This window comes from Podarcis gaigeae (genome assembly GCF_964106915.1).
Source record: "Podarcis gaigeae genome assembly, chromosome: 12".
NCBI classification, from domain to species: domain Eukaryota; kingdom Metazoa; phylum Chordata; class Lepidosauria; order Squamata; family Lacertidae; genus Podarcis; species Podarcis gaigeae.
This window is the reverse complement of record NC_139688.1, coordinates 13,087,218-13,158,634: the sequence shown is the minus strand read 5'-3', so window position 1 is coordinate 13,158,634 and position 71,417 is coordinate 13,087,218. Positions and strand designations below refer to the sequence as shown.

General features: G+C 46.5%; 1 protein-coding gene and 2 long non-coding RNA genes across 3 annotated transcripts; 1 reads left to right on the top strand and 2 right to left on the bottom strand.

The window, feature by feature from the left end:
- Positions 1 to 1,547: 1,547 nt before the first annotated feature.
- On the bottom strand, positions 1,548 to 9,749 carry LOC310828082. The gene is made up of 4 exons (XR_014556623.1): positions 9,600 to 9,749; positions 6,548 to 6,715; positions 3,269 to 4,913; positions 1,548 to 1,922 (listed from the first exon to the last, which is right to left on the bottom strand). It is a non-coding gene; the product is annotated as an uncharacterized lncRNA (long non-coding RNA).
- Positions 9,750 to 36,347: 26,598 nt separating this feature from the next.
- On the bottom strand, positions 36,348 to 40,963 carry LOC310828135. The gene is made up of 2 exons (XR_014556710.1): positions 40,216 to 40,963; positions 36,348 to 36,827 (listed from the first exon to the last, which is right to left on the bottom strand). It is a non-coding gene; the product is annotated as an uncharacterized lncRNA (long non-coding RNA).
- SHH (sonic hedgehog signaling molecule) lies at positions 37,509 to 71,130 on the top strand. The gene is made up of 3 exons (XM_083705063.1): positions 37,509 to 38,305; positions 46,819 to 47,080; positions 69,173 to 71,130. Exons 1-3 carry the CDS (start codon positions 38,003 to 38,005, stop codon positions 69,874 to 69,876), a joined length of 1,269 nt encoding a protein of 422 aa, XP_083561189.1. The 5' UTR covers positions 37,509 to 38,002; the 3' UTR covers positions 69,877 to 71,130.
- Positions 71,131 to 71,417: the final 287 nt, after the last annotated feature.

Below are 71,417 nucleotides of genomic sequence, written 5' to 3'. Positions count from 1 at the left end.
TGCAGCACTCATCTCGCTTTATTGGCCGAGGGAGCCGGCGTACAGCTTCTGGGTCATGTGGCCAGCAGGACTAAGCCACTTCTGGCGAACCAGAGCAGTGCACGGAAACGCTGTTTACCTTCCCACCGGAGTGGTACCTATTTATCTACTTGCACTTTGACGTGCTTTCGAACTGCTAGGTTGGCAGGAGCAGGGACCGAACAACGGGAGCTCACCCTGTCACGGGGATTCAAACTGCCGACCTTCTGATTGGCAAGTCCTAGGCTCTGTGGTTTAACCCACAGTGCCACCCGTGTGATTGACACAGTAATAGTGCATTATACTGAACCATCCACACAGCATTCTGCTTTATTCTGTAATGCTTCCTCAATATTATTGGATTATTGCCATCTGGAGGGGTACTCTTGCACTATGGTGCAACAAAAGCAGGATGCACAAACACACAGAGTACACTTTTGGTATAAAAGGTCACAGGATTTCAGCAGCAGGTTACAGGACAAACACCGACTGGGGTTGCAGCAGTGTGCCCACCGAGTTTTGAAAGTGAGATCACATATAACTGCCCCGATACCATCGTGAGCAAAAAGGATTGTGAATGAACATTACAAAGGCTGCCTGAAGGGGCCCTAAGTCTCAGATATGAAAACAACTTCCATTTTAAAGGAAACTAAGAGCCAGAATAAATACTGTCCTGGGCTGGTTTTGGAAGGAAGGAAGGAAGGAAGGAAGGAAGGAAGGAAGGAAGGGCGAATCTGGACTGGTACCATTGTCCAGGGGAAGGGGGATCTATTGTTGTTGTTGTTGTTGTTCTTGTCCCCCCCCACATGCTGTGGGCCAAGGGTTGTCAGAACCATTAGAGGACCTCAATAGCTGCATACCCTCCGACACTTCTCTGATGAAAATAGGGACGTCCCATTCCATAATGATAAATTTACTATTTATACCTCACACATCTTATTGCATTGCCCCAGCACTCTGGGCAGCTTCTAACATATATAAAAACATAATAAAACATTAAACATTTTTTTAAAAAACTTCCCTATACAGGATTGCCTTCAGATGGCTCGGGGGTCGGATAACTCCATACCTTCCAACATTTCTCCAATGAAAATAGGGACATCCTAAGGAAAAGTGGGACATTCTGGGATCAGGTCAGAAACTGGGATGGCTTCTCTAAATCAGGGACATCCCTGAGAAATAGGGACACTTGGAGGGTCTGTAGTTGCATAGAAGAGGCAATTTCAGTAGATGGGCAAGCCATGCCTGCTGAAATGGCAAGACCGCTCCTGCTGAAATTCTCTCTCCTACACAGCTCGGAAAAGTGCGCTGAACCATGTTTTGCTTTGCATCAGGCTACCCATGGTGGACCCGATTCAGATCTCTCTCTCTCTCTCTCTCTCTCTCTCTCTTTCTCACACACACACACACACACACACAGACACCCCTTGCAGCTGATATTTCTTTTATGGAAACTAACAGCCATCAGCATAGAGAACCTTTATAGTTGCAAACCAGACCATTCTCTGCCTCCATCAGGCAGAGAAAGCATTGCAAATCTGCACACTCTCCATACACTCAGCATCCTGCTAAATGAGGCCCCGGTGTTTCAGCTGAAAGCGCTTCTGAATATAAGCAGACTGCTGAATCTCTTCGTAGCAATATGCCGTCCAAACCAGAGGAGGATTTACCAGCCTATCTAAATCTTTCTAAGAAAAGTGACAGCCCCCTCTCCTTCTGAAAGTGTTTTCAATTCTCCATTCTGCATGGCATGACACAGAGGCACAAAGGGGTCTTGATGCCTTGGGATTGTTTAATCATTTCTTGAAAACAATGCAAATGGAAGTCAAAGTTATTTTGATCGCCGTCATCACAGACTGAAAAGGCCTTGGCTGAGTTCTTCTGCCAGACAATAGAAGAAAAGGCTGCAAAGAGATAACAAGGAAAAACATGATTAAATCACAGAAGTGACATAAAATCAATAGAGACAGCCAAGGATCAATAATTCTTTGCTCTGAGTAACAGTCGGCAGCGCTTGCACTCATTTTCAGATTTTTCCGACATTATTACCGACTTGATTTGCGGAAAAAGAGATGACTCTCTTTATTTTTAACAGCTCTTCTTATCTTCTGTGTATGTTTAATATTCATCACCTGCAATTAAAGGTAGTTTAACCCATTCAGGGCAGGCAGTGAGTTTATTCTAATTCCTCATTAAGGGCCAAACCCCCTTTTTTCAAATAGCAGCTTCAGCAGAGCAGGGGAGGGGAAGGAGGGTATTGATCCAGATCAGGACAGTGGCAGAGGGGAGGGGGTTATCCTTTTCCCCTACTCTATTTTTCTGATGAAAATTTCACCCCTATGCTATAAATTGCTCCAGGAGGAAGAGGTCCCTTCCCCTCTCACGTGTCATAGTTCTAATCCAGATTGGGAGGACCCCAAAGTTGCTATTTGAAAACAATTTAAAAAGTGAGACAGAGATACATTCGCTCACTCATCCTGCTAGTCTGGCCCTGAATGTATAAACACATCAGCAATGGAAAAATAAAAGATCTAGAGTGAATCTTTAGTGTGCAATGAAACACACACACATCACTTCAAGTGGGGTATCAGGAATCACCCTAATTTGAGACATGATGCTGTTGAGCCGCATGGAGATGTACCTAATTGAATTTCCCTTGGGGCATGAACGCAAGAACAGCCTTCCTGGATCAGGCCAAAGGCCCATTGAGTCCAGCATCCTGTTCTCACAGTGGCTAATCAGATGCCCATAGAAAGCCCACAAGGGGAACCAGAGTGTAACAATTCCGCTCACCTTTTGCGGTGGGCAGCGTTGCGGCCGGGCATCCAGAGCTGTTCCACCAGGCCTTTGGCCAAGGCAAGGCACAGTCTGATCCCCTCTCTCCTTTTGTAATCCTCATAGAACTCTAGCCCAATGGTTGCCGTTAATTTGACGCTGAACTGATTTTAGAATGAATTGATTTTAGAATGTATTTCAATTAATTGATTGTGATTTCATGTAAACTGTGTTATTTTTACTGTTGCTAGCCACTCCGAGCCCGACTTCGGCTGGGGAGGGCAGGATATAAATAAATTATTATTATTATTATTATTATTATTATTCACACAGTGATCCAGGTCGAGGTCAGGGAATTGACGCCTCCCTCACTCCAGCCCCAGCCATGTCATATCCTGCCCGTCTGCCCGGCCAATCAATGCTGGTGGGGGCGTGGCCACGGGTGTTTTAAACCGCAGTGCGGTCGGGGGCTTACCTCTCGCCTCCTTGCCGGATCTGCTTCTCCAGCAATCACCACTTTGACGCAAGCGTCTAGTTTTGGTTCGGGTTTTGCCTGGTGACTAAAAGGAGTTGCTCTCCCCTGCAGTTCATGGCATGGTTAAGATACACTAGTGGTGGAGAAACACTTGTCTGTGGACTGGAACTGCCCTTTTGAACCAGCCCAGTAGCCTCTTATTTTTTTAAGGAGCTATTTTTTAAAAAAGTCATTGCTTAGAAGTGCTCAGCGACAATCATTTGTCTTCCAGAGTGCTTGGCAATCTGCTTCGCTTGTGTGGCGTTGATACATTTTCCTGTTAATCATTTGTTAATTTCTCACTTTTCAATGCATTTCCCTGTCACTTTCCTAACTGCAAGAAGGCAATTCTTTCTTAGAAGTAGATTTGTTGGGCTTGCGCAACAGAGCACTTTAATCCAGGTCAGAGATACTGGAAATATCAGTGGAGGGGTGCCAAATTGATTGATCAATTAATTAATTACACAAACCTATATTTCCCAGCAGGCTCTTGAGTCCCTCCTGCAAGATACTGACAGTCTAGATGTGGTCCTTAGTTTCTGTTTCTTGGTCTCTCCGTTTGTGAGACTGAAGGGGGACCAAATAGTTTGTTGCTGTAAGTGAAACAATATGACCCCACAGCAAGCCTAGAGCTTCCTTGTAGCCGTCCATGTCCCTCTAAGCAAGAAAAATAAAGAGGAAAACCATTTTCTTTATTTAGAACATGCCAGTTTACTGTATTACCATATATTATTTAGCGTTTAGGTGTCAGTGCCATTGCATTAAGTGAACAAATTGCAAGGTAGACTAACAAAGCAGCAATGAAGGCTGTCAGGAAATCAAATGGACCCATTGCATTTACTCCTGGGGTAGGGGGAAAAAATACCAGGCACCTGACAAATTTCATTTTGTACATTACAGCTCTGTTGAAATTAAATGCAAGCCAAGAATCCTATTTGCTGGTATGTCACCTGTAAAACAATTGGTGCATGTCTGAGCAACACTTATCAGAAACTGAAATTCAGAGATCTTGATGACAAAGAGAGGGGAACAACTGAAATGCATATAAAAAATGAAGCCAAATATTCTTCATGTATTCAATGCATTTAAAATATGTCGTTTCCTCAATCGGCAGGGGACTGGGGTCCCTTCAAACTCCATGAAATTAATATTTTGTAAATGGCAAGACAGCACACAAAGCAGTACAGGAAACACCACAAATGCAAAATATTTCCCACAGCTTGGTCCCCAAATCCTTTTTTTTTTTAAATAAAAAAAAATCTTCCTCATGAGCCGAACTGGAACAAACTCCACTATTAAGTTCCGCTGGTTTTTTCAGATGTGAGCACAGTGAAAAGCCATTTGTTACAAGTCTCACACCCCTGCTCCATCCAAGCAAACAAACGTCCTCTTAATATTGCATGAAATCAACTTATATAAAAGTTTTACAGCTCTGGGTGAAGGGAGATGAAAGAGACTTTCTCAGTTGTCAGATGATGAAAGCTGGAGGTGGAGTGTCATGGGGACTTCCTGTCCAATTGCCTATCCTTCTGTTCTTCAGACATTACTAACTGGACATCGCTGGGGGCACCTGCTGAGGGTGATGAGTCACAGAACAAGCCAAGAGCTGAAACAAGTAATAATCAGGAAATAATCATTACACAAGCAAAGTTCCAGGTTGAAGAGGCGGCCTTTTTGCCCTTCTTGTTGAAATGGACCAATAACTAGCCTGGATGAGCAGATGGCCAGCCCAGTACCTGGAACCCATCTCCTGCTCTAGCCCTGCCTTTCACAACCTGTGGGTCCCCAGATGTTGTTGAACTACAACTCCCATCATCCCTGAGCTCTGGCCTTGCTAGCTAGGGGTGATGGGAGTTGTAGTTCAACAACATCTAGGGACCCACAGGTTGAGAAAGGCTGCTCTAACCCAACCTTCCTCCACCCGATGTCCTCTAAGTTTTATCAACCTCAGTTCCTATCAGTTCCAGCTGGTGTGGCCAATATTCTGGGATTGTGGGTGTTGCAATCCAACAACATGTGATTGCACTGGGCTTGGGGAGGTTGCTCTTATATGGTGGCTCACAATTTGGGGCACCTGCACAAAGAGCTTGGGGTTCTTGGAAAGCTGGTGAGATGGGAGCCAGCTTTAAGGAAATGGTAAGTATACCTCACCAGTAACTGGGCCTCGCTGTCCTGATTGATAGACTAACACAGAACATCACAACTGCTTTTCTAAAGAAGATAGGGCCAGCCCTAACATTAGGCAGAGTGAAGTGGCTGCCTCAAACAGCAGATGCTGGAGACAATGGTGAGGTGATGGAGGGCAGGGCAGTGTGTGCCATTTGGCCTGTCCTAAGCTAGCCTGCTAGGGACACGGGTGGCGCTGTGATCTAAGCCACAGAACCTAGGACTTGCTGATCAGAAGGTCGGCGATTCGAATCCCTGCGACGGGGTGAGCTCCCATTGCTCGGTCCCTACTCCTGCCCACCTAACAGTTTGAAAGCACGTCAAAGTGCAAGTAGATAAATAGGTACCAATCCAGCGGGAAGGTAAATGGCGTTTCCGTGCGCTGCTCTGGTTTGCTGGTTTGCTTAGTCATGCTGGCCACATGACCCGGAAGCTGTACGCTGGCTCCCTCAGCCAATAAAGCGAGATGAACGCCACAACCCCAGAGTCGGTCACGACTGGACCTAATGGTCAGGGGCCCCTTTACCTTTACCTTTTAAGCTAGCCTGCTAGGGATGCGGGTGGCACTGTGGTCTAAACCACAGAGCCTAGGACTTGCCTATCAGAAGGTCAGCGGTTCGAATCCCTGCAACAGGGTGAGTTCCCATTGTTCGGTCCCAGCTCCTGCCCACCTAGTAGTTCGAAAGCATGTCAAAGTGCAAGTAGATAAATAGGTACTGCTCCAGTGGGAAGCCAAATGGTGTTCAGGGAAGTTTTTAATGTGTGATATTTTAGTGTATTTTTTGTTTCTGTGGAAGCTGTCCAGAGTGGCTGGGGAAACCCAGCCAGATGGGCAGGGTACAAATAAATTATTATTATTATTATTATTATTATTATTATTATTATTATTATTATTATTATTATTATTATTTCTGTGTGCTGCTCTGGTTCACCAGAAGCAGCTTAGTCATGCTGGTCACATGACCCGGAAGCTGTCTGTGGACAAACGCCAGCTTCCTCGGCCAGTAAAGCGAGATGAGTGCTGCGAGCCCAGAGTCATCCGCGACTGGACTTAACAGTCAGGGGTCCCTTTACCTTTATCTTTAAGCTAGCCTGCTATCCTTGGGTGCAATGGAGGAAGCTGTTTTGTCACTAATTGTGAAGACTCGGCGGTCAATCTGGTCAGCTTCTGGATGTAGAACAGCTGGAAATCTTGTCCATCTCAAAGTTGGTGTTGATAAAAGGAAGGATCAGAAGCTCTTCCTAGAGTGAAATGTAAAGTGAGATGAAATTCACTATTGCTCAAGGACAGTAATAAAATGCAGGAGGAAGGAGGGTTTCAGAAATGCTCTCATGCTTAAATCTTCACAGGGAAAGTCCACCAGAACTAAGTAACCAAATACAGGGAAGTTTTCCACTGCTGAAACCCACACAACACTGTCCGTCCTGGGAAATGCAGCATTCCAATCTTTTGTGTTTTAACCACAGTGAACAAACAGAGGCTCTGCTTTCAAGTTGAAGGTTTCTTTTTTAACTGTTTTTAATTGCAAAGAGAAGTTTATAGTCTGGTAATATATAGCCCCGTAAATCATCATTAAAATGCTTTGAGTCATGAAACAATAATAGGAACAAAAATCAATGTGTGTATATCAAAAGCAAGAGATTTATACATGACCTGGGATAATAGGACAAGAAAGCCAATGTTTACCATCTTTAAGAATAGCTGTGTCATTTGGAGGGGGTTGTTTGGGGGGAAAAGCATGACTAATAGAATCAATACAGACGATATTTAGAAATTCCTGGGTGGGATTTGTGTTCTTAGACTTCAGGTGAATTTGCAAGATAAGAATGAGACTTTCAGTAAATATAAATCCACTGCCCAGAATTCTAACTTTTTCAGCTGTTTTAAGAATACAGTTATGTTGATGTTTCCATGGTTGGTGCCAGAGACCAGACACATCCAGCAGATTCTGCTTCAGTCTTGGTTTCTGCATTGTTGGAGGGGGTCTTGTAGGCATCTTGTCCAATCCCTTGCTTGATGCAATGAATCCTGAGCCACAGCTGGCTCTACCATGAACCAAAATGAGGCAACTGCCTCAGGCAGCTTTCATCTTTTAACTATTTTTTTCAAGAATTTCTGGTTGCCATGACACAAGCAATTTCCTTTGCTGCTTTGCCCATAATGTCTTGCTTTGAAGGACACCTAGGCCTTCCTCAGAGCAAGACAGAGGGTGTCAGCATGGCAGTGCTGACACCACATAAGCAATTGACAAGTAAGTGGAGGGGGGAGCAAGTAGGGCAGCTGAGCAGTGGGGGCTGCCTCCGGAGATGCAATGTATTTGTTGTTGTTTAGTCATTTAGCCGTGTCCGACTCTTCGTGACCCCATGGACCAGAGCATGCCAGGCACTCCTGTCTTCCACTGCCTCCCACAGTTTGGTCAAACTCATGTTCGTAGCTTCGAGAACAATGTCCAACCATCTCGTCCTCTGTCGTCCCCTTCTCCTTGTGCCCTCAATCTTTCCCAACATCAGGGTCTTTTCCAATGAGTCTTCTCTTCTCATGAGGTGGCAAAAGTACTGGAGTCTCAGCTTCAGGATCTGTCCTTCCAGTGAGCACTCAGGGCTGATTTCCTTCAGAATGGATAGGTTTGATCTTCTTGCAGTCCATGGGACTCTCAAGAGTCTTACACTGGCCTTATAGAGCATCTCCTCTGCCTGAAGAGGAAGGACTGTGTTGAGTATATGCAAGATGTATAAAGTTGCTCCATCAGGTTTTATGTATGCCCCATGCCCTTCGACTGAGGAAGACCACAGATCTCTCTGCCTCCTGAGGCACCCCAAAACCTTGGAGCTTCCTTTTACAAATATCTAATTTTATGGGAATGGCCTTTGTCCAATGCAGACCCCCCCAAGTGTCCCATTTTTCTAGGGACAGTCCCAGATTTACAGAAGCCATCCTGGTTTTTTATTTGATCCTGGAATGTCCTGTTTTTCCTTAGGACATCCCTATTTTCATTGAAGAAATGTATGGAGTTATGAGACCCCCAAGCCAAGGAGATAACTAAATTATAACCTTTAGAAGACATCTGAAGACAGCCCTGTAGAGGGAAGTTTTTTAATGTTACATATTTTATTCTGTGTTTATATATGTTGGAAGCCACTGGGCAACCCAGTCAAAGGGGTGGGGTATAAATATTAGTATTAGTATTACGGATTAGGACATCCCTATTTTCACTGGAGAAATGTTGGAAGGGTATGTTTCTCCAATGTACAGAATTTTCACTTCTCTGTCTCATTAGGCCTTCAAATCTTTCCTTTTCTTTTGGCAATAAATAATATATAGGCCAGTATCTGATGAGATGGATGAAGCTGTCTGTTTTATATATATATTTATATATTTTTCTTGCGTATGTGCCTAGCATCACAATCATTCCTGTGTGTTGAGAGAGCTGAGTGACACTTTTTAGCAGCTCACTATTTATAGGGTTGTGGGAAGGATGTCTATTCCAGAGGCTTTTACCTTAACCTAAACCAGGAAGGCACTTATAAAATTGAATTGGCTGCTTAGAGAGCTCATATTCTATTGTAAATTACAATCTATAGTTCTGTCTACTGCCAGATCATCAGGAGATCACAAAACTGTGCTGATTCTTGTTTTCTGATTAAATTTAGGCTACTATCCTTCTGTGCCAGATTTCTTAAAAAAGAAAAAAGCAGAAGCAGAGAGGTAAATATATTATCAGGAAATATATTTTTATAGGAATAATATTTCAAAACAAATTCTATACATAACGCTAGAAACAGATATCAAATTCAGCCTGCTATAATTTGGGACTAAGTGTTATGGAGATAATGCAAATTTATTTTTGGTTTAAAGAGAAGGATATTTGGTCTGGCATCCTTCCTATGAAAGTTGATCGTGCCGCTCAAATGTCATTTGTCAGGAACCTGCGGTCACCTTGTTTGTCAATACTTTTGCAATGTTCCTGATCTTAAAGACATAAACTGTTCTATTGCTGGATTTGACTGCAGATACTTGCCTCCAGAGATCATTACAATGATTTCTAAACAAGCACTGAAATGCTAAGTACCTCAAATTACCCAACATTTCCTACAGAATGTGTGATTCTTAGGAAATACATCTTACTTGTATCGGAAGCACAAGAGCTGAGATCATTCAGTTAGTAACCTAAGAATTAATTCTGTTAACAGTCAACCAACCAAGAGGGGTGGTGGGGGTGGACGTGCTGCCTAGCAACCGGTCAGAATGGCATGATCCTTGCTGAGGTAAACTGAGTTCTGATTGGCTAATTAGTGTTGAGGGAGTTTTCATCTGAATGTTAGTTGTATGGACTGACATACATGTATCAACTAGGCCTGAATTACTACAAAGGACAAACACTCCTCTCTTTATTTCTCCTCATATGATGTACCATACTTTTATTCTTCCATTTACCCAGTAAAGTATTATGCATTTCTCTTCTCTCTGTATTCCATCTGTGTTATTTAAGGGACTTTGCTAACAAGTGGGGTTTATGTCTCTCTCACTGTACTTCCCTCATTTCGTAACATCCTTCCCCTCCATTTAGGACAAATGCTTGAGATCTTTGTCCCATTTCTGTAAGTCACACATGCTATATACTGGCCTCAAAGCAATGGCTGTGAGGAAGAGAACTGAGATAATCACTGAACAATATTAGCTTTGAAGTACAGTATGGTGACGCGGGTGGCGCTGTGGTAAAAACCTCAGCGCCTAGGACTTGCCAATCGCATGGTCGGCGGTTCAAATCCCCGCAGCGGGGTGCGCTCCCGTCGTTCGGTCCCAGCGCCTGCCAACCTAGCAGTTCGAAAGCACCCCCGGGTGCAAGTAGATAAATAGGGACCGCTTACCAGCAGGAAGGTAAATGGCGTTCCGTGTGCTGCGCTGGCTTGCCAGATGCAGCTTGTCACGCTGGCCACGTGACCCAGAAGTGTCTGCGGACAGCGCTGGATCCCGGCCTCTTAAGTGAGATGGGCGCACAACCCTAGAGTCTGGCAAGACTGGCCCGAACAGGCAGGGGTACCTTTACCTTTACCTTTTACAGTATGGTGAGGGGTCCTTTTGTGATACATCATATTTTCCTTTTCAAGTGACTCCCGCCCTCAATTTTGTCCCTGTGTTCCTTTTTTCCTTCCCAAAAGCAGAAGAAAAGAGGCATGCCCCAAGGCACTATAGTGTTTTTGCACAATAACAGCTCATTCACATTTGCTGAGCAGAATCCATATATCTCCCCTTAAGTTTGCACTTCCTTAATGGAGAATATTGCACTCCAAGCACTCTTTGGTATAAAAGGCAGTACTTCCCCCAGACAACACATACTTGGCCGATGAGATTGTTGGCTGGAATTGCTGTGCGAGAATCACAGGCATGTATTGGACGTTATCTGTGATGTCATGGTACAGATAATGAGCGGTGCAACTTCCTCCCTCAAACATGTTCAGTTTTGCGAAACCTAGCCAGCTATTGGCTATGTACACCCCTGCTGTTCCAACCCTTAACACTATAGTGATCAAAGCTGCTTTGAAGCAGAAAACAAAACCCAACGGGGCTTTGTGTGTGCAGTCCTATGCATGTTGATATAGGGGAGGGATAGGCCCTGTTGGACACAGTGCGTCTTCCTCCTGAGAAAAAATGCATGGAATTCAGTTGCAAATGGATCTATTTGTCCATCCAGCCCGGTACTGTCTACTTTGACTGGCAGTGGCTCTCCAGAGATTCAGGAAGGACTGTGTCACTCACCTTATCTCTGTCTCCCTGAGTCTTTGCAGCATACCAGGCAGGAGAGAGCGGAGGGGAGGGTTACTGTGGTGGTGAGGTTGGTGCAGTGTGAATGCGTGGGCAGAGCCAATCAAGCATTCAGTCAAACAGAGCTCTAGTGCCATGCCATCCACTGCTGACAGGAACATAAGGAGAGCTGCTGGATCAGGTTAATGGCCTGTCTAGTGCCACATCCTGTTCTAACAGTGGCCAACCAGGTGCCTGTAGGAAGTCTGCAAGCAGGATTCGAGCACAAATGCACTTTCCCTTCCTGTAGTTACCAGTAACTGTTATTCGGAGGCCTAAAGCTGCCTAAAGCTGTAGAGCTAGAAAAATGCAACCTGTGTGGCTGATAGAAGTAGTACGACTCATGCAACACGTTGGCGGCTAATATAAACACAATAATTATACATTCTTTATCAATCTTCTGAGAAAAATACAAAACCTTATGCAAAGCCACAGAAACATGCAAACTACCCAACCTAAGATGAACTTATATGAATGTCTTATTTCAATGGATTTTTCAAGTGCTTAACTCTGTCTTTTGTTTTCTTTATCTTTTTAGGTAAGTTCATGAAGACTACCAGGGCGAAACAGGTGCAAAACAGGTACAACTTCATTAACATCCATCTACAACTTCACTAGCATCTCACGGTATTGTGAACAACACCGAACTTACCTTTTGTCGGTATCTTCATGAACTCACCTAAAAAGCACTTGAAAAATCCATTGAAATCAGACATTATAAGTTCATCTTAGGTTGGGTAGTTCACAAGTGTAATCATTTCTCAAGTGTAATCATTTTGGTAATTATTGTGTGTATATTAGTCGCCTACAGCTGTAGAGGCAGAGATGGCTGTAGAGCCATCATGGCTGTAGAGCCATCATGGCTAGTAACCATCAATATCCCTCTCCATGAATTTGCCAAATCCCCTTTTTAAAGGTTGTTGGCCATCACTGGCTCCTATGAGAGTAAGATCCACAGCTGAACTATGCTCTGTGTGAAAAAGAGCTTTCTTTTATCTATCCCGACACTTCCAACATTCAGCTTCCTTGACTGTCCATGAGTTCTAGCGTCATGAGATCGGGGGAAAGATTATCTCTACCCACTTCCTCCATGCCATGCATAATTCTATAAACTTCTTTCATGTCCCCTCTTGCTTGTCTTTTCTCCAAACTCCAAAGTCCCCTTTCTTCATAAGGGACTCACTCCGTCCCCTTGATCATTTTGGTTGCCATCTGAACCTTTTCCAACTCTACCATATCCTTTTTAAGGTGAGGCAATAGGGTTGGTTATGCCTGAGTCTCCTGAGAGCCTCTGCCAGTCAGTGCTGGATACGGACAAATAGTCGGCTTCCTGTGACCTCTACACAGACTTGACCTCCCTTGAGAACCTAGACTTTGGTTTTTACTCATGCCTGAAAGAGAAAAGAACACAGTGCTGTGCCTTTAATCATGAACTTCCTGATCTTTCACCTGTTTGTATGGTGAGGTAACACTAGAATTCACTGGGTGTAACACTTGTTTTGCTTGAACTTATCTACAGTAAAGAGTCTGGCAATGATCTACTACTTGGAAGCCTGTTTATTGTTGGAGATTATCCAACACTTTATTTTTATATTTTATACTTTTTGAAGAGGAGGAGGAGGAAGAGGAAGAAGAAATCAACCACCTCATCTAGATGGGCTGCAAATGGAGCTGAAGATTCAGTTCTACTTTTTGCCTTGAATTGGAATGGTTGCTTTCCCAGCAAAGACAGAGGCCAGCTTCAGATGCTGCACATAGTCACCATTTCATGCAAGCACTGAATTGCTTTGCCCTAGTAGGTTCGATGTGAACCACCAGAGCACTGATGTGCTCCATTCTATCCTGTTGTTACAATGGATCTCTTGTCCCTCTCACAGCTTCTCCTACCCTGATTCTCCCTTTGGTCTATCTTCTGATGGAACAAGCAGGGCCCAACAGCAGCCAGCCCTACCATTAGGCAGAATGAGGCAACTGCCTCAGGCAGCATATACTTAGATGGGAGTAGCATTCCCCCAAACATAGTGCGAAGATCAGGTGACTAGATTTACTGTCTAGGTGCTGTCGATGGGTATCTCCAAGTGCCCTCTGCTTTTCATCTTTAAGCCAGACTTGGATCAGACAACCCATGAAATAGACAATATCTTCAATCATAGAGGATTGTCCTCCAACAGCCCTTCAGATAGAGGGCTGGCCTCTGTAAAGTTGGACACAATGACACCCTAAATGGTAGAGGCTGCCCATATCATCTTACCTTTAAAATGTGTGTTTGGAACAAGTGCATTAAGATGATATCAGCTATCAGAAATCCAGGTAATTGTTTTGTGGTGTTCTGTTGGGTTTTTTCCTGGACAAATGATTTAGAAAAATAAAATCAATGCAGTGCTTTTCAGCTTGCTGGAATCTTAGGGAAAGACGGTGCTCCTGTTTATGCAATAAAAACCACTGTGAACCTTTTAGACCTCGACACGGCAATGAGCTGTTTAAAAATAAAGTGCTGTGGGGCTATCCATTCTGCAAGCAGACATGCCGTTTTCAAGAACCGGTTTCATCCTGATGAGATGGCATGAGGCTCTGCTCATGTTCAGCAAACCAGGAAGACAGGAGACTAGAAACATGAAAGACACACAGGAGTGGCCCACCAGATAGAACAGATGTACTATACCAGCTTCCAGCAACTGGGTTGCTATTGTTTACTAGGAAGCAAGAGACAGGTGCTGCGGTGGGTAGGTCAGCATGGTACAAATGCACTGGTGGAGCCAATCTAGCCCTTCTGCTGGTGTGCTTACAGCATGCTGGTCTCCCCACCACCTCATGCCTCTCCTTCCCAGTAAGCAATTGGGCAGAAAATGGAATTCACCCAAGTAACCTCCAGGTTTTTCATTTTTACAGCTAAAGTTACATATGTCATGGACTGGCTGGATGCAGACCAGTGGTGTGGGGAAGCAGCTTGGGAAGCCCCAAGGGAATCTGCAGGGGAAGAAGGCTCAGAGCCAGGGGATTGGTGGTGGGACACTGAGTAGTCAGAGGGAGAAGAGGAAGCAATCGCTCAGGGAGGAGGAGGTGTCGGAAGCTGAAGAGGTAACTGGGTTTCGTGAGCAGGAAGAGGCTGTGGCAGAGGGCAGTCCAGAACCAGAGGAGGGGCCAAGAGAAAGAGATGAGGCAGGCTGCTGAAGAAGCCAGGGAATCTCCCCCTGCTGCTGCGACCAGCTCCCCTCCCCGCTGATCTCCCAGAACATGAATAGGAATGAAGAAGGTGGAGCAAAGAGAGACAAGGTGAAGGAGCCTTAGGCTGCAGTGGAAGGAACCAGGGGAGGAACCTTAGAGAGCAGTGGGAAGGCAGGAACCTTCAGTCCTCGCAATTGCCTCATTGGGGCAAAGGCCTCCTGGGAAGAGTTGCTATGATCACTAGGCCTGATCTGTTTTGGTTTCTTTGAAAAAAAAAGTATTAACTTCACTGACACTGGGTGTTTTCTTGTTAACTTGCTCCTGACAGGTTACAAAGGTAACCTCATCACTGTGAAGTGAGAATCTCATACATACAATTCTCAAGGGAAAGTGGGATAAGTGAAATAGACTTTAATCCCTGCTTGTACAGTTGGCATTCATTTTTACTATAGTTTTATTATGTCTGCTGTCTTGTCTTTTTATTGCTATAATATTTTATGTATGTGTATATTCTTATTACTTGAATTTATATCCCACTCTTTCTCCCAAAGGAGCCTACCAATTATCATTTTTGATTAAGCAGTATGTAGTTCTAAATAACATACATACATACATACATACATACATACATACATGCTGGCCTTGGGCCAGATAGCCATTCAAATAGAGGATTTATTTGAAATAGGGTATTGTCCCCTAGAAACCAAAAACATGGCCAGACTACTCCCTGCTCACCATCAGCCAAATCTCCAAAGGCAAGGGAGTCCAGGTATTGATGTATCTTAAATAGTAAGCAGCTTCATGAAGGAGAAGATGGGCCTTCAGGTACCTAGGTTCCCAGCCAAGCAGGATTTTAAAGGTTAATGCCAGCCCTGTGAATTGTGCTTAGAGTCATACTAGCAGCCAGAGCACCTACCAAGGAGAAATAGGTTCCATGTATCTTGTTGTGGCCAAGAACCTTACAGCACCAGTAATTTGGGTCCACTGAAATATCTGGGAAGTCTTCAAAGGCAGCCCCAAACAGAATACATCACAACATTGTGACATGGAAGTTCCTAGAGGATGGCGAAGAACGGGCTGGACATCTGGTCTACTGGACTGAGTTGGACATTCAAAGCTAGGGCCCAATGTAAGAGCATTCACAAGTTGCAAACTTGAACTTTCTACCTTTAGGTACTGGTTCTAACACCACTTCTCCCTCCATCAAAACACCACCTACCAACAGTACTTCCATCATGTTGAGATGGCACTTCAGTTTGCACTCATTCAACCCATTACCGATTCCAGCACTGATTCCATACATGTTCCAGTCCATAGTTTCTCATCGCAGGCATTGCCTCAAACTTCCTTGTTATGACACTGAAACACAGACATGGGCCAAGCAAACCTCTCCATATAAGCAAAGCATAGGCAACAGGAGGTTTGTTTCAAACAGCAACATTATTTAGAGAGCTGTAGAGGGCAAATTCAGTCATATCCATTCATGCCACCAAGTTTCCCTTAGGGAAGATGCAAATCATTTATACCCACACAACCCAACCAAACAAAAGAGCAGAAATAGGAAAGCATCGCAATTTGTAGCTTTAAAAACCACACATGATGAGGGCAAAAGATTCAGCACTGAGTTTCACAATAAGGACAGCAACCATTATTATGTCCCCATAATTAAATATGCATCTGAAGTCTTTTTAGCATAATCTAACGAAGAGTTTGCCCTCTAGCTCCCTCTGGTGAATTGCCACATGTTGTTGATTACAGCCACAGGACAACCGAGAATAACTAACAACAAAAAATCTGAATCCACCTGGAATGGCCATGATGATGTCATAATTCACAAGAGCTGACTTTTGAGCAAATAAGTTAGTGAGGTGTTTTTGAACTTGGAGAATCTGGGAACTAATGGTTTACAAAAACCAAGTTTCTAGTTCTCATTGTAGTACAGAAAATCATGAAATACAAAAAGTAGACTTGGAGAAAGGCTCCGATAAAGTTCTTTTCATTCTTTCTCTACTATTATCCAAAATCTGGACAAAGAAAACCAATTAGGAGTTTTCTAGTAACAGAATTTTAACTCTGCATTCCACATGCTCTGGGAATAATAAAGATTTTACATGCATATTTAGATATTAAAGCAAATGTGTTCCTATCTTGCTGATGGACTCAACTTCAGAAGGGTTTAGAGGAGTTTAGCAAAGATGGTAAAGAATTTAGGCCGCAGTGTGGTGAAGTGAATCAAACTGGGATTCAAATGTTGGAAGACCACTGCGTTACTTAGGGCAAGTAAGCATTGCTTGGCCTCACAAGGTTGTTGCATGGATAAAATGGAATAAGCAGCACCATGTTTGGGCAACTTAGAATAAAATGGGGCGTGAATGTGATAAACTGCCAAGGCTGAAGCAACTGGGAAAAGTAAGAACTAGGGAGGTGGAAAGGAATTAGAGATCAGAGCTGTATGGTTATCAAGCCCAGGCAGACGTATGTAGACTTCTGAAGGCCTCATCTGCTCTCCTACAGAACGTTCACAAGAGAGCATGTATTCCTGTATATTTTGAATTGTTTTCTTAAAGAGGAAGTTTTCTTTTAAGAAAATTAAAAGGTCTTAAATTTTCAATCTCTTCCATTGGTATTGAAGTTATTTGGAACATTAATCAGGAGGAGAGCAGGGAACACCTAGAAAGTTATTGTTTAACCCAAGATAGTCAACAGCGCTTCAGAGCAATCATGCCTGGGCATAGCAGACTCCTTAACTTATAGCCTTACAATAGCTTGTTGGCAACAGACATTGTAAATGTGAAAGGTGAGCCAGGCTCTGGATATTATTATTATTATTATTATTATTATTATTATTATTATCTTGCCATAGGGTAATGGGCACAACAGCATTCTCCCATCCCACAGTTTTCAGCACCTGGCTTTCGCAGGCACGCCGCTCCCACAGTGAGTGTAGAACACAGCCATCAGATTTAGTACCTATTGATAACTTTATCCTCCAATAATTTGTATAATCCTCTTTTAAAGCTGTTCCAAGATGGTGGCCACCACTGCCTCCCATGGAAACAAGTTCCATAGTTCAACCCAGCAGCTTTGTGATTGGGTCTTTAGAGCAGTTTGGATGGGTGAAGTACCACTTTAGCTAATGGGGCCTCCTGCTGCTGCTGTGCCGCCAGGGCACGATTTCTGTTCTCATCCTGAAGCAAAGTTCTTAACCTGAAGCACTATTTCTGGGTTAGCGGAGTCTGTAACCTGAAGCGTATGTAACCCAAGATACCACTGTACTAGGGATGTGGGTGGCGCTGTGGGTTAAACCACAGAGCCTAGGACTTGCTGATCAGAAGGTCGGCAGTTCGAATCCCACAATGGGGTGAGCTCCCGTTGCTCGGTCCCTGCTCCTACCAACCTAGCAGTTCGAAAGCATGTCAAAGTGCAAGTAGATAAATAGGTACCACTCTGGCGGGAAGGTAAACGGTGTTTCCGTGCGCTGCTCTGGTTCGCCAGAAGCGGCTTAGTCATGCTGGCCGGCTGTACGCCAGCTCCCTCAGCCAATAAAGCGAGATGAGTGCCGCAACCCCAGAGTCGGTCACGACTGGTCCTAATGGTCAAGGGTCCCTTTACCCTTTACCTTTTACTAATACTACTAAAAGTGTTTGGTGCTATGTAAAGCACAATCATAAAAGTGTACAATAAAGTCATTGGTAGCCTTATCCTCCGAACAATGGCTAATGGTCAGGAATGATTACAGCTTTAGTCGAGCAGGTTCTGGAGGGATTCTCCATCCTTGTGCTAGAAGATATTGCAGATTGGTGTCATCTGATTCCCAGATTTGAGTCACTGACACAACATAAGCCGAAATAAGTTGGTGACTAAGGCTGCAACCCAGTGTATGCTTACTTGGGAGGAATCCCATTTGAATGCTGTGGGACTTACTTCTGAGTACACATGCACAGGATCAAACTGGAAGAGTGTGCCATGAGACAAGGAGCTCACTTGGCAGCCTTAGAGTCTTGGCAAAACCTTGGCTTTTCATCTGCAGTATAAGGCTAATGACATGAGCTTATATTGCAGAGGTGTTGTGAGGGTCAGGGTGGCCAGCTGAAAAATAGGGCACTTTTAACAGGTGTGTTGAAGAGGTTAGTTTGTCAGACTAGGGCCTAGGAGACCAAGGTTCAAATCCCCACTCGACCATGAAGCTCACTGGGAAATTCTGGGTCAGCCTAACTTATTTCACAGGGTTGTTGTGGGGCAAAATGAGGGGGGTGAGAACCAGGTACGTCACCTTGAGCTCCTTGGAGGAAAGATGAACTATAAATGCAAAAAATAAAATAAATAGATTCAACAGGTATCACTTCTCTTGCCTCTTGCCCTTTTTTTTGGTCCATTTGTTCGTCCTGTGTAAGGCAGCCCTCCAGGTGTCTTGGACTACAAATCCCATCAGTCCCAGGCAGCATGATGGGAGCTGTAGTCCAAAGCAACTGGAGGGCACCAGGTTGATGAAGGCTAATGTAACAGCTTCCTAAGGCTAGAGAACAAGAACCATTCCTCCATCCCCGCCACCCGTCCTCTGGAGGGTTAAAGGCATCTTGAGAGAGAAATAACTAACAACATAGTCTTCCCACTTTTGCTCCTGGACATGCAGGTTTGCCAGGTTTTTTTCATGGTCCCATAAACCTGCAAAACCTGTTTCACCAGAAGCAACAGTGCGCCAAAAGAAGTGTGTGTGTGTGTGTGTGTGTGTGTGTGTGTGTACACAATGAGAAGCAAAGCGTTTCTCAAAGCTCTTTCAACTCTCTTAAAAACCATTGTTTGCCTCCCACATCAGATAATGTGTGGGGAGCACTTTCAACTCGCAGCACACTCCATAAATGCAAAGTATTATTAAACTTCTTTCCACCCTCCCATCCCCTCCAATTTCCCTTTCCAAAGCAGACCCCCCACCCTCCCCACTCCACCCCACCCCATGCAATTCAGAGCGCACCCTGGCTTATAAACTCAAGCAGCTTAAAGATTTTAAAAGCTGAATCTATCTCTGCAAACAGCTGTAAATGAACTTTATCAAAGCTCAGGCAGAGCTCAAGCCTTCAGGTAAACAGGAGCATTTGCCAAGTGGAAATCCCAGCCCTTTGTATATTTAGTAATGAGTGAAGATAAGATTTCATTTTTGACAGCGTGACGGATACAATCATAAAAGGAATCACACCGTTACAGCAGCCCATAGACATGAAGAATGAATTTGATGGTTACAGCTTTATACCTGGACGTGTCTTACCTTTCCTTTATTTAATGCACATGAAAGCCATTTTTTCCTGGTATGTGAGCTTTTCAAGGGGTGTGTGTATGCATGTGTTGTTGTTGTTTAAGAATGCAAACAAGAGAGATCTGACATCAGGTGCAAAACTGCTGCCCTCTTCAATAGTCACTTAAAGGATATTCATTTCATATCTTTTACAGACACTAGGATACAGTAAACAATGGTTTGCCGGTTCTTGGAAGAACATTGAGATTTTGTTGTTCTTCTTGTTTAAAAAGAATGTGACCATTACTGCAGTTTAAAACAGGCCAATGAGGTGCACTGTTGAGAACAACTTATAAACCAGGAGACCGAATTAGATGTGGGCTAAACTGACTTTAATAATAATAATAATATCTTTATTGTCATTGCCCCCTCTCAGGGACAACGAAATTACTTTATACAGCAGGGACTGGGAATGTTAGGCCCAGGGGCCAAATGCAGCTTCCCTTTCTGGCCCTTGGCACTCCCCCAGGCCACTCCCCTCACCAGCCCTGCTTCACCCCCTCCTGGAATGTATTTGTCTGGCTGGAATGTGTCCTCGAACTCTGATGGTGTCTCTTGCTTGCCTGAATAGAGGATCAAAAGCAATTTGTGAGTGTGGGTTGTTAAACTAGCCTTCTTGTACAAAGGTAAAATGAACAGCAGCTCAATTCCTCACTACCAACCAGGCATCGGGGATAAATTTATTTCAATTCACATTTGGAGGTGAATTTGTCTAATTAGTACTTTCTGAAACAATATGCAGGCTGAAACACAATTTTGCAACACAATTCTCTAGCCAAGTAGTATGTACAATAATGCATATGATAGGGTAAAGTGCGAATATAAATTAGGGTTGCCATATTTCAAAAAATGAAAATCCGGACACAAAAGTTGTTGAGATTTTTTGGCAAAGTTGAAAAAAAAGTATTTAAAAGCAATTTTTAAGGAAAATCGACAAAAACAACATGGGTTGCCATACGTCCAAATTTTCCCGGACATTTTCGCAATTTCCACCTGGACACTGCTTCCAACTACAGTACTGTATTCCATATATGTCCAGGAGATTCTGGATGTATGGCAAACCTAAAAATGTATATATTATTAAAAATAACATAGAAAATGCTTGCAAAAGTGTATATATTTGTCAAACCTGCATTTCAAAAATTTGGTTTTTTGAGAAGGTCCACTGTCTCCTTATCTGTGCTGTGTATACTTTTGATATTTTCAGCTTAATGGCACTCTGCAGCACATTATGAAACCATTACTCCACTGAATGTTGTTGTTGTTGTTGTTGTTGTTGTTGTTGTTGTTGTTGTTGTTGTTGTTGTTATCATCACCATCAGTCACCATAAGGTCCCAGGGTGTATTACAACAATGTACAAATGCAATAGTTAGTCAGGCTGATGGAAGTTGTCTTCTCAAACATCTGGAGTACAACAGGTTGGTGAAGACTAGTGGAGGCAATATTTGGCTAGATGAACCAATGCGTACATTTGTGCAACTGTTGAATGGACAATGTAGTGGCTCTCCAAGGTTCCAAGTAAAGAGCTCTTTCCCAGTTGTTCTACCCTAAGATCCTTAAGTCAAGATCAATCCAGAGATGCCAGAGACTGAACCTGAGACCTTCTGCAGGCGAGGCAGATGATCTGCCACTGAGCTTTGAGTGGGAACTTGAACCTTGGAAGAAATCCAGGCACTAGCTGATCCACAGCTGAAGTGGGAAAGTAGGGTTCATGACTTCAACATAATTCACTACAGTGAGAACTACTGCTGCTGAAAGCCACTGCAATGTATCATCAAGAGAAGCAGTATGAGGACCTTATGAGGCAGCGATTTCGTCTCATTAGACCCTGTCAATGCCTTTTGTCAATATATGCCTGGGCAGAACTTTGCAGTGATAGATTATATGAATGTGCCAGGTTTGGAACATCGCTCTTAATAATTATTGGTATGAGATGTTAAAGATGGCTTCTTTGAGATCATTAACCATGCAAGCTGTCAATCCACAAGGCTTTTTCAGGCACCTAAGCAAAGTTCCTCCAAAGGGACACTGCGAAAAGCATAGTAAAGGAAGAGAAGCCAAGTCAGTTTTCAGATTTTGCCCCAGCTATGTTCCAAAGGCACAGGCTGGGTTACAATGAGGACGTAAAGAGAGCCCTGCTGGAGTAAACTGAAGTCCACTATCCCGATTTTTACAGTGGTCAGTCAGATGCCTCTGAGAATCTCAGAAACAGGGCTTGAAGGAAATAGCCCTCACCCACTGTTGCTCTACAGCAGGCTTCCAGATATTTTTGAGACTACAATTCCCATCATCCCTGACCACTGGTCCTGCTAGCTAGGGATCATGGGAGTTGTAGGCCAAAAACATCTGGAGGGCCGAGGTTGAGGAAGCCTGCTCTATACCAGTTGGCATTCTAGCAGCAAACAGCGGCTGAATACAGATGATATGAATAATAGCCACTGGTGGAGGTGTCTAAACTGTATTTATTTGTTCAAATCAGCACGAATCTTGGAAAGCTGGCATCAGCAAAAAGGGTTCGTTGTTGAAGGCAACCTGATGAGCACCCTAAGAACATAGCAAACAACTTTATGCTGAGTGAGGCCATTGGTCAATCTATCTCACTGTTGAGCCTCTTGATCAGAAGGTCAGCAGTTCAAATACCCATGACAGGGTGAGCTCCTGTTGCTCTCTTCCAGCTTCTGCCAACCTAGCAGTTGGAAAGCATGCCAGTGCAAGTAGATAAACAGGTACCACTGCGGTGGGAAGGTAAATGGCGTTTCTGTGCACTCTGGTTTCCGTCATGGTATTCCGTTGCGCCAGAAGCAGTTTAGTCATGCTGGCCACATGACCCAGAAAGTAACCTTTATTCTGCTTCCTGCACTGCAGGGGATTGGACTTGATGACATTTTGGGTCCCTTTCGCACTCTACAGTTGTATGATGCTATGATCCTCTGAGCCCCTCCCATGCATTCTAGACATGTAGCTCTTGATGAGAACAGTGAACCTCTAGAGGTGTGGCTTCAATAAACATCATCTATGCAAGTATTGTCCAAGTATTGTCACATTACCCTCGATTTGAGCCACACTGCTGTAATTACTCAAAAGGTATCACTGCCTCAAAAAGTTAATGTAATTTGTGGCAATCCCTGCTTTCCACTTGCTGTGACTGGATGCTTTTGCTGAGGTTCTCAAACAGCTCTCTGCTTGCATTAAGGTATCACATTCTATTCCCTTAGAGTAAATATAAGAAAAAAGAGAGAATTTCAAGACCAAACCTGGGACATATCTCACGCCCAGCTGCTTCTGAACAAAACAAAGGGAACCCTTCTGTGGGCAGTCTGAGGATAATCTCCTCTTAATATTAAGAGATTTTAATATTTTTAGGATGCCTGCAACAAGCATTAATCAATAGTCAAATCAATGAAATCACTTTAGTTGGATAATTTCAGAAAGGCCCATTTTCATTTATGGGCCTTGAGAGAGTTAAGGACACACTTGTTTAATTTTGAAGTTATTAATAATCTTTTAGGCTGGTGAGGGGGAACCTGGAGCCCTTCACAAATTGCTAGATTACAGCTCCCATCATCCCTGACCATTGGCCATTCTGGCGGGGGCTGATGGGAGCTGGAGTGCAATTTTTGGAGGGTCATAGGTTCCCTGTCCCATTTTTGTGCTATCGCACTAGGGAATGAAAAAGGCAGCATAACAGAGAGCCTCTCCCACTAACAGTGAACAGAAACTTTTTTAAAAGGGGAATTACCTCCTACTTTCTTCCTACTCTCAAATGCCCCCACAAATTGGCAGGGGTGTTTCTAGGACCAATGCAAAACTGTTAAGCTCCCTTGTGCTTTTTGCTATATTTATAGCACTGAAATGTTGTTTTTCCCATGCTGCCATATTTGCTGTTGTGCTGTTGTTTTATTATGTTATTACAAAATTGTTCTCGCAATGGCTGGTTTTGAGACGATACATGCTTGTTTTCTTTTCGCCAGCTTGAACGTTATTCCTTCTTGTGGAAAAGCAGAGTACAAATACAGTGGACCCTCAGGTTGCAAACGTGATCCGTGCGGGAGGTACGTTCGCAACCCACAGCATCTGCAACCCGCAGTGCTGCATCTGCACACACGCGGGTTGCGATTTGGTTCTTCTGAGCATGCGCGAGCGCCAAAACCCTGAAGTAACCCATTCCGGTACAGTGGTACCTCGGGTTAAGTACTTAATTCGTTCTGGAAATCCGTACTTAACCTGAAACTGTTCTTAACCTGAAGCACCACTTTAGCTAATGGGGCCTCTTGCTGCTGCCGCGCTGCCGGAGCTTGATTTCTGTTCTAATCCTGAAGCAAAGTTCTTAACCCGAGGTAATATTTCTGGGTTAGCGGAGTCTGTAACCTGAAGCATATGTAACCCGAGGTACCACTGTACTTCCGGGTTTTGGTGTGTCCGTAACCCGAAAATGTGCAACTTGAAGTGTCTGTAACCCGAGGTATGACTGTATAATTATGAATGAGTGAGTGTGTGCAGGGGCATAGGAAGGAGGGGCGGTGGGGGTGGTCCGCCCCAGGTGTCATCGCTGGGGGGGGGGAATCGCCCCACCCCCTGGGCAGATTGCCCCGCCTCTGGGTGCACTGCCTTTGTGCCGCTCTGGGTGCCTGAGCAGCTAGTTCTGCCGTTGAATGAGTGAGTGACTGAGTAAATAAATACCTCTCTGAGTACCAACGGCTGGGAATCAGAAATGGGGAGTGTGGAGTTGCAGCCAGGATTTGCTTGTGGCCTTCCCACAAGCATCCAGTTGGCCACTGTGAGAACTGATGCTGGATAATGTGGCCCTTTGACCTGATCCAACCCAACACTTCCTATGTTCTTATTAGATGTAGATTTATTAGATACACATCCAGATGAGTAGCATTCAAAGTGATCTACTATGCTACCATGGATGAACTGTGTTCTCATCAGTCTTGCAATGTAGATAAAATATTCCTTGCAGTCAGCTGTCTTGGGCCACTGATCATTACAACCCCTCACATGCTAATCCATTCATTGCCGCAGTTAATATATACCAACAAATTAGGATCAAGGCTGGCTCACACTGTGGCTAGTCAGAATTCATGTATTCATAGCAAAGCATCGGGATGCATACGCCTACCATCAAACATGTGAGACAGTGTTAAAATTTACAGCACACTATGGTATAAGAAACAATTATATGAAAATGTTATATAGATGGTACCTAACACCTAGTAGCTTGGCAGAAATGTATAAATCAAAATCAGATAAGTATTGGAAAGAAGGTACCTTTTTCCATATGTGGTGGTCTTGCAATAAGGTTAAATCTTACTGGGAAATGATATATAATGAACAGAAAAAGATGCTTAAGATAACATTTGTAAAAAAAACAAACCAAAAAAAAAACACCAGGAGCTTTTCTCTTGGGATAATGAGATCAGAGCTCCCTAAACAATATACTGTAGAAACTTATTTATGTATGCAACTACAGCCGCAAGAATGATATTTGCATAAAAATGGAAAGAAGTAGTCCCGGCAAGAGAAGAATGGCTGCAGAAATTAATAGAATATGCAGAAATGGCGAAACTTACTGGAAGAATAAGAAATCAAGATAACAAACTTTTTATTAAGAAATGGAAATGGTTTATTGAATACCTACAAACAGATCAAGACATTAGCAGGACTATTGTAAAGACTTGCAGTTTTTTAAAAAAGATATAATAACAGATTTATTTATTTTTTAAAAAAGAATAGGTTGAGACAATTTGGGATATGCAGGGAAAGACGAAAACAAGTTTAAGGACCCCCAGAAAGTGGGGAGGGAAGTTGAGATTCGAAATGACTGAATTACTACTGATAGATGTGTGAAATGTTTTCCTTTTTGTTATAATTGAAAATTATAAATAAATATAAAAAGACACTAAACTAAGTAGAATTATCACATTATTATTATTTTTAAAAGTGAGACAGTGTGGTAACTGAGGCATGGATACATCTGCATCTGCCTGCCCCCCACAATAATTCCCTCTAAAAGTGGGGTGGATTAGGCATATGTGCATTCAACTGAGATTAAACTGTATCTTGCATACGTGGAAGAGATGTGTGTGGAAACATGTATTTGTCAAATGCTGCCAAGACTCCAGTTGGGGTTTGTTCTCCCACCCACCTGCAGTGATAAAGTAAACCAACACTTCTTTCAAAAATGCAGAAACTGCTCCATTATCCAATTTCTTATTCCCCTAACCCACCCAGTGTGTGGTTCTAGCAACTTCCAGCCCAGCTGTTGGGCTTTCAAAAGCACAGTCACATGGGAACACCCTCCGTTAAAAAGCCATTCCCATTCACATCCCCATATAGGAAAAGGCAACTTTCACACAAACAGGTTGCTAACCTCTCCGCTGAATCCGGCAAAGTATCTTGAAATGCAAGGGTGTAAATATGTCAAGAGGTGAAAGAAATCATGGAAGCCAGGTTCAGAAATGGTCTGCAAACATACGGGAAGAAGAAAACCCCAAGACAATCCTGCACATACCTCGCCTGCTACCATGGGCCAGTGAATACAGTGGTTACCATGGCTGGGTGATGGACTTCAGAGAGCAGGCTTTGTTCCTCCTCCTTACCCAAACAGTGAGTCTTGATCCAGTCTGCAGGTTTGTGTACTTTAGGCAAGCCAACTTTGCCCTGCTAGAGCTAAGAAGATTGTTTCAGGCTGAATGTAACTCATGCCTTCGGGCTTCTCATAGCATCTCCCTTTTGAGGGATTGTGTGCTGAAGACGTGGTAACATCTCATCGTTCAGAAAATCCAAAATGTGACCCGGAAAACTTTTTTTTTTTTTTTTTGCCTAATCGAATGCAACTGGAAGCATGAGCTGCATGCTAAGCCCACCATTGCTTCCCTCACCAAAGAAGACAAAGAAGTTAAAATGTAGATCCTAATAATAAACAAACTCTGCTACCATCTATGCTGGGAGGGCTTTTGCCGTTTAGCATGCAAAGGAAGCGGTGGTTTCCTTGAATGTGCATATTGTTACCAGCCAAGGTGCCAACGCCATAGAACCTTGTGCTTGAGAACGTCTTGCAGATGGAGTTGTCAGGGGAAGCAGCGTCTATGGGTGGACTCAGATCATAAACCTTCCAGGATGTTAGCTGAGCCATTGTATCTCTTTGGGAAAGTATAATAGGCTTCTTGGGCCCAAGTAGTTTTCATGTCTCTGTGCTTTGCTCCATCCTTCCTCATTGGGACTGGCCTCCTGTCCTTCTCCTAGCCCTCTATAACTCCCCAAACCTCTTAGCAGACTTTTTCTCTGAAACAAAGCACTCCACTTGTAGGGCTCACAGACTCCATTCCTCACTCTGGCCCTGGTCCTGCTTAGCTGTACTCTTAGAAGAGAGGAAGAAGAAGAGTTTGGATTTGATATCCCGCTTTATCACTACCCGAAGGAGTCTGAAAGCGGCTAACGTTCTCCTTTCCCTTCCTCCCCCACAACAAACACTCTGTGAGGTGAGTGGGGCTGAGAGACTTCAGAGAAGTGTGACTGGCCCAAGGTCACCCAGCAGCTGCATGTGGAGGAGCGGAGACGCGAACCCGGTTCACCAGATTACGAGTCTACTGCTCCTAACCACTACACCACACTGACTCTTACCTGTGGGGGTGCTAAATGTTGGCCTCACACAGGGTATGGTTGAAAGACCAAAGTCTGCTCCTATCTTGGCTACATGCTCCAGTCTATCCTTTTGCTTCCCTTCTTGGTTAGACACCTGCAGAGATCCATAACAACCTCCTCTTCTCTTAACAACCCCTGTTGATAAGGTGGAGCACAGGAAGTCAATCAAAACATCAAAATGTTCACAATTGTGAAACTTCTCTAATCGTCCCTAGATCCTCTCAAATCTTGCCCGACTCACTTCCCCAAACCCAAACCACCAGAAAGGATCCCAAGCATGGACTTGCTTCTCTAAATCCTACACAGTTACATGCCATCTCCCCTCACATCCTATGTTTCCTCAACATCCACACACACCAATATCTTTCCCAGGGTCTGAACTCTACATAAGCCACTCATCCTCAAGCTTCCTTCAAGTGGCTATTTTTGTGTGATGAACTCAACATAAGTGTTGTCATGGGAGAGGGCATGTCTTGTGAACATATTAGGGGTACCTTGTGACTTGCTGAGCCTACATATGTCTTGGGGCGGGGAGGTGAGTGAAGATTTCGAGCGACAACAGCTAACTTCTGTATCATGTGCTGTACAATGGTTGGCACATTTCAGATGTACACCCAGCACAGCTAAAAGCTATAGCGTTCATTTTGACTAGTCTTCTGCAGAAGTTATTACCTGACGTTTTGTATTAGTCACTCTAATTAATATCCTGAAATAATGTAATATTTTAAGTCAGGAATGTTAAAGAGCAAATGTTGGTCCATATTTGAATTGGACCAAGGAGAAGGTGCGGGAAGATCACTGGGAAACCTTGGTCCAGTTACTTTCTCTTTTTCTAACTTCTCAGGGTTATTGTGAGGATAAAATGAGTTGTGTCTGTGGATGTCTCTTTTATCACTGTTATGAAAGAACCATTTGGCTACCGTCAGTAAGGATAGCACATTAATACGTACTATGACTCCGCTGAATAGTCTCCCTTTTTAGTTTTCAAAAACAGAAATTTCAGTTGAATAGAAATATATCCTGAAGAAGATTATTCAATTATTTGAATATCAATCTCTCTCTCTCTCTCTCTCTCTCTCCTCTTGAACAGTGTTGTTGACTTTTCCTCTTACTGTTGTATATTCCTCGTCTCTTGGGTCATCGCAGCCAAGCAAGGATCACACAGGCCAAAAAAGGAAGATATGTTTTGAAACTCTCAAAAAATATTGTGAAAAAAATTGTGAATAGTGAGTATTAAAACTAATCTTTAAGGGACGCGGGTGGCGCTGTGGGTTAAACCACAGAGCCTAGGACTTGCCGATCAGAAGGTCGGTGGTTCAAATCCCCACGACGGGGTGAGCTCCCGTTATTCGGTCCCTGCTCCCGCCAACCTAGCAGTTCGAAAGCACATCAAAGTCCAAGTAGATAAATAGGTACCACTCTGGCAGGAAGGTAAACGGCGTTTCCGTGTGCTGTTCTGGTTTGCCAGAAGTGGCTTAGTCATGCTGGCCACATGACCCGGAAGTTGTACGCTGGCTCCCTCGGCCAATAAAGCGAGATGAGCACCGCAACCCCAGAGTCTTCCGCAACTGGACCTAATGGTCAGGGGTCCCTTTACCTTTACCTTAAAACTAATCTTGTTGGTGAAGAAAATAATAATTTGGAGATTAAGCTTCTGGCATGGTTCTTTCGTGCTAAATTTTACACAGCTGGGCACAACTCATTTAGAAATGATCGCACTCATGTCCCATTGAAATAAATAAGAGCTGCTCAAGGCCATTCATGTGCCCCTTTCACAAATCCCATTCACTTCAATGGACTGGAGACATTCCCAAAGGGTTGTGCCCAGTGTTAATATATTGCTTTAACTTCAAATGAGAGAAGAATCTGGCCCAAGCTCTTTTCATGATAAATATCACAGTTTTTTAAAGGTTCTAAAAATCCAGCTTTAACACTCACTTAAAGTGATAATTGTTATCTATAGGAGGTGAGTGCAGAAGGCTTGTTTGTTAGGAGAGCAATTGAACTTCAGTCTTAGAACTACACAAATATAGTGTCTGGGGTTGCCCCCCTCCCTCTGCAGAGAAACCATCTTCATCCACCGTGTTGCCACTGCATTCATAAAAGCAAATTACATCAAGGCATTGAACCTTAGAGAGTTTAAAAATAAGACTTTTGCAAACTCCACTACAAGGGAAGATGCTCCAGCGCCTCTCCCTGCCCTTAAATAATGCAAAGTAATAGGCTACCAGTTCAGTTATTTTAAACTAAAACAGATAAAAATAGATGAGATCTCTCATCTTTTTTTATTACCGAATCATGATGTGGAATAATGAAGGCAAAGTATAGCTGCTGAGGTCTTTCACAGTTGGGCTTACCCAAGGGGCGGGGTGGGGAGACTCTTGCATTGATGCAGTCAGGCTCGCAGTGGAAATTCACTGGGAAAATGAGCAATGAGGTTTGATGGGGCAACCTGTTGAGTCCCACCAAAGCCACCAGGTTCAGTTCAGATGAACCTTTCCATAAGATCTTTCCACCTTATTCCACCATGTGCCGTGGGCTGAGGCTACAGAGAGGAAAGAGATGCCAGCTTTCCAGGAGTATTGCACAGCAGTAGCCCAGAAATGTGGATTGTTCCATAGTGTATGTGTTTCGTACCCATTTCTCTTTAATTTCAGAAAACTCATTTGACTGACTATAGCTAGGCTGCAAAGGGTGAAGAACTAAGTTGAGCTGCTCAACTTGAGAAGCAGATCTGGCTCTCCATAGGAAAGGTGGTCTTGTTTCCATTGTTCTCAATCACTCTAAAGCGCTCTGGAGGCATCATAGCCCAGGATGGTTGCCAGTATGGTACCCTTCAGATGGTGCTTGATGACAACTCCTCTGAGCCCCAGCCAACATATGAAGGACACCACATTGGCTAACCCTGTCCTAGCCAATCAAGAAATTCAAAGAAAGCAGGATGATATTACATGGTTGCGTGATATCTGCTGTGGACCCCCAGAAACAAAAGAAGTCCAGGTTGCCAAATGCCTGAGCAGAGCTTCCTTCCAGAGTCCTAATGCTCAGAGAACAGCAAGTTGGAGATCAGCGGAGATCACATGGACTTAAGAGTACCACAAGGTCATATGACTCAAGTCTCTTCCTTATCACTGGTGGAGAATGGCTGCTGCTACCATTTCCATGACCATCTTCACCCTAGTAAAAATCTTCATGTCTTCATAGCATACAGACTGCTTCATCTGAGGTGGTGCCACCTCATGTTGCCTTGTGCTAATAGGAGAGTCTGTGTGATGTAGTGCTGGACTAAGAACTAAGGAGACCATCTTCACTTTCTACCTAGACATCCAGCTCACTGAACGATCTTAGGCCAGCCACTGTCTCTCAGCATAATCTCCTTCACAAGGTTGTTGGGTGAGGAAAGAACAAGGCAAATCCACCTAGTTAAACGTGATAAGGCTGCCTCCAGATAATGCTCAGCATTCTGAAGACCCAACAATTATCAGGTCTTGCAGAGCATCTTTCAAAGCACCCTCTTGCACAGTGCCTTGCACAGTGCTTTGGAGGCACCACTGATCAGCTGATCTGCAGTATCTGCAAGCCCCGCCCCCTGCGTTTGGCTCAAGCAGATTTTTTACCTGTAGGGCAGATGGGCGTGGCTTGGCCAAAATACCTCACCCCCAATGATAAGCCCTGCAGGCTGGAGGTCTCCCACCGCTGTCTTGATAATACACAGAAAGATGAGCAGTGCAGAAAACGCTGCACTGGAGAAAGAGAAAATGAAGAACTTTTCAAATACCTGAAGGATTTTTATTTAGAAGGCAGCAAAGCAAGTTTGGGAGGTGGGTTGTTATCCAAGACTACTGTATTCATTTTGTCCTGGGTACCTGGGAAGGTGATTCCAGGAAATGGTATTAAGGCACATGATTATGCTTTTTTCTTTTTCCCTTTTGGGGCTTTTTTAGGTTCCTGAAACTCAGTAGTTCTGGATCTAGTCAATGCCTGGACAAGAGAAACTCATAGTAGCTTGGTTAGTTATAATGTGGCCTCCAGCTGAGTATTCTCCGTTTAATTAAGCTCCATCCCTATGTACAGAAGGCAGGCATTACACCTGGACACATTCCAGTGCTTCTTGAAAACTCTGAGTTCTCTCGCTTCTGATCCTGCTGACCATGACTGCGATCCAGCGAAGCCCTTCCCGCCAGCCCTACCAGAGAGGACGAGGAAGCGCATCCTTCGCGCATCCCCTGCTGGAGAGGGAATCTCCTTGCGCACCAAGAGGAGGGAAAGGCGGACCTCGCAGGGGAGGATGGCCAAGGTGCCACTCTCTTCGCCCCGAGCGTAGAAAGGACCCGGCTGTGCGCAACGGAGAGGGAAACTTTTGTTTTCTGTTCGTATGGCTGTCGTGCTGCCTAAGGAAATGCTACCCAGTCAAGGTGCAACCAAGAGCCATTTGATTACAGGTGGCTTGCGTGCAGCAAAGCAAATTGAACAGGGAAGGAAAGGCACTCTGCACATTCCCCAAAGCACGCACATCTGCTTGTTCATTGGGCCATCGATCGGGCTTGGGAATGTCTACACGGACTGGCGGCGGCTCTCCAGGGTTTCAGACAGGGATCATTTCCAAGCCGCCCTGGAGATATGTTTTTTATTACTATTGTTGTTGTTGTTGTTGTTCCCTTCTGCTCGCAAGGCAGGAGCTGTGCCACTGAGCTAAGGCCCTTCCCGGTGGATTTCCCCATAAATTGGAAAGGGTGGCCTGGCAGCGCCGCTGTGCGCCATAAGGGCGCTTAAGAGCGCACGCTTTTGGAAGCGGAACCTCTGGGAGGGCGCTGCTGTAAACTCCCCGGCCTGAATGCCAAGGAGAGACCCTGGCATGGGAGGGACGAGAGAGTTTCGCGGGACGAGTATGCTCTGCCCAGGTTCCGGGAGAAACTTCGCAGGTCACCAGACAAGCCCCCGCGCCCCGCGCCATCCTGCTACGGCTTCTCCAAATAAAAGGCGCGCCGTGGCCAGGGAGCCTCCTACCGTTTCGGGAAGGAACTGGCAGGCAGGGACCTGGGAGAAAGCGAGGGGTCGGAGTGCTGGGAGTTGGGAGACGCCCCCCCCCCAACTTCCTCGACTTAATAGAGGAGAGAAGAACCCGAAGCGACTCCGAGCTTGGCCGTTTCCCCACCAAGGTGGATTCAGCAGTGGAAATGAAAGCGATGCTGGGGATAGTGGGGAGGATTCTGAGAGAGGAAGAAAGGTAGAGATGCGGAGTGCGTGGCTGGCTGGGAGAAACACTGAGGACCAGTAACTTTCTTTTTTAATGAGGGCACGCCCCTACCTGCGGACAAAGGGGAGGCCAGATAAACAGCCTTTGCACCAGAGAAGAGAGACGGGAAGACCCTTTCAAGCTCAAATGGTTAAAATGTTGCGTTCCCTACCACGACATTGGGATGTCTGTGCAACTTTAAATCAGTGCAACTCACTTCTGAGAGAACTCGGTTTTTATTCAGCGCAAAAGTGCCTTGCAATAAAAGGGGAATAATAAAACAGAGGTCGGGGGAACATAAATGCAAATGTCTGGGCGGAGGGGTTTTCAGAAGCCTTCAGGATGTGGATACCGGGACAGAGAGGTTCCAAATTTCCTAGCTAGGATCTGCGCCGCTATTACGGGATGCTAGAAATTTCACAGGCAGGGAGACGTTCGGTGCTACTGCGATGGGGTGGGAGGAAGGTTGCGGTAGGTCTGGCGTGGTGTAATAGAGAAGAGCTATCGCCTGCCTGTCGAAAAGAGGAAGCAGCTGTATACTGACCATTTGTCCATTTAGCTCAGTACTGCCCACACGCACAGGCAGTGGCTCTCCAGGGTTTGAGGCAGCGGTATCTCTCAGCCCTACCTCGAAGTGTCGGGCCTTGAATCTGGGGCCTTAGCAGGCAAGCCAGATGCCACGCGAGGAAAGGCATGAGAAGAGAGCGAGCCTGGTGGACTTTTATGAGTCTCTAAGGCAAATTCAGAGGGACAGGGTTATATGCATAGTGAAGAAGCACAGGAGTCCGCCTTATACGGGTGAGACCACCCACTCCTACCCCCACCCCGTTTCTTCATCTTGACTCTCCTAAATGGAATAACTATTTGTTGTTATTCACATTTTGGAAGTGCAAGTTAGCAACTGCTACTGAGCTGCAAGCAACCATTATTATTCCATAAAAAATCTGACTGGGTAGGGAATTTAATAAGGGTTCAAGTCCAGAACTATGTGTAGCCTGAACAGACAGGTGGGTAGGGAAAGGAAGGGAGGTCATATTCTTTGCTTGGTTAGGGGGAGAACTCAGGTATGGAGGACCCCATAAAGAGAGGGGGGCAGTCCTCCTTGTGAGGGACGGGGGATTTTCCTGCCTTCAAGACGCCGGGACCAAAGAAAGTAGTGTCAAAGCATCTATCTCTTTATCTGCCTCTCTATATACATAAATATCTATCTCGCTATCTGTCTCGCTATATACATAAACGTATATGAATATACATCAATGAAAGGTTAAGTGGTGACACGTGTCCCTCATCCTGGGTCTTATGAGTGGGGAGCCGTTCATCTGAACAACTGGGTCTCTATGGTATATTTTTCATCTTTTCATTCGACAGATAGGAGGGCAGCTTTCTTGGGCTCTTTCAGAAGACAGAGCCAACCATAGCGTGAGTTTAAGATCTCAAAGGCAACTGGTTTCCCATTGATTTTCTTTTTTTTTAATTCAAGAGGCTAAGAGATTAATCCTCACACAGAGTTCATCTAGGCCCAGGATTTATTGGTCAGAGTTGCTTAGACACAGGCAGGCACACACGTTGTGTGTATGACTGTGGCTATTACATATACACAGACGTTTTTCCCTACCCTATGGGAAACATCAGCAATTACCTGCTTCAGGTGCCCTTTGAAGGCAAATCCCACCACCACCGCCAGGCCTTCCCTGATCATTCAGCTGCACCCTGTCATTTTTGTACATTTTGCCTCCTTTTTACTGCTCTTCTGATTGTTTTGCTGCATATTGGTAATTTTCCAGGTTTTTTTAGTCGTTGTACACCTATCAGAGGATTTTCTTGTACCATAAAGCTGTACATAAATGGTCTTGAACAAAGACATAAATCAGGCTGAATATTCAAAAACTCCAAATATCTCTCCCCCCCCCGCCCGACTTGAGATGTTTAGCCTTCAGAAGCCTGCAAGGAATATTGGAGTCATTGAAGCCAACAGCATTGCAGTGTAGGCCAGAACTCAGCATTCACGCCTCGCTTCTGCGATGCCCCCTCTGAAAAAGGAAAAGCGTTCTTCACGCCACCGCTCCTAGGTAGGACAACATGAAGTAGGCATATGGGACGGGGAGGTTTTATTCAAGTAGCACGCTGTCTATAAAGTTCCCGTATAGAAGCAGTTTTTAAAAGTGACATTTACGCACAATCGCTCCTTCGTTGACTGGGCATGCACCCCTCTTTGTGTGTGTGCGGAATGTCCCCTTTCAGGAGAAAGTCCTGGAATAAAGGACACCTTGGGGCTCCGTCTGCGCTTCTCTCTTCCACCTTCCTTTGCATCATTTCTAAGAGATGGGGAGGGGGGGAGATAGAAGGAGGGTGGAACAGCTGCAGCCCCAGAGCTTAGGTGAAGCTGACTAGACCCAGCCCTAGCGAAGAGCAGCTCTGTTTTCTTTCATCTCCCTTTTGATAGCGGAGCTGATCTGAACTTCCTACCTCGTTACAACTTTTCTTCCTCCTTTCCTCCCCCCGGCCCCCCCGCCCCCACCCACTTTTTATTACTCGCGCGTAGTAATTAATTCCTCCTTGGCGCGTTTCCTCTCCTGCAGTGATCTTTGGGTCACTGGTTTGTACATATGGCGAGCTGATAATAAAAAGGAGGCGAGAACGGGGGGGGGGGAGGGCGAGGCCGGGATGGGGCCCCCGCTTCCTTGTTCCTGCAGGAGACGCGCTTGGCTGGGCGCGCAACCTCCGCGCCTTCCTGCGCCCCCAGACCTATGGCTCGAGCCCCGTTGTACGTTGAAGAGGAGGGCGGGGTGGAGGGCGGGGGGGGGGAGCGATCCAAGTTTTGCAATAGCCCTGATCCTCCTCGCCAGTCAGGAGTAGCTGCTCCTTCTGACTCCTGGCCCCGTTTCATCGACGAGCTCCAAGAAAAGCCACATCAAAAGGCCATACCCGTCTTTCTTGTCTAATAAGGTTCTGTAGACGGAGATGCTTCGGATCTGTTTTCACACACAGGGAGCATATATAAGACGTGTGATTATTATTATTTTTTTTTTTAAAAAAATGTCAAGCCAGTTTCCAGCCCTCGCGTTTCTCTTTGAAAAGTTAGACGGGACGTCACAAACTTTTAAAGGCTGTCCATTCTAGCTAGGAACCACAACAAGACGTCGAGAGTTGGGGTTGGGTGGTTGTTGACAGAAAATCAATGATGACGCATTAAAATAAATTAATGTAAAGGCGGGGGGGTTTGTGTCTGACATCTATTTTTGAATTTTTGGGTGAGCGTGATGCATCTGGTTGCAACAGGTTCGATTGGCAACCCAGCGTTCGCCCTGGAAAGCGCCGGTCCCCAAACTGGTTAAGATGATGCAGTAAAATGATAAAGGAGAGTCATTACACTCTGGGGCTCCGGACTCCAGTAAATACGTTTGGTTTACTTAGGAGTAAGTCCCTTGATTCCCGACGAGTTTACTTTCTAAGGAAGTACGGGAAGGATCGGGGCTTCGCCCTAGAGCAACTTTACTTGCAAGTAAAAGTCGACATGACGTTTCTCACGGGTAAACATCTGGAAAGAAACGAAGTTCAAAACCAACCTGGGACTTGGGGTTCAACGTGGCATTTCCTGTAGGGATCTGTGCTTTAAAATATACGCAATCTTGTTACACCAATGGGACTACTCCAGAGTAGGTAGGGGGGAACCTATGCTTGTTGCAAATTGTTTAATTTTGCAGAATGACCCACTTCTTTCGAAACTTGGGGTCTGTTTGAGATTTTATGATAATTCACTTTTTCCCAAGCAAGGCTTGCAAGTAAGGAGAGTCTTGTGAAAAGTCTGGAGACATTCTGTAGATCGTAGTGGGTAGCTTGATAAATAGGTGGTGACTTCTTTTATATCCCCCCTCCTCAGAAAAAAAAATGTCCTTATTTATTTCAGTGAGTTGACGTTGCTGAATTCCTGGGAGATGCTTTCTTTGGAAAACTCAAAAGCGAACAACAGGCACGACCAACCTGTTTGCTCATGGTTGGGACTCGGCAAAGGCCGCTGAAGCTGCTCTTATCTCCAGGCCCATCTCTCCACGATTTTGCTCGTCTCTCAACACCTTTGTCCGACCAGGAGCTTTCTGTAGCCCGGGATAAAGGCGACCGTTGCCAGCCAGCGGGAGACAACCATTAATTTCACATTAAACTTAGCCCCATCCGCGCCGTTCACTTGATGGCGCGTGAGGAGTCCCACGGCAACTGGAGGAAGAAATAAACTTGGATAAAGCAAAAACTTATTTTCAAAACTTTCGGATTCCGCCCACCCCACCCGTATTTTATATTACTTGCATATATCATAACCTCATCCGCAAAGTTATTTCAACAGAAGCAGCTTTGGTCAACCTTATTATGTAAAAATAAATCCTTTAAAAAATACCCCCCCTTCCTTGTTTTCGAGGCCAGGGTGCCGGAGATGCTAAGTGTTACTTTCTTGGGAAGTTGCCCCCCTTAAGTTCTCTCCCCCCCCCGCCGCCCCCCCCCCAGCGATTTCAAAAGGTCCTTTCCATTGTGTTTCTAGCTAGATGGGCAGATATCAAGGTGTCTCGCTTCCACTCCGCTCCATATATTCCACAACAGCATCTGTTACTCTTCCTAACAAAATTTACCACTCTGCCAAAAAAAAAAAAAGTTTAAGGGGAGTGGAAGAAGAAAAAAGAAAGAAAAGAAAAGAAAACATGTAATTGATGTTATCCCAAGAAAGCTCAGTCTCCACCCCCTTTCATTTCCAAGCCCTTCAGGTAGAAGGAGAAGAGCGAGAGAACGAGAGATGTTCCAAGATTTTTTTTTGTTGTTGATGGTTTTTTTTCCTTTTTTGCCTTCTTCAGGGTTAATACATCAGAAGGCGAGCTTCTCCCGCCTCGGCCAATCAGAACTCAGCCCTGGCAGCTATAATATAGAACTAAAGGCAGGCTCCACTCACAAGCGTTTGTAGCTGAGCTCCCATTAGAATCCAGACCCTTTTTCCCCCTCCCCCTTCCTTCCGCCTTCATTCTTGCTTTCCCGAACGTTTTTTTTTTGGGGGGTCTCTGCCTCCCGGTGCCACGATCCAAACTCCGATGAGTTCCGTTATCACAAGCGACCTCCTCGAAGCTGCCATTCCAGCACCTGTCTGGCTAGGGATCGGGGGAGAGTATCCGAAGGAGCAGGCAGCGAAAAGGCGATAGGAGGCTCTGAAAGAACCGCAGATCTCCAGAGACAGAGAGAGAGGGAGAGAGAGACAGATAGACAGACCGAAAGAGGCAGAGAGGAGACACACACACACGCACACACACACACACACACCCAGCAGCCAGGCAGGGAGCCGTGTGCGCGCGTGTGTGTGTGCGTGCGTGCGTGCGCGCGCGTGGAAAGTGGCCGTTTCCTCCACGGACGGAATGCTGCTCTTGCGGAGAATTGCTCTCCTGCTGGTCTTCGTGGGCGCTCTGCTGCTCTCCTGCGGGCTGGCTTGTGGACCGGGCAGGGGCTTCGGCAAGAGGCGGCACCCGAAGAAGCTGACCCCTTTAGCCTACAAGCAGTTCATTCCCAACGTGGCAGAGAAGACGCTGGGCGCCAGTGGAAGGTACGAAGGCAAGATCAGCCGAAACTCGGAGCGCTTTAAAGAGCTCACCCCCAATTACAACCCTGACATTATTTTTAAGGATGAAGAGAACACGGGAGCCGACAGGCTGATGACACAGGTCAGGAAAAAAATAATACACCCTTCCGCTTCTTCTCGTTCAGACGTTCGCGCTTTGTGTGTGCGTGTATGCGGGGCGGGGTGGGGAGGGGGGGACCCCCTGAGTTTAAGCGGCAGTCGCGGTGGGAGCGTCCTCTCCTTCAAGGCATCCCGGCATCCTCCTCCCATCCTCCCCTTTCCTCGTCCTTAGCTCTCTTTTCTCAATGGGTCTCCATAAGTTTGCTAGAGAAAGGTGGGCGGGTGGGCGCCTCTACCTGTCTGCCTGTCTGCGTGCATTTATTCCTTCTCCTGGGCTGTGAGCAGGGAGGCTGGAGAGAGGGGGAGCGCGCGCGTGTGAATGGTGTGATAGTTGCAGGGAGAACCACGCTATGCTCTTCCCTGGGAGTTGGTTGGTTAGCTGGTTCTGAGTGCATCCAGCCCCCTCCCCACCCCCCAAGGGACCTACTTGGATCTAACGAATAGGGTGGCGCTAATGGGGCCCTTAAGTGCATATCGACTGTGCCAAACCCCTTCTTTCCCTTGGGCATATATTTTATTTTTATTTTTTAAATTTAGAGACATACAGTTTAAATTAACCACCTTTCCCTAATGGCACCTTGCAAGCTTCTGCTAGTAAGGTTGGGATCTTGCACTTCCGAAAGGCTAGCTTGAAGTTCAGTGGCAATCATAATAATAATTAATAATAAGAATGATAATAATAACAGCGTGATCACCGTTATTATGCGCCGTTCGACTTATCGCCGTGCTGCAAAACCATCTTTTGCAACTGTGCCAAACAGAGCGTTAATCTATCGATTTTCCTTTAAGGATGCTCACCACCAGAGCTATATTCCTTCCCCGTCCCCGCCCCCACCGCAAGAGGGGGAGGGACAAGTAACTTAACCAGCATTGCATCACTTGTTTGAGAGAAAGGGAGAATATCCGATGTATGGCTGGCGCATATATCTATCTATCTATATAGCTACATGCATATATAGATATATGTACATATTCAGAAGGCACCCGATTCCATAGATATTGGATATGGGCTAAAAATTGGATCCTGGATCTATTATCCATTAGCCACCAACCTTTTACTAGGTGAAGAATTCTTCTGTTCATCCTGAATCATAGCTAATGATTGCTCTTTGCTCAGGGGTGGTGGTGCTATTTGCCATAAACTCCAACCCCCCCCCCCGCGCGCGCACCAGCCTCCTAGTTTCGGAGTTCTTCCAACTACCTGCAATGTCATCCAGTCCCTAGAAATGGGTTTCCTTCCAAATATAGGTCAACAGTCGTTGCCCCCCTCCTCCCCGCACCTCAGTCGCTATTAATATATTTAAGCCCCACCTTCGTTTCTATAATAAGAGCTCAGCTGGAGTCTCCACGAGGAGGTGGGGGGGGATTTCCTAAACTCTGCCCTCTCCGCTCCTCTTCCCCACCTCCTCTTCCTCCTCCCCATTCTTCTCCCGCGGCCTGATTTTCCGCACGTTTAGGAGATTTATCCGAGCCAAACGGAAGAGCGGCGGCGGCCGCCGCGATCTCCAGCCGACCACCTTAAATCTAACTGCACCTTAGGAGGGTGCTGACGCGCGCGCCGCGCCGAGGCGCGCGAGCCTCCCTTAACCAGGGACAGGCCAGCGCGCGGGGCTTGGGGAGAGTTCAGCGCCCGATCCCGCCTCCTGCAAGGCGAGAGAGAACGAAGGCGAAGCGCAAATGGAGAGGGCAAGGCCAGCAGCGAGGAAGAGGGGTGCCATTGTGGGCGACCCCCTCCTCTGCTCCAGTTCCCAGTCTCCTTCCATCATCTCCCACCCCACCCCCGCCTCCACCTCCCCATACGCGCACACTTTCCTCATCTGCCAAGACGCAAGAACTGGGGGGTAGCTGTGCGGCGGCCAGTCCAGCCCATCTCGCATTTTCAGCTCCACTTACTCCTCTTGTATCGATCGCAACGGCTAGAATTTCAGTTTGTATCCTTTTGAAAGGCGGCCGAGGCGGCGGCTGCTGCTGCTGCTGTCTTCTGGTGCTGCTGACTTGCTGTGTGGCGCGGAAGCTCCAGGAACAGATGCCCCCCCCCCTCCCGCCTTCTCCCTCTCTCCCTCTGTGCGCGCATCCCCACAGCACGAGCCTAACGTGTTATGTCTAGATCTTCTTAGGCGAAGTCAATCAGAAAAGCAATCGAAAGCAAGTAAGTTCCTTCCTCCTCAAGAGAGCATGGAAGGAGCTTGGGAACTGGGCATAGATGCATATGAGCAATTGGGGGGGGGGCGCAGCAAGGAGCAGATGCCGGCCTCTGTTGCTCGGCTCTAGGTTGCTTCTCTACACACGCCGTGCCCCCCCCCCCGCTCCAGCCCCGCAGCCTTCTTCCCAAGCGCCTGGGGGTCTCTCTCTGAGCGCAGAGCGCAGAGCAAAGCTTCCCTTCCTTCTACTCGGCTGGCCTCCTTTGCTGCATTAGCTAGCAGCGTTTGAACTTCTGACCTTCTGTCAACTTCCCTCAGACGAAGGAAACAGAAAAACAACATCACACACACGCTTCGCAGTGCCTCTGATTCCCTTGTATACAAAGGGGGCACCTGGGAATGCGAGGTGCGGAGTGTGTGCGCAATGGGAGAAAGGGTAAGGTGAGGAGAGCTGCGCCCGCCAGGCGCCTCAGCGGTGCCACTCGTCCAATGGACTTGGAAGGACGCTGGGTGGGGATTTCGAGGGTGCGGGTGAGACTTTTGGGGGTGGGCGGGTTAAAAAGAGAGCAAGAACCAAGCAGGAGAGTGGGATCCCCTTTTGGGTGGGCCGGATAAGCAGACCTTGGTGCCCAAGTCCGTCGAGGCGGAGCGCAAAGGCCGCCTCGAGGGCATCCGCCAATCTGCTGCGACCCCAAGTGTGGATGCGGCGCTGCAGGTTGTGGGGAGGGAGGGGTAGAAAGCGTGGGGCGGGATGTGCCTTTGAGATGCAGAATGTCAGTATGAATGGATCCCAGTCTGGTGGGTCACCTCGTCAGATCTGTTCCCCCACGCCTTGCCTCCTGCTTCGTCCCGGCGCAGCCGAGATTCAGCCGAGCGTTTGCCTGCTCCTTTCAACCTTGGGGGAAAGGAAAGGGGGGAAGGCGCGGGGCGGGGAGGAGAGAGAGAGAGAGAGAGAGAGAGAGAGAGAGAGAGAGAGAGATCTGACGCCCTGGACGGAATTGTTAAACTTTCAGAGCAGTTGCTTGAATGCATTAGCCGCTGGTTAATATTAACTCCGGGAGTGGGGAGGGGGAGAAGAGCGCAAATAGAGAGAGCTCGGAGCTGGCGGGTGATTCCTAAGTTTACAGGTGACAGAAGCTCTTGGTCGAAGGGTTCTCCCCACCCCGCCTCCCACACCCAGCCCTACACACACACACGCGGCCAGCCATTGGCTGGATCTGCAGGCAAGATAAGGGTGCCAGCTCTTTTATGATAAAGTTGGAATTCGTCTGAAATAATAATAATAAACCCCAGGGGAGCCGTTAAGGAACCGCCGCCCCCTTCATAGCTCCCGGGAACTCTGAGCTCCCGGGAGCCAAAGAGAGGCACGCAGACCTAGTCTGGAAGGTCGTTCTCGCAGCCCGATCCTATGAATATTTACTTGGAAGTCAGTGCCACCGAGTTCAAGGGGACGGGGACTGCTGTTTACCGGGAGTAAATCCTACTGAGCTCAGTGGGGTTTACTTCTGAGCAGCGATATATAGGATTGCAGCTTTAACTCCTAAGGCACGCGGGCATAGGGTTGCAGATTTTCGCAGCCCGGGACTTTGTCTGTTTACTCGAGAGTAAATCTCACATAGAGTGGGGCGGGGACGGCTCCCCGCAGCCTCGCTATGAAGGTATTGACTGGTGCATAGGAGCGCGATCCTATGCCTGCCTGCCTACTCAGAAGCCACCGCCAGCGGGGCTTACTCTCGGGTAAAACGATCGCTGCCTGGCTTGGGGATAGGCAGGCACAGGATCGCGCTGCGGCGGGCCCGACAGGTGCCTGTTCGAAGTGTGGGTCGGCTGGCTGGGGGAAAAGAGGGAGGCGGCGGGCGGCTGGTTGAGCCCCTCGGCCAGGCCCCTTTGGCGTGCGCGCGCAGACGCACACGGCGCCCACCGACGCGGTCCTGCTGCGCTTCACGGTGGCTGAGCAGAGCGGGGCTTGATCGGCGGCACACGACCCGATGAATTAATAAATAGCTGAGGCTTCACGGCTTTTGACTCTGACAATCCCGGCTCAGCCGGTCTTTCCCTCCCCCTCCTCTCTGCGCTTGGCAAAGAGGCTGCTCGGAGCTGCCAGAGAATCCCCGAAGCTGCCTTTCCTCCCTGCCGGCCACCGTGCGCCCCGTCCCTCCAAGGCCTCCCGTTGGGAATGGAATCTGCCCTGGAAGTTCAGGTGCCTGGGCTCGGAGGGTGTAAGATTTTCCTTACGCCTCCCCCCCCCCCCAGCCTAGCTTGCGATGGTCAAAGTTTCAGGTCCCCACCTCCTCTTTCTGTCTTTCTTTCTTTCTTCCGCGGTGCAAAGGGAAAGAGAATAGGCCGGCCAGCGGGGCGGAATGCGCCACGACCCGGGCCACGCTGCGCAAGGAGTTTGCGCCAAGTCTGGGCACTTTCTAGTCATTGCGTGATCAGCTTCTCGCCTCTCCTTCCACAATTATGATAACGGCGGTGATGATGTCACTGTTAATACAAAGCCCTTCCCTGCAATGCTAAGCGGTGGCGTTTTGCTCGTAGGAAGCGAAAACCTAGGCCTCGGCTGGGTGGGTGCTCTCTCTATCTTGGAAAGGCTGGAACAGACGCGGGAGAAGCTCCTTCTGAGCTGCAGAAAGCCCCCCTTCAAAAAAGCAAACAAACAACAACAACACCCCACCTTCCTCCTTTCTGAAGGACCTGAAAAGGCAGTGGCGTAGCGTGGGGGGGTGCAGGGGGGGCCGGCCGCACCGGGCGCAACATCTGGGGGTTAGGGTTAGGGGGTGCAAATTACTTGCCTTGCCCCGGGTGCTGACAACCCACGCTACGCCACTGTGAAAAGGGCACTCGTGTCTTTTGCTACTTATTCCAAACTTTGCTACTTAGTGGAAGCTGTCTCCAATGTAGGGGGAGGTGCTTTTCCTCAAAGAAAGGCAACGTCTTTTTAAAATTCGGAATGCAAAATGCATAGAAAAGCGGGTTGCCCGGATTGTTGTTATTTAATTGGGGGCAGATTATACATTTTCCATGTCTGGGGGGAAAGAAGGAAAAATATAATCGAAAGAATGATATGTGTTTTGGTATGTGTCTTTGGACTTTTCTCTGACCTTCAAGCAATCTCTCCTCCCCTGGTTAATCCAGGCCTGTGGCAAAGCTTTTTGGGACTTCGATAGCTATAGTGAGGTCGGGGAAAGCGAGCGCTAGGAGGTTCCCCGGTTGCCGATTGCAGAGAGACAACGGAGGGGTTGTAGGGCTGTAGATGACGCAGAAAGACCTCGGCCAAGAGTCCCTCCCACCTGGAGATGCTGGGGACAGTCAGAACATGGGAGCCTCTGCATTCAAAGCAGGTGCTCTTCTGACGACCTACTGCACTCTCACTCTCTCTCCATCCCTAAAAGCAGTCGAAGAACACCCACAGGCATCAGCACCCAAATGGGCCCCAGAGAGCACATTCAGCAGGAACTGCTGAGCAAGATGCAGGAAGAAAACGGCAGTCTTGGCACTTGCCAGTTGTACTATTAAGTTAGGAGGCCAGTTTAGACACTGAGCAGAACCAAGTGGCGCAGTGGCTCTTGGATTTTATAATCTCAGGCTACAGGTGGGGGTTTGCATGTTTGAATTTCCTCCACACAAAAGGGAAATAATCTTCATGCAGAAAAGAAACAGCATTTCAGGAAGAAGATGGGTTTGGCCTGCTCTTATTTTTTTCTGAGTGCACAGAGAGGTTTTGGTTTGTTTGGAGAAAGAAGCCGTCAGACCTGCACAGAACTTCAGCTTGAAGTGGCACAGTCTAGCAAAGGCTTTACGGTTTACAACTTTATTCTGAATAAGGTGGTAGGCAGAGTAGATCCAAGAGCAGAAAATGTGGGGCTGAGTCCTCAATGCTGCGTAGCAAGGGATAAGTCCCATTGGCCATTTCTGCGCTTCTGACTGAACCTTGGAATCAATGCTTTTGATATATTGGAAGGCTTAACTTTATAGAAAGTTAGCCTTCCGTCAGTTTGCTTCAAAAGCCAACCCCACTGAAATAAACGGGACTTTCCCCACTTAGCACCCTGATCTTAACCTCAGTTCTGCTTGGGAGTAAAAATATTAGGATATGGGATGGCCAGTCCCATGGACACCTGGAAGGATTCCAGCAGCTGCTGTTTTAAGCGTACAAAGGGCAGGACCCTAGTAGGCATGTCTACTCGGAAGTATGTCCTATTGTGTCCAGCAAGGCTTACTCCCATGGAAGGATCACAACTTTACTTGCAAATAGGTTCCAAGAAGGCGAAGCGAACTGGTTTCGGAGTAAACGCATTTAGAGGTGTCCTCCTGGGTTATCAGATAACCGGGACTGTTGGTAAGGCTGGCCTTGTGGGTGCGTTTTCCAGTGGGGCATTGCTTAAGCCAGCCTCTGCGCCCACCTCTTTTCCCCTGGGGTGCACCTGCTTGTTTTCTGGGAACCGTGTCCAATGTTTCAGTCCTGGGACTCCTATCTAAAAGGCACATTTTTAAATTTGCGGGTCCGCGCTTGAGTTTCTTGACCCTACAGCAGCTGGATCCCGTTGGATCGAACACCCAAGATCATGAGATGCGGGGAGGTACAGAAGGCAATTGTGCCACCCCCCGGTAAACTTTGCTCGGCTGCCAGTGTGGAGAAAGGGGTCTGGCCCTCGCGCGACACACTAAAAGCATAAGGAACGAACACCCGTGGCGCTTGGAAGGGCCGGGGACGCGAGTGGGAAGCATTGCCGGGGCTTCCCTACTCAATTCCGCGCATCTTCAGGGAGGGCTGGGAGAGACTCGTGCTGAAATTCTGGGAGAGCCCCTGCCAGTCAGTGTAGACGGTATGGAGCTACAAGGACCCTCAGTGTCAGCTGCTTCCTATATCCCCACGCTCCAATTATGGGATCCAAAACGATTCTTCTCGGGAGATTCCAGCGTAGGGTGGCGCAGAAACGTATCTTTTTGTGCCTGCGAGCGATCCTCGGGGCAGAGATTAGAGCCTATGGTACGTTCTCCGTGATGGGTTAAGGGTTAAGACCGCAACACACACACACACGTTTCGTGCAACTCGATCCTATCCATGTTTATACAGGAGCAAGTACTTCTGAAGGACTTATTCCCAAGGAAGTTTCCACGTGATCCACAGCCACCTTTTCATGCTGTTGGTCTCTGCCCGGTAGTTCCAGCTCCCGTCTTTTCTACCCACCTGCTTCTTTGCCAGCCCCAACTGGAGCCTTTGCTCGCAAAACCGACTTGCGATGTATCCTAAACAGGCAGAAACGTTCAGGATGAAATCATGGGTGCGCACGGGTTTTCCTCTGTAGTGAGTGGGCAGAGGAGATAGCTTGAAAAGTAAATAAGCCTTCTTGGTTTTCGGCGAGATGATGGGAAGCTTTAAGGCCGCGATCCTAAGCAGATCCCCGCTTCCCGGTTTCGAAATCAACGCGGTTCTTTCTTACCTCCGAAAGAGCTTTTCTAAAAAAATGTTTGCGACGGAATGCTTCGGTCACTGGAGGATACCACCCACAAAACATCCTTGGATCGCACCTTTCTCCCCGCCCTGCCTTCTAAGATGTTCTCATATTCTATTCGCTCTGCTCTCAAACGGTCCCTAGAAATAAGCAACGTGGGTATGGGTCTAGTAAAGGTGTGTGTATGTGCGTGCGTGAGTCCGTATCCTTGGGGTGGGAGCGGGGTGGGCTTAGCCAGTTGGGCAACAAGCTGGGAGACACGGGTAGCCGCTGGGATGGTTGTCATGTATGCCTTCGCAGTCTGAGTCTTCCTCTTGGCTCTGCGTGGAAACCCGGAGTCCACGCAGAGTGGGAGAGCGCACCAGCGCCCAACAGCAGCGAGACTGCTGTGGGGTTGGGGAGGGATTGGAGCCCATTTAGGGGTGCAAGAGGAAGAGGAGCGATCCTAGCTGACATCCCTTCCGGATCCTGGCCTTGACAGAAGCGCACCAGATCCATATCAATGAATGCACCGATCTGTTTTAGGGTTGAAGGGTGGAGAACCTCCATCATGTTGTTGCTGGGCTCCCAGCAACTCCCATCACCCCCAGCCAAAATGGCCAGTGGCGGGGAATAGGGGGCCCAGCAGCTCCTGGGGGGCCCACAGGTTCCCCATTCCTGATGCGAGGAGTAGGGAAGCGATACGATTCGGGTACCGGAGTGCTGTTTAACCCTTTGCAGCCTTCGCGCGTCTCCAGAAAGATGCGCGCGGAAGGGAGGTGTGGATGGGTCGCTGCTGCTTCTATTACTACCCTGGGATGGCGGGAGTGGGGAAGCAGGGAGCGGCTGGCCTTCCTTTCCTCCCCTCGCGATGCTCCTGTGCTCTGCTTGATCCCCCCCGCACCCCACCCCCCCTGCAGCGCTGCAAGGATAAGCTGAACGCCTTGGCGATCTCGGTGATGAACCAGTGGCCTGGCGTGAAGCTGCGCGTGACCGAGGGCTGGGACGAGGACGGCCACCACTCCGAGGAGTCGCTGCACTACGAGGGCCGCGCCGTGGACATCACCACCTCGGATCGGGACCGCAGCAAGTATGGCATGCTGGCGCGCCTGGCCGTCGAGGCCGGCTTCGACTGGGTGTACTACGAGTCCAAGGCGCACATCCACTGCTCGGTCAAGGCCGGTAAGAAGGGGCTGGGGGGCGGCTCATTCGACTCGGGAACCGACCCTTAACACCCCCTCCCAATAAATATAGATGTTAACCTCTTAGCAGCATTTCACAATAAGCATAGCTTGGTCCCAAGACGTTTGGATGGCGCCTTGTGCGCTTCCTTCGGGTAACTCCTGCAGCCAAGCTGGTGTCAAAAGTATTGCTCTGCTTTCCTTTGGAGGCATCAGCGAGGTCCAAGGCTTGGTCGCCTGGGCAGCCCAGGACCTCCAGACACACTGCCCAGGCTTGCGCCCCACTTCAGTGCTGCTAAGGCAGTGCTTCGACTTCAATTCCCTCCACAAACGCACTCCATTGTCTCTCTATAGACAGACGGATGCCAAACACACATAGCTTGGCCCGTATAGAAAGAGAAGGGGCAGTGCTAAGCTCCAACTCCTAGTAGTAAGCAGGTAGTAAGTACAGTAGTAGTTCACATCTGTTTCTTTATTCCAAACAACATAGCAGGCACTGTATAGATCCCGCAGAAGGGATTGGTCTTCCATCCTAACAGCTTGTTGTAGTAACTGTTGCTGCTAGTAGTAAGCAAATCCTAGTATTAGTAGTACTTGACATTCACTATGCGCCAGGGACATGCTAGTTGAAATACTGAAAAGGACTGGTCACTGGTTCTCACAGCCAACAATTAGTCCTGCTATAGGACAGTTGCGACAACTACAGTTATTTAGGGTTAGTATTCCCAATACTGCCTACTCTGTACTAGGGGGAGAAGCAAGGAATGGAGAGGTGGAAACAATCCCATGGCGATTGGCCAGATAATTTAAGAAGCACCAGTGGAGCTATAGCACCTTAAAAGACAAAGAGCTTTGTTGTGATGTGTGATTTCATGGGCAATGCAACAGGCGTATCTTAACCCAACATACTGTCGCCAATAGTGGCAAGGCAAATGCCTCTGAGAAACTCACAAAGCGGGTGTGAAGGTGTTGAGCTAGCCCAGCAATCCACAGGTAGGCTGCCTTTATGTGTAGAGGTTCCTGCTTAGCTATCATGGCCGGTCTGCCAAGCCACTGGCAGGCCCATTCTCCACAAATCTGCCAAATCCTTGGTTGCTGGTGTCCATCAACTTGACTTCATTGTGCCTTGTGTAGAGAATGAATGGAATGTTGCTTAGGGCAGGACTGGGGAATCTGTGGCTCTCCAAACCTCACTGGACCCCAGTTCCCTCCAGGCCTAGCCAGCATAGCCAATGGTTAGAGATGTTGCAGTCCAGCAACAGCTGGAGGTCCACAGGTTCCCCAACCAGGCTTATGGAGAAGTGGTGGTGGCTGTTGTCCTGTGGAAATGGTAGGGCAGAAGGCAGGGAACCCAACCATAGTTGGGAGCCAGAGCCAATGAAAGGAGAGCTGACTAGTTTTGGTCTCCACTGTCCTCCCTGCTGAATTGTACAAGCCCAACGCTGAGGCTGAGGTCCAGGCAGGGTCACCTGCTGGGCTGGGTGTAAGAAGGCAAGCAGATGGGCCGGGAGGAATCAACACTGAGCTTGGTGGGACAGGGCTCCAATTGCCCTAATGGACAAAACTCCAATGTGAAGTCTGCATTGAATGTCCATTGAAGCCATAATGTAAGGGAAAATCCACCTCTCATGGACGGATCTGTCCTTCATTGCCATGGGGAGACCTTGACCACTGAGATGTGGCTCCCAACCTCCTCTGGAAACTACCTGAGAACAGGCTATCCCAGACTTGCCTGCCAGATCTAAAGGCTGCAGTCTTGCTGACCACTTGAAGGCAGCTCCATTTAAGTCAGTGAGACTTACTTCCAAGGACAACTGTCTAGGAATCTGAATACAGAGAGCTTGTTGAAAACCTCTCTCCTCAAGCCAGTTAAGCGCTTTGTTTTTCTGCTTCCAAATCCCGAGTACAAAATCTGCGCAGCCTTATTGTTTGCAAGCAACAGCATTTTACTTTCCAGGACTGTGTTTAGACAGGGAGATGCTGGGTTCTCACTCGAAGGAAGGAGATTAGATCCCACGCACCCTACCCTATCCCGAGGAAGAGTCAAAACGTACTGGTCATAGGCCAGGCTTGCCCCTAGCAGTCAGGATTCCATCTCTGCTGAATCACTGGCAAATGCACTTGAGGCTGCGAGTCAAAGTTGCAAGATGGATTTAGGTGCAGCGAGTGAGAGAGGCTGGTTTCGAAGGGCGCAGGCTTCCAACTCAGCGTGGCTACAACATGGGTCACCATTGATGCGGTTTAACTTGCTCCTCAGCAACAGGGTGAGCTCCCGTTGCTCAGTCCCTGCTCCTGCCAACCTAGCAGTTCGAAAGCACATCGAAGTGCAAGTAGATAAATAGGTACTGCTCCGGCGGGAAGGTAAACGGCATTTCCATGCGCTGCTCTGGTTCGTCAGAAGTGGCTTAGTCATGCTGGCCACATGACCCGGAAGCTGTACGCCGGCTCCCTCAGCCAATAAAGCGAGATGAGCGCCGCAACCCCAGAGTCGGCCACGACTGGACCTAATGGTCAGGAGTCCCTTTACCTTTACTTTACAGCACACTTTTAACTCCCTGGTGAGCATCAGCGAGTTGAGCTGGCCTAGTGTTCAATTTATCCGGAGTATATGTAACTGGAGTAGTAGTGCATTGCTGCACCTGTAGTAAGATTAGAGGCTTGACAATCCAATTCCAGCTCCTTCAGACTGTCTTAGAACTGACTCAGGCCTTTCAGGCCTGACCTAGATAGTTCCTTGGGATTGTAAGCAGCTGGCACTCCCAACTCAAGCCCATCCCTCGCTTCAAATGCAAACAGCTCTCAGGCAGGGACAGCTCAGTCGTTTGCTGCTCATCCTTCCGTCTTGTAGGCAAGTCAGGTTTTCCAACGACTCGGGAGCAAATGCAACTTTGGCACTGGGATTTGGGGATGGGGGGGCGGGGCACGCCCCCTTTGTGACTATTCTGGGAAGAAGAAAAAGATTCTAGTAGAGAATTCTCACGTGTTTGACTCTCCAACAGGCAGTGCGACCCACAAACTAATTTACCCGGCACAATTGCTCTTACATAGGGCCAGGGCTGTTTTCTGACAGACAGGGTGTGCCCAAGACCCCATTTTCTTTCGCAACGAGCTGGAAGAGGCCAAGTCCTGTGTCGACTGGATTTCAAATGCTTTCCCACCACGCCTCGCCCTATATTCATCCTAAAATAGGTTAATTAGTAAACTCCTTCCTCATTATTCTTCTTGTTCCTGCTTCTCTGTCATCTGCAATAAAACCACCCTAGTTCCGATGGAAAAAAAGTTGTTTTCTCAAATCCGGATTGTAAATCGGCACATTGGCATGAGGCAAATGCTTTTAATCTGGATCACAAATGGCCACCGTTTAGATGAGCCCAAACCTACAGGGTGTAGGGGCCAAACACACAAACACACACACACACCTTCAGCTTCCTTCTTACAATCCACCTGGCGGTACTGGGAATCCCCCGTGCTTGCAGCGCCACCTGCCGGTCCGACGGAGAAATGCACGCATGTGGCCGGCCCCCTCCCCCTCAAGCTATCTGCATAAATTGTCGCTTTTTAGCAAAACAGTTAACGGTGAATTATTTCGGAGGAGTCAGGCCGCTTGTTTTGCCACCTCCTCTCGTTTATTTGTTGCCTGGAGTTTAAACAGTAGTTCAATGGCAGCTTTCAGCTGGGGCAAAAAAAAAACCAACAAAAAAAACAACCCCACCACCACTTTAAACGTGCCAAGAAACACGCATTCGCGAAAGAAAAATAATGAACTTGCTCTAAATATATCGATTGACATAAGAAACAAGAGTTAACGGCGCGCCCGTGTTTGGGAGGAGGGCGGGGAGCAGCCACCCATTTAAGTCAATGGAGATGATTTCATTGAGAAGAGGATGGAAACAGCTCGGGTTTCTTCTAACTAGCCTCTAATGCAGGCATCCCCAAACTCGTCCCTCCAGCTGTTTTGGGACTACAATTCCCATCATCCCTGACCGCTGGTCCTGTTAGCTAGGGATGATGGGAGTTGTAGTCCCAAAACAGCTGGAGGGCTGAGTTTGGGGGTGCCTGCTCTCATGTCTAATGAAAAGAGTTCCTATCCCTAAATATATGCTCTCCCACTTCTCCCCTTCCACACCCTCACACACAGAGTTCCATCTCTGCCCCCAACCCTACCATGAAATGAGTAGGAAATTCACTGCCCCTGTTTAAATAACAATTAGCAGAGGGTCGCTGCTGATGTGCAGACAGCATATCCCACATTTCTTTGGCTTCAGGCTATGAGAGGTAACATTTAAAAAGCCTTGAACAGCACATCAGCTTATTTAATTAAGCAGTGAAAGCAAAGCACCTGAGCCTTACGAGGCTAGTTTAGGGGAAGAAGATGAAAAGATGTGCGTATTTTCATGTGTGCGTAAGAATATGTGCATAAGACAGGGATGAGGAAACTGCAGCCTTCTAGATGCTGTTCAGCTCTGTCTGCTTCAGCCAGCCAGGCCAATGGTCAAGGACGATGGGCATTGTAGTCCAATGACATTTTGAGAGTCACTGGTTGCCCTCCCCGGGCAGAGGACGCACCTAAATATTCCTTGTTTTTCTGCCACGCCAAAAAATAAATAAATAAAAAGCTTAAACAAAGAGGAAGGGGCAGGAGGGAGGGTTAAGTTTCCTACACAGGGAATGCTCAGGGATACTCATCCATAACTTTCAGAATCCAGCTGGATTTAAGAACATAAGAAGAGCCTTCTGGATCAGGCCATGGTCCCATCCAGTCCAGCATCCTATTCTCACAGTGCCCAACCAGATGCCAGTAAGAAACCTGCAAGCAGTTTCTGAGCCCAGGAGCCACTCTCCTCTCCTGTGGTTTCCAGTAACTGTTATTTGGAAGTAGGTGGCGCTGTGGGTAAAAGCCTCAGCGCCTAGGGCTTGCCGATCGAAAGGTCGGCGGTTCGAATCCCCGCGGGCGGGGTGCGCTCCCGCTGCTCGGTCCCAGCGCCTGCCAACCTAGCAGTTTGAAAGCACCCCCGGGTGCAAGTAGATAAATAGGGACCGCTTACTGGCGGGAAGGTAAACGGCATTTCCGTGTGCTGCGCTGGCTCACCAGATGCAGCTTGTCACGCTGGCCACGTGACCCGGAAGTGTCTCCGGACAGCGCTGGCCCCCGGCCTCTTGAGTGAGATGGGCGCACCAGCCCCAGAGTCTGTCAAGACTGGCCCGCATGGGCAGGGGTACCTTTACCTTTACCTATGCTTCCATCTATGGTGGCAGAGTGTGGCCAGTAGCCACTGATAGCCTTCTCCAAGTTAATAATTATTACTATAATTAACAACTGACCCAAAGTATTCATTTCCCTTCAAAAAGGCACTGGATTTCCACCCTGTAGCTCTTGCAAATTATCTATCTTTACACATTTGTATTGTGGATATGATAGTATAGACTTTCCCATTCCCCAAAACCTGGCTTCCAAAACAGGAACTTAAGTCCCCCCCCCTCTCTCTCTCTCTCTCACACACACACACACACATACACACACACACTCATACAGGATAGTTTGATCATTATTGTGGTGCATGTTGGGTGCTGTAGGATCACTGGAAATCCCCAAAGGACTTGGTGGTTTATGTTGGACAATGTCAAGTTTATATATAGGTACCATTTACATCTAAAGGTGCTTGAGATTTAGGCTGATGCCTGGCCCTACTTTACCTGCAAGTCAACCCATGGTTATGACTGCAGCCTTAGTCACTGAAGAGGGCATGGAAATGGTTAAAATCTGGACCCAGAGTTAATAACAACTAGATTGGTCCATAAGAGCATCCAGAAGTCTAGGACATTGCAGATAGGAAGAATAATGGGCTGTGGCAATTTCTGTTTCACATATTTTTCATGATCCTCCTAGTGAGAGAGGAACATCTTGTGGTGGCAGCCTAGAACCATCTATGTTTGTCCTTATAAGATATACGTACAAAAATAGTAAAGGAGATGATGGATGGATAGATAGATAGATAGATAGATAGATAGATAGATGATAGATAGATAGATAGATAGATAGATAGATAGATAGATAGATGATAGATGATAGATAGACAGACAGACTTGTACTGTAGTTTGTAGATTAAGGAAGATTTTGCCAATGCAATGACGTCCAGATGTTGCTGGACTACAACTCCCATCAGCTCCAGCCAGTGTTCTGACTAGGGCTGATAGGAGTTGTAGTCCAACATCATTTGGAGGACACTAGGTGGGCAAAGGCTGAATTAATAAACAAAATGGACTACTGAGTTGATTCCAACTAAGTTCTACTTAGAGTAGACCCACTGAAGTGCAGGGACTTGTCTAACTTAGGTTTATCCATTAGAATCCACTCTGAGTAGGACCTAGTCTGGTTACAAACCATGAATTTTAGTTGGTCAACTTTGAGCGGAGTGTAGCTGGAGGCAAGCCATAGAATCTAGATGGTGTGAGGGTTAAAAGGGCCTTCCCCCAAGACTCTTTTGGAAGTGAAGGACAATTGCAGTGCAATAATGTGGAATGGTATAATAGTGTTATTCTTGTGGTGTAATAGTGCTTGCCAGTTCCCTTTGTCTCACTTGTGCACATTCACTAGCTCCAATGGAACAGGGAAAACTCAGCACATATAGCTGTGCTTGTTGCTACAGCTCTGTGTTGAGAAAATTAGCACCTTTTGAAAAATTGTCCTGTCCTTCAGTTACTAGAAGCACAGGACCTCTGATAGGGAACTGGCAGGTTTTCATAGTATTTGATCTCCCCTGTAGTCTAGAACACCATGGGCACAAAATGAGTATTGAAGAAGTTGTTTGTTTCTAAGTAAAGGAACCCAAATAGTTTTAGTTTATAAATATTTATTTGTAGTCTGCTTATATACAAATGTACGGTAAATACAGCATTTCCACCCTATAATTGTTCAAAGAGAGCCAGTGTGGTGTAGTGGTTAAGAGCGGTAGTCTCGTAATCCTGGGGAACCAGGTTCGCGTCTCCGCTCCTCCACCTGCAGCTGCTGGGTGACCTTGGGCCAGTCACACTTCCTTGAAGTCTCTCAGCCCCACTCACCTCACAGAGTGTTTGTTGTGGGGGAGGAAGGGAAAGGAGAATGTTAGCCGCTTTGAGACTCCTGAAGGGGAGTGAAAGGCGGGATATCAAATCCAAAACTCTTCTTCTTCTCTTCTTCTTCAAAGATGGATCACAAGATAATGATATTATTAAAATTAGACAACTGGGGGAACTGCAACAAAATCTTGTCCAAGTTTGGAACGAAAAAATTCCCATTGATCTCAGAATTTCTATGGATCTCTCGAACATTTTCAGGTTCTCACTGAAATTTGTCTTTCAGAATTACTTTTTAAATGAAACTTAGATTTGAAGTCCTGCTCATTTAATATTAAGGCACTACCATTTAATATCAAGGTGCCAAAGTTACTACTTTTACTCTCACCCCCCCCAAAAAAAACCCCTTACTTCTATAATTTCATGTTGTTGCTGTTTTAAATGGAATTAGGAAACCATGGTTTTGATGCCCAAATTGTTACATGGTGAGACCTGAAATAGGAAAGGGGATGAGGGGAAGATGGGATATGGAGAACTTATTAGGACTGAGCAACAGATCTTGCTGCAGCTTGCTCCCAGTGTGGGCATAGCCAGGATTTATGGGGGGGGGGGGAACCTCAGTCAGTTAAGTATTTATATTGATTTACTTGATTTAGGGGGGCAGCTACCCCCACCCCCCTTTTGGCTACGCCCATGTCTCCTAGGTCCAGTTCTAAACCCCCACTTAAGTAAGATTTCTTTTTTAAAGTTTGGTTTCTGCCAGAGGAGTCAAATCAGCTCTAATCCAAGTTTTCAATCTCACCTGCCTTCTGGAGTGAATTATCTGTTAGCCGAGCTACCACCCACAAGGTCAACACAAAAGGAACACTACTACAATAATAAATGGTTTTATAGGGCCTTCACATCAGGGAAGAATTCACCCTTTATAGATCTTTCAACAACCATTTCAAGTGCTTTACTCAAAAGCAGCCTTTGCCAACTGGGTGCCCTCCGAAGATTGTTGGACTACAACTCCCATCAGCCCTGGTTTGTAACATGGAGGATGCCATGTTAATAATAATAATAATAATAATAATAATAATAATAATAATAATAATTTATTTATACCCCTCCCATCTGGCTGGGTTTCCCCAGGCACTCTGGGCGGCTTCCAACAAAACACTAAAATACAGTAACCTATTAAACACTAAAAGCTTCCCTAAACAGGGCTGCCTTCAGATGTCTTCTAAAAGTCTTGTAGTTATTTTTCTCTTTGGCATCTGGTGGGAGGGCGTTCCACAGGGCGGGTACCACCACCGAGAAGGCCCTCTGCCTGGTTCCCTGTAACTTGGCTTCTCGCAGCGAGGGAACCGCCAGAAGGTAAAGGCTGCTCCCGGCCGGCCTAAGCTGGGTGCCCATACTCATCTTCAGCACCATCCAATTCCATCAGAAGCAAATGGCCCCACCAGGCTCAATCTGGGCATTGAAATTCAGGGCACGCTCAGGATTTGGGAAGGGAGGGGGGTAACCTGGAGGGCATGTCACACGAGGTCGTGTGACTGTACAACGTGGATTTCCCCAGCCCTGGCTTGAATCCCGTCTGCTCCAGCTGGTTTCCAATGGCCAGGCTCTGGTTTCATGACTGAGAATGCAATGAGGAGATTAACAAACCAAAGCGGTCCAGGCAGGGGAGGTTCTCTGAGCCGCCATCTCTGTTTGCAAAAAGTATGATCCCGGAGATTGGAATGCAAAAGAGGCGAGCTGCCCCCTCCCAAGGCCTGAATGACTGTCAAGAGGGGAAAGGCACCGTATAAGAGACAAGACGGATCGTGGGGGCTGGTGCAGGCGGGCCGGGGGGGGGGGCGGGCGGGAAGAGAGAAAGAGAGACTGAGAGCAAGCTCCTCCATTTCAATTTCAAATACACATCTTGAGTGTTTTGGAAAAGTGTCTTGGTCTGTGCAAATAGCTCTTGGAAGGCCTTTGGTGGGGAGAGGGCAGTAGGGTTGTATAGGGTCTTCTTTTTGCAAAAGTATGCGTGTGTGAATTGGCATAGAGACCCCCCCCACACCTGAACAAATAGGGGGCCCGAGGGGGCAGCAGGGTGGAGTGTTGGAAGTGTCCTCTCTTCTGAGAGTGCCTCCCTTTTATTGCACAGATCAGAATGACAATGCTGGCCTTTTATTGGATTTTAATTAGAGAACCCAAATAAGGGCCTGCTCAAAGAAGCAGATTTTCACACCTCCACCAGCTTGCTGGCATGTTTACTGAGTTGCTACACAACTGGACCTATTCATCAGGCCCCTCTGAGTGTGCAAATAAAGCCTAGGCTGAAGAAGACAGGAGTTTGGGGGGAATGGGTGGCTGGGGGGGGGGGTGTGGGGAGGGGAGGGAGGTTGTCTGAAGGTGTCAGGAACTTTTCTTTTCGCTTCCTCGCAAAGGGCGTCCTTGCCTCCTTTCTGAAGATTTCTGTTCTGTTCCTTCCCCATCCTCCACTCCCAAGCCGGGGAGATAAAACTGTTAGCCGATCAATACCAATCTGTTTTGTTTTGTTTTTCCTATTTTACCCCTTCCTGAGAAAAGGCATTAGGACAGGTTCCAAGGGTTGATTTCGAAATGTAATTGCTCAGCCGTCTAGCCACAGAGGGAGCTGAGCCACTGGCTGCCCCGACCCAGCCTGCTTTTAGGAGGAAATTTGCTCTGGAAATAGCCCACTCAGGAAGGAAGAGGGAACTTGAAAGACAGAGAGGGAAGATGGGTTTCACCATCCTGGCTCCGTTGAAACCCAGCGTGGCACTTGACTACAGCCAGCTCACACAGCTTACTTTGCAAAAGCTCTTGATGTTGGAGGGTGGGACTGTGAGGGAATTTTAGATACCGGACCGAATGGTCATATGGGGAACCCTTGGAAAGATGTATCTGGGAATCTTTCCCTAGTGCATCTGAGCGCCTTCCTTCTTACTCAGAGTGTGGCCCTGCACATCCTCCCTGATGTTGACGTGGGGCAGGATGTTGTTGGACTCCACCTCCCATCATCCCTGACCATGGACCATGCTGGCTGGTGCTGATGGGAGTTGGGGTCCAACATTAGAGGGTACCATGGTATCTCATGTCTGGAAAGTATGGCAGAAGCAGTCAGTTCTACTTTTTCCTTTGGGGAGAAAGCTGTGAGGGCAACTTATGCCCACATCCTGCCTTCTGGTGCTATTTCCTGAGAGTCCGGGGTGTCCAGCGATCTTTAGATGGGTCTTTTTGGCCCACCCTTTGAAACTCTTTGTTGAATTCCAAATGTAAACCAGTTTAACTGCAACAGCTTTCCCAGAGAATTGTAGTTTTGTGGGGGTACTTGATAGTTCTCTAATTGATACCCTTAGTCATCCTTCTTCCCCTTCCTGACTCACCAAGATTTCTGGGGAGATGGAGTAGTCAGTCTAAGACTGCAACACTATGCACACTTACATGGAAACAAAGCCACAATCTTTTGTTTCAAGTCCCAAATCTGCCTGCTTCCTTCCTCTTTAATATTTTTCTGCAGTTTGGATGCACTTGCAAAGTGCAATTCTGGTAAGATCCAAACTACCTGCAATCACGTGTAATTTTTATATAGATTTATGACAATGTCACGAATGTGACATATATCTCAAGTCCTTCAGATACCTACTGAGAGCGGTGCCCCTTCCCTGGAAATAAGCCCCACTGAACACCGTTTATATTTATTGGTTTATTAACTTTGTAACTCACTTCCTACAACAAAAAGTCCTGAAGCAATTTACAACACCATGCAACTTACTTGTGAGTAAACATCTACAGTTTTGCACTGTTTGTCTTTGGTGTAGAAAGGTTGCTGCTTCTATGACATTCAAGGATGATGCTACAGTTCTTAGGGTATTAAGCAACCTTTGAGTCTTTCGTTCCAGCTGACTGAGAAAAGATCTGGCAGCTGCTAACTGTTCCTGAGGCTCCCCTCTGGTGCCAGGCTACCACCTTTCTTCATCTGTCTAAGCCAGTTAACCCACAGCCAAGAGCAGCTTTAAACATAGCAATGAAGCTGGAACCCAGATCTCCTTGGATGGAATGTTCTGACTTGTGATATGACTCCATTTAGATTGCCAGCGGATGGGCTGATTCAGGTGGTTCAGAAACTGTGGTCCATGGACCACCAGTGGTCTGTGAGCTTCATTCAAGTGGTGTGTTTCAACCAGTGGCTACTTGGTTGTGCCAAAGGTTACGCAGAAAATGTGGGTTTGGAGTTGGGTTTTTTTGAAGTAGGAGAGAGAGGCACAGAGGTGTTTCGGAAGGCAGTTCCAGGGATAGGAAGTGTTTATGGCAGCAGATGCATCAAAATTATCATCCTGTGGTGGCCTTTCAAAGAACTACATTCTGGGGCATGTTATTTCTGAAAATCCCAGTGCGTTGGTACTCAATAGTGGCACCATGGAAATGGTATCTCTATGTCATGGGGAAACAAGTGTTTCCAAACAAGTGTTTTGGGGATAATGGCGTGCTTTTTATGTTCTTTCTTGTCCAACTCTTGCAACAAACTGAGTGTTGACTTTGAAGTAGGGAGGCTTGCTGAGTTCAAATCCTTTTTCATTCACAAACTCTCTGTGTAACCTTGAGGAAGTTCCTCATTCATAAAACTGTAGTATCTGTCACCTTCCTTGGAGATCTGCTTTGACCATGAATAATTACTAAGGAGAACTTGTGATGGACTATTATTATTCCTGGTCCTATGGATACTAAGGATTTTTTTTTAATGTTGTAAAATTGGCCCATGTGAACTATGCTGATCCAAAGCAAGGCTATATTGAGGGCACAAGGTTAAGTATCTCCTCCAAGTTTTCTAAGGAGCTGGGATTTCATCTCACAATCCCTGGGGGTGGTTGCTGTGTCCTCCGTGAGAGAGTAGCTTGACCCTGGGTGAATTTGGGGTGTCTGTAAGCAAGAGAAAGTCCTCAAAGGTTTTTGATCTGAATACAAGTATTCAGCAAGAAACAAAAACCCACATCTGAATCTGAATTTGAAAACTGCTCCTTGTTTGAGCTTGAAAAGCATTTGTTTGAGCTCTGATGTTTAACTTCCTGGGTAGAGCCAGAGACCCACCCAATATGTTTGGTTTCTTTGGAGAAAGGTGTTAAATTGTTTCAGGCAATAAATATGTCCAAGGAAGTTGGTATATTACAGTAGACATGGTATTGGCTGACGTTTATGAGAAGGAATTGAGGCTTCAGGTTCTGGGAGAGACAGAAGACTCTTTATTTTCTTTGTTCTCCTGCCCTTCAGTATTGAAAGAGAATCAGCTCAACACAAACGTAGTCAGTCAGCTCAAGACGAACACAGTCCGTTTAGCTTGGGCCTGGCCTTATGTTACAAGAGAGTGAAAAGGCTCATGTCCAGGCAAAATGCAAGAACATTCAGTCAAAAATCCCTGCTCCAAAGATCTTACAGTCTTGATTCGGTGATGCAGGGGACAAGGCAGGCTTGGGGTTGGGGGAAGGACAGGTCACAAAATGACAGACCAGGATAAATAGGGTCTTTATTTCAGAGATGGGTAGGAAGAAATCTTGGTGTGCACACCTTTTAGTGGCTGCATTCATCTTCCCTGAGCTGAGATATGCCTGTTCAAACTGGGCCAGTAATGAGTCAAATTAAAAGTGTGCTGACATGGGACCTGTGAAGCCATTAGGAGGACCACAGATTTTGTCTGCTGTTTGAAGCAAATCCGAGGGCACCAGGTCCCTCTTCTCCCTGGCAACTGTGTTTCCATAGTAACAGAGTTTCAGTGGCTACCGCAGAGTACAGCTCCCTAGTTTTATACTGCCCCTACATTATTCCATCAACAGTTGCACAGGTTTTATGTACATATATATGCTTATAAAATTTATCGCTCTTACACACACACACACGCACACACACACACACAATGTAAGGATTGTAGTCAGCTAAGTCCTACTCACTGTAGAACCATTGGCATGACTTAACATGTCTACAGTGGTACCTCGGGTTAAGTACTTAATTTGTTCCGGAGATCCGTACTTAACCTGAAACTGTTCTTAACCTGAAGCACCACTTTAGCTAATGGGGCCTCCTGCTGCCGCTGCGCCACCAGAGCACGATTTCTGTTCTTATCCTGAAGCAAAGTTCTTAACCTGAAGCACTATTTCTGGGTTAGTGGAGTGTGTAACCTGAAGCATATGTAACCTGAAGCGTATGTAACCCGAGGTACCACTGTATTGACTTCAGTGGGTCCTTAAGTGTAGGTGGTGCTCATGGATTTGCTTGCTTTGGATGAAACAGAAATATGAGCCGCTACAGTCAATGCTTTTACTGCAGTTACCACACAGCTGCACTCAATGCCTGGTGCAATGATGATGATAATTTATATCTGGCAGATAAATCTGATAGAGATGGCAAAATGACCCTAGGGTGAGAGTTGGCTCGTTGAGGTCATTTGGCCGGCCACACCTTTTTGCTCTTTTAAGACATTGCAGAGTGGCAAAAGAATGTTTAGACTTTATTTTTGAAAGGTGTGTGTGTGTGCATTGTATAGATGAAGATATATAGGATGTGATTTTTACATGTAGACTTCATATATTAGTGGGAGAAGCTGTCTTTTCTCCCAAGTAAGTTCTAATTTTACACAACAACAGGAGCATTGCTTGGTACTTAACTTTTAGCAGGACTGGAGCCCTAATCTGCAAAGGTCAATCCTCTATCTTGAAGAGCGATCAGAAGATGGTCAATTTGAAGGACTGTCTGCTGCATAGATAGAGGTCCATCAGAAGGGAGACTTGCAAAGGGCTTTAAATTGTCCTATCAACAGTTTCAGCACCTGGACGGCAGACTAAGCAGGGATGGAGGTCACCTGTCCATTTGCAAATTTTACACTCGTTGGTGTATTCGTTTTTTGTGCTGGCGAATCTCCTCTTCTTTGGTAATGTGTAAATGGCCACCCTAGCAACTTTATATGCATATAGATTGGATCTGGAATTAAATACAGTGGTACCTCGGGTTACAGACGCTCAGCTTACAGACTCCGCTAACCCAGAAATAGTACCTCGGGTTAAGAACTTTGCTTCAGGATGACAACAAAAATTGCGCGGCGGCAGCAGGAGACCCCCATTAGCTAAAGTGGTACCTCAGGTTAAGAACAGTTTCAGGTTAAGAAAGGACCTCCAGAATGAATTAAGTTCTTAACCAGAGGTACTACTGTATACAGATAATAAAAAATTATTACCAAAACCAAAGCAAAACAAATCACAGAGACAAACACAGAACCACAAACGTATAAATAATATTTTCACAGTACAGATTTAGCTGATGGAGTGGAGTAGGAGGCACCTATTTAAAGTATGAGTTGTTCTGAAGAATAAACAGCAAATTTATTTGTTTTTTATCCTCCTGCCTCATCAATCCTCCCTCCTAAACTTCCTTGATTTCAACAGTCACCCATGTATATTATCTGCCACAGGAAGTATGGCAGCAGTATAGTTTTATTTGTTGGGCACTGGAAAGGCAAACATGTAAAGGTAAAGGTAAAGGTACCCCTGCCCGTACGGGCCAGTCTTGCCAGACTCTAGGGTTGTGCGCTCATCTCACTCTATAAGCCGGGAGCCAGCGCTGTCCGCAGACACTTCTGGGTCACGTGGCCAGCGTGACAAGCTGCATCTGGTGAGCCAGCACAGCACACGGAACGCCGTTTACCTTCCCGCCAGTAAGCGGTCCCTATTTATCTACTTGCACCCGGAGGTGCTTTCGAACTGCTAGGTTGGCAGGCGCTGGGACCGAGCAACGGGAGCGCACCCCGCCGCGGGGATTCGAACCCCGACCTTTCGATCAGCAAGTCCTAGGCGCTGAGGCTTTTACCCACAGCGCCACCCGCGTCCCAAGGCAAACATGAGTCTTGTGCAAAACCGTGTGTGTGTGTGTGTGTGTGTGTGTGTGTGTGTGTGTGTGTGTAAGTATTGGACAGCAAGCGGCTGAATAGTCTTCTACTGGAGTCAACAGAAGGGGTTTCTTTAAAGCCTACCATAATTGCAGCAGGCTGGGGCAATTTCAAAGTAGGCCGCAGCTAGCGGGGAAGTGCTTGAAAAAAGTGTTCTGTTAGCTACAAAAGAAGTCTTCTTTTGAGCATAAATTTCAGTGGGGAAAGGGGTGGGGTTGTGGGTCCCGTGGGCACCAGATGAGGTCTATATAGGCACAGGCACACCTGCAAGTGCAGCACTGGTGACCCCCGGTTTATAGGATGGATTTTTGCATGTGCAAAGAACTGGTTGTCTGACAGAAGGGGAGAGCAGGCAGGGCATAGGTGCTCAGCCTGTTTAGGAAGATAAATCTCCTGCATGAACGTATTATGGCCTCAGACCCCAGGGTTGGCGGGAAACCTGGCCCAAAGTGTTTGCTCTTGGCCATGGGCCATTCAAGCAGGGCAGTAGCCGAGGTGAGGCCAGCAGATGGCTGCTCCAGCTAAGGAATATTCAGAAACAAGCACCCAACCAAAATGTGGTGTGGTGGTTGAAGTGTTGGACTAGGACCTGGGAGACCCTGGGAGACCAGGGTTCAAGTGGGTGATCTTGGGCCAGTCACTTTCTCTTAGGCCACCCTACCTCACAAGGTTGTTGTGAGGAAAAAATGGGGAGCGGGAAAACCATGTGTGCCACCTTTGAAGAAAGGTGGAAGAGAATTCTAATGACGTTTTTAAATTTGTGACATAACAATTTTTGTTTAAAGATGAGGGCTTCGTTTTAGAATTGGAACATTTCTGGTTTAAAAAACAACAATACAGTGGTACCTCAGGTTAAATACGTTTCAGGTTACATATGCTTCAGGTTACAGACTGCTAACCCAGAAATATTACCTCAGGTTAAGAACTTTGCTTCAGGATGAGAACAGAAATCAGGCAGCAGCGGCATGGCAGCAGCGGGAGGCCCCATTAGCTAAAGTGGTGCTTCAGGTTAAGAACAGTTTCAGGTTAAGAACGGACCTGCAGAATGAATTAAGTACATAACCAGACGTACCACTGTAATAATCAGCAGCAACTGGTGCCCTTGATATTGTTCCAAACATTACCCACTTGGCAGACCAAAGCAGCACCCACACAAATGTTTCCTTGGCACAGGGTGGATTTTTCAAGATCACTATCTACACGCTTGAAGTGTTCATGGAAATTAAAAAAAATTCCCCTTTTGATTTCTGTGAGTGGCATTCAGCTCTGTTTTGCTCAGAGTAGACCTGTTGAAATTCATAGGCCTAACTTAGTCATGTTCATTCATTTCAGTGGGTTTAGTTCAGGCACAGGCAAACTTGGCCCTTCAGATGTTTTGGAACTACAATTCCCATCATCCCTGACCGCTGGTCCTGTTAGCTAGGGATCATGGGAGTTGTAGTCCCAAAACGTCTGGAGGGCCGAGTTTGCCTGTGCCTGGTTTAGTTGAATAGCTCCCTATGATTGTGAGCATGGCAGGGTGCTTATAGGGGTGGGGGGATAGTGTGGAAGGCTAACTAAGGGGGGCACTTTTCCATTAGCAAAAGATGGAATGCATGGCTCAGAAAAAGGATAGATTTGCCCATTCATATGTATAGATGCACATTTAGAAAGTATTGCTAAAGCTGAAATATAGCTACAACACATACACCACTACAATCATATACCCTGTGTGTCTGATAACATTTACTGGGCATTTTCCATCTTCTCTCCCTTTTTACAGTTCTTGATGGACTTGAAACTGAGAAGTCTAAAAAAGAGTTGCAGGGCACATGTTCACCTTGTGTTTCCTTTTGACTAGATTGCAGTTAAATCAGCTTGGGATCCAGGGCTATTTCAGTCCCTCCTCCTCTCAGAATGACCCGTGGGGTTTTTTTAGGTGGGGAGGTTCTTCCAGTGCCCCTCCTGCCTTCCAGCCAGCCAAAGGGCGTCTGCATTGCTCTGACACTCCTGAGATGAGATGTATAGCGTTTCACTGTGAGGGAATATGGTCATTATACAACTAGGTTAAACCTTAAGAGCATAAAAACTGACCTATTCAATGTACATGTTTCTGATTATAATCTTTAAAAACGCACAGAGCAAGACAGTGTTAAGTATTGAATTGTTGTTGTTGTTGTTAAGACATTTTAAAAGTTCAGTCAACAAATTCCGGTCACTGGGGGCCTGTTTTTGATATGATTCATCATATCCATTCACATGCAACTCTTAATTCAATGATAATAAAATATTAAACTGAGGGAGAGGGGAAATAAATGGATCCCTGGACTTGAAACCCTGTCTATAAACTCTAGCTTAAGTGAGCTGATTTTAGACTCTGGACTTAATGCTCTTGTACAAACCCCACCCTTTTGATGCATTTTCCTTCACTTACTGAACTCGAAAATGTGGTGAGCCCTGCTCTCCTACTGAGTAGGGCTCAGGACTTCTGCCTCACGATTGTTCCCTGACAGCACCATTGCGTAGAAATGCGGCAACCCAACCTTAGAAGCAGGGCCAGATTTAGGTTTGATGAGGCCCTAAGCTACTGAAGGTAATGGGGCCCTTTATATGTCCAGCTGTCCTTTGTCAACAACAAATCACCACTTTTTTGTGTTGAATATATGCTATATGGTAATTTATGGACCTAATAGGTATCTAAAGCCATTTGCACATAACAAAATATGCATTTTATCAACATACTTGTTGAAAAGTCCATGCAGAATGCAAAGTCCATGCAGAATGTAGGCACCCTATATATAGAAATGAGCAAACCAGTGATATTTTAGGGAACAGGCTAGCAGGCGGGGCCCATTACTTACATCACAGGAGCCTACACAACACAAAACACTGTTGCTGTATGTAGGTTTTATTTTATTTGTTTTTTATCATATTTTGGAAATGTACATCCAGGTTGTTTTTCCTTTAATTTTTTTGGGGCCCCCCAAGAGAGTGGGGCCTTAAGTATAGCTTATTTAGCTTATACGTAAATCTGGCACTCTTAGAAGGACAGCTGGTTTCACATCCTTGAGTTCAAGCCTGGGATAGAAGAGAAATTCAGTTCCCTTTACACTTAAGTTGCCCACAGCACCAAAATGCAGCCATCCTTAGAAATGTTTACTTCCCTGAATTTTGCATGCAGTTCTCCAACCCAAAAATGTATTTATGAAGGGGCAAAGGGCATATATGAAAGAGTTGCTAAAACAGGGAAAATATAAACATTTTTAAAAAGGGGGTGGGTAAATGTTATTAATTGGTACAACTGCATCCAAAGACATGAACACTAAAATGCTGGTTAATTTTCACGAGTTGCGAACTGCTGCAGAAATGAGCTGAGCTTAAGAGTGGGAAAACAAGAGACATCAATGAAGGCAAACTGACAGGTCCTCCCGTTCCAAGTGAAAGTCAATCTGTGTCCCCATCGCACACCTTACACCGGCAACCCCGGGGCAGGTGTCTCCAATGTGCGAACTTTAAAGACAAAAGGGAAAAGGGCAAGACGCTGCCTTGGGTGGGGTTCCCCTCCCCCGCTGCTTTTCATTGTAGTCACTTTGTGCGAGTAGCATCTGGGCAGCTGAGAAAGGGGGAAGAAGGGAGAGCCCCTTAACACTTTTTCTGCTCCTTCTTTCATTCCACTGTGATGCGTGCTAACTTCATAGGTAAGGGAGCAGGTGTATAAACATGCACGGGTGGGAAAGGAACAAGGCGGGAGGGAGATTAGATTTCAAAGCTTCCTAGCCTGTCCTGGGAAGGAGGCAGGCATGTTTTGCTAGAAACTCCTCGTCTGGCATTATAATGCACCTCCACTCAGCCCGGCATTGTTGCCAACGGTAGGGATTTTCCCAGCATTTAATCTTAAAAAAAGAAAAGAAAAAGAAAAAGGCGTAGTTGCAAGGCTCAGAGCTACACTCTTGAATCTGGAAGCTGGTCTCCTCTCCCCAGATATGCAGAGGTAGACCATGGCTATTCTGACCCATTTTAATTTAGCTGGTGATTTAGCATTTAGCCCAGGCATCCTCATATTCAGCCCTCCAGCTGTTTTGGGACTACAACTCCCACCATCCCTAGCTAACAGGACCAGTGGCCAGGGATGATGGGAACTGTAGTCCCAAAACATCTGGAGGGCCAGATTTGAGGATGCCTGATTTAGCCTGTTCCAATGTACCAGTGAGGGTAACAGCAGGAAGGGCTGTGGTTGTGGCAAGAAGAGTTTTGTGGGAAATGACGGCAGCAAGGTCTGAGAATCAGTAATGTGGCCGCTGCTGGGATTTTCCCAGTCTCACCTAGGCACTGAGCATTTAAATACAAAAAGGACAGGCAGGAAATAATCAACTCGAGATATTTAATACCTATGTCCAGTGGTGAGGAGACGAGGCTTTCCTTACGCACGTTCCAAGCACTCCCTTCTTAATTATTCCTCTGGCATTCAAGGCAAGTTCCTGGGCTGATCCCTACTCAAATTAAACCCTGGATTTTCCCTTGCACTTAGGAATGTATTAGAATCATAATTACAAGTAGTGATCTAGGAGCAGACATGGACCCGAGCCAGGAGGAGAGGGAGCTTTGCAGAAGCAGCTCCACTTTGGTGCAAGATTAGCAGCAAGGTGAATAAGCTGCAGGCCAAAGTGAAGGCATCTGCTTGCAGGGCCACCGGAAGGTCCACTAGCCCATATATATGATATACGATATCTTTATTGTCATTGTCCCATGCAGAACAAGGAAATTGAAAAACTACATAAAACATTCAAAACCCCCTAAAAACTCTGAAACCCCATTTTAAAACACACTATATTATAGAGACCTCTTACGCTGCGTTTAGAACCAGAATTGCATTAGCGTAGAAACTGTTTCTCAGGCAGCTAGTCCTAGTCTTTATAACCCTGGACCTTCTTCCAGAAGGCAGAAGCTGAAAGAGATCGTTTCTGGGGTGCGTACTATCCTGTGCTATCTCTGCCGCTTTCTTATGGCACCTGACGGCATAGATTTGATCTAAGCTGGGAAGAGTGCACCCAGTTATTCTCTCTGCAGTCTTTACAACCCTGGACAGCATTGTTTTTCCCCTGGCCGTGCAGCTCCCAAACCACACACACAGACCATAAGTTAATACACTCTCCACAGTGCAATGGTAAAATGCCATCAACAGGTCCCAGCACAGTGCGTTTGTCAGAGTCGCACAGAGCATCTGCCCCAGCCACAAAAAGGATGACTGTGCTCTGCTGGAGGGGATTGAATGGCAATACTCTTAGTCAGGGACCATTTTCAGGAAGGAGTAGTGAAGGAGGAGTCAGCCCAATTCTCTTAGTGGGCCTCCTGCTGCGTCAGTGTGTCGTGGTGCGCTCTGGTTGTGGTGGCAGCTGCTTTGGGCAATGCTGGGCTGGATCTAGACACGTCCAGAAAGTGTTTCAGGAAAATGTGTTATAAACCTCAAAGTGGGATATATTATGTTGGCCAAAGACAGAACCCCACAGCGCCATCTGGTGTCACGGTGTTATAACGCATGTAAAATGCTTTTTCTTTACTAATGTAGCTGAGTCCCTGGACGGCTGTATCTAACCACCCTTTGGACTCCCCCCAGCGGTCTAGTCTAGAGCACAGGTGGGGCACCTTTGCCACCAAGTGGTGTGTGTTACCGGAGGCAAAAGTGAGCTGAGCAGCCAATGTATCTCTTTCCAGTGAACTGTAGGCTGGTTTCTACACAAACTCTCTCTCACACACACACACCCCTCTCTTTCCTCCATCCTCAGCACCAGGAAGCACTACTGAGTTCAAGGACACATTCCAGGCAACCGCAAACACTCAAGGAGGGTGGGAGGCAGGGCTGACTAGAGGGAGAGAGTGTGGCTTGACCTCAGGATCCTCCGGCCATTAGTCAGCATTCTGTGGCCCTCATTTTTAAAAATATCTATTTTATTGATTTATCAGAAACATAGAATTGTTGTGGGGAGGTTTTAGACTCCCCCACTTTTTAGGGTTCCTTCCCTACAGAATTTATGTACTTCTGCAAATATTGGGTACCCCTGCTGATATTGCACACTTGTGTGTGGAACGTTCCATTTTTTATTTGTAAGAATTGGCTCTCACAGCCTGAGCATCAGAAACTATTTTTTCTGGCTTTGAGGGACAGAAAAGCTTGCAGCCAGGCTATCTTGTAGGAAATATCTTCAGCTGTGCTTTGTCGCCATCTTGTTGAGTAATATATTTTTGTTTCAATGCTGTTGTTGTGATTTATCGGAATATTTGTACTCTGTCTTGGGAAACTTTGCGTTGAAAGGCAGTTTACCAACAGCAGTGGCAGCAGCAACATCAACAACAACATTACTACTATTATTCTCATCACCATCTTACTATTAGAGAAGCCACAGGAGAATTAGTTCTGATGCTTCCAATGTCTATTTTAAATTGAGCCAAATTTGAGAGGGAACTATTGACTTTGGTGCACGCTATATCAGAACAATTGGCTAGAGAGTTACAAAAGCCTGTGTCTCTCAGGTCCCTCTTCCTTGTAAATTCAACTGCGTTGCACCATGTGATGTCATAGAAATTGTGCAGAAGGAGGAGCTAGAGAAATACAGGGTGGCGGCAGTTTAGTATCCCTGATAACTCCAAATTCCACTTGTGTTGTTGCTAGGAACTGCTTGTTGTTGTCAGGCTTCTAGGAACCAGCTTCCTTCCCCGTGGCACTCAGAATGGTGGTGCTCCCAATTAATGATTCCACCCGCTTCTGTCCCTATTAATCTATGTCACTCCTACATCCTGTAATCTGAGCTTGTACCCTCTGTGCTTTCTGTTCTGCCACTTTCTGAGTTCTCCATGACTTTGGAGAAGGGGTGGGTGAGAGCTGCCCAGAGACTGTGAATCTGTTAACCCTCTCTCCCCCCAGTATTTCGTCTCCAAGCTGTTCCCCATCCAGTATTTCCCAGCTTCTGCCTTCTGAACTATGTCCCTCTGCAAACCACTGTTCCAAATCTATACTGTCCTCCTGCTCCTGGTAAGATTCAGGATCTGGATTTTGATAGGTCCCTGACAATTGTCCTGATTCATTCTGTTTCTCGTTGGTGCCCTTGCTCTCTTCTAACACTCCTTCCCTTCTTCCACCTCCAGAGAACTCAGTGGCGGCCAAATCAGGCGGTTGCTTCCCTGGATCGGCTTGGGTGAACCTGGAGCAAGGAGGCACCAAGCTGGTGAAGGACCTCCACCCTGGAGACCGGGTCCTGACGGCCGACGTGCAAGGGCAGCTGCTCTACAGCGAGTTCCTCGCCTTCCTGGACCAGGAGGAGCCTCCCGTTCGCAAGCTTTTCTACGTGATCGAGACCCGACGGCCCCGGGCACGCCTCTTGCTCACGGCGGCTCACTTGCTTTTTGTGGCCCCGCCGCAGAACCACTCCAAGCCCCAGCCTGTCTTCGCCAGCCGCGTTCAGCCGGGGCAACGCGTCTACGTGCTGGGCAAAGGGAGCCAGACACTGTTGCAGGCCGAGGTGCGCAGCGTGTCCCTGCGGGAAGAGGCCTTGGGTGCCTACGCCCCGCTCACTGCTCAGGGCACTATCCTTATCAACCAGGTGCTGGCGTCGTGCTATGCGGTCATTGAGGAGCATAGCTGGGCCCACTGGGCGTTTGCCCCTTTCCGAGTCACTCACGCTCTCCTGGCGATGCTGTACCCCAGCGGCCTCTCCTCCCTGGTCCTTTTCCCAGCCGCTGCCCTGGACGACGCCCCAGCAGGAGTCCACTGGTATTCCCGCCTCCTCTACCACATTGGCCGCTGGGTATTGGATTCTGAGATGATACACCCACTGGGCATGACCAGCTGAGGGGGACGGCTCTCCACACCCCACCTTGACCTGTCATAAGAACAGAGAATCACCTTATGTAAACTTCTTGGTGTTGTGAGCCGCTTTGAGCATGGTTTACCATGGGAAAGTGGCCTGCAAGTGAACATTGACGATGATGAAAATAGTACAAAGGGCGGGGAGGGGAGAAAACTAAGATGAAGAAGGAAAGAAAGAGAATGAAAGACTTTAAAACAATAATAATAATAGTAGGACAGTCCAAAGTAGACTTTAAGGAGCAGGAAGAGCCCAGGAATATCCCCCCCCCCCCCAGTTTAGTTGAGAAATATATATATTTTTTATTTGATTTCTATTTTGTTGTCTGTTTGATTGTTTCGTTGTCCTCATCTCCTGGATATTTATTTGTTTGGTATTTTGAAATAGATGTTTTAAAGGATATGAACCCGACCTTCAAGAGCCTTAAATAGTTTCTTTGATAATTTATTATCATGTGAACTGTACACTCAACGGGGAGAAGAAAATTATTTTGCAAGGCCAAGCAAAAGTGCACAGAGTTCTATTTTTCTATGTGTGACACACGTCCAGACTTTCCAAAAGTAAAACTTCTGTCCCTCCCATCTGTACGTTGCTTTGCTCTTCTACAACAGCGAGTCCTGGAACAAACGAAAGACATACTACTCCATAGACAGGGGGGGAGGGGGTCCGTAAATTATATTTTTATACACAGAATTGTAAATTCAATTTTTTTAGAGAGAGAGAGAGATCAATACTTAACAGTCACATTTCATTTTTTTTTTTTTTTTTGGAAATAGTGTAAAATATAAGAATATATTATTTTAATTTAAATAGTATCAAATGTAATGTCAGCCTCTGTATTGTTTCTAATTGTCTTTGGAAATATTTTGCTTTGTATAAAAGATAACAGCCACCCCTTTTCAACCACACTCTTGGAACGCAAGACTGTTACACACATCTTAATTCATTTGCAAAACTCTGGGGAGGTGGGGAGAAACTCTCTTATTTTTACCTTCAAAATCAAGAAGAAGAAATTTATGAGAAAATATTTTTTAAAAAGCGCACATGTTGGCTATTATGTGACAATGGAGAATAGTTTGTACAGAGGAGGGGGGGAAAGGATGTTTTGCATTAATAAACTGATAAATAACCGCTGTCAATTTACTAAAATGTATTTTTGAATATTTTGTAATAGTTTTAATAGTTTTATAGAAATAAAATGTGCCATGCACAGTCTGGTTAGTATATAATAACAAAGGATTCCTGATGCATCACATTGTTTTTTTCTTTTTAAACTGTTGTTGAGGTAGGAAAATGTGAATATCTGACATCACCATTCCAAGGGCTGCTGTATGGCCAAAGCTCTCTCGTTATTACTTAGTCACCTTCTCAAATAACGTAATCACCTTTGAACACTCCAGTGGCCATTTTGAGCTGTGCTAAAATCTCTGACCTTTAGGTAACTGAGGATGGATGAATCAGTCAATTTCAGTTTCTTTGAATTTCTGCAGCCATCTGCATTTTTAAATAATAATAATAATAATAAT

Excerpts from the sequence above, each read along its gene's own strand:
- SHH (XM_083705063.1), top strand. The coding sequence starts at position 38,003 with ATGCTGCTCTTGCGGAGAATTGCTCTCCTGCTGGTCTTCGTGGGCGCT. Across the intron at positions 38,306-46,818 it reads CCGACAGGCTGATGACACAG|CGCTGCAAGGATAAGCTGAA; the intron begins GTCAGGAAAAAA and ends CCCCCCCTGCAG. Across the intron at positions 47,081-69,172 it reads CCACTGCTCGGTCAAGGCCG|AGAACTCAGTGGCGGCCAAA; the intron begins GTAAGAAGGGGC and ends TTCCACCTCCAG.